Here is a 72,089-nt window from a genome sequence, read left to right as displayed (position 1 = left end):
CCTAGCAGGAGAAGCATTCCTGGAGAGAGGCGGATTCCATGTGTGCCGGCAAAGTGTGTGCTGAGATGATGAGTCGCTGGAGACCAGGGTGGACTCTTCAGACCCAGGATAGGCCTCTGGCAGGTATGTGTCAATGTTTTCTGCCCATGGCACTCAGCCGGGTATTTGAATACAATGTTATCAGCGGAATTAGTAGTCTCCGGAGAGGCTGCCCCGTGTCAACAAGCTTCACCCGGCCAGGGTTCACCCGTGATGTAGCTCCCCAATCAATCACTACTCCCTAGTCCTTCCAGATAGACTACCAGATCTTCTCTGCCCTTGGGCAACCAGTACAGCCAGAGGCCTTCCCCCTTTGCTCTTTCGTCTCTAGACACTCTGTCAGGCACTCCAAGCTGTGAAGCGCCTGGGGGGGAGAAGGAAGAGATTTCAGAGAATGAACACATACAGAGAGAGAGAGAGACAGAGAGAGAGGCAGGAGATGCTGAGTGGGGATGTCTTGCGTACTGATATCCTGAGGAAAGTGGGAAAATTGGACCCTGGCCTGCTGTGCCAATGCCCTGAAGCAGTCCGCACCAGGGGCTCCCTTGTGCCTGCGTAGCCTTTCCCAGGGTGTGCTCAAATCCTGTGGCCACTAGGTGTCCTGGGTCACAATGGAGGGCCCTGTGTCATCTGCCTGGCGGGCTGGATCTCTGCCATTGGCTGAGTCTTGTCACCAGGCCCATCATAAGCTGCGCCTACTCTTCCGGTGGGGAGACTGTCTCCATGGTGATGGCAAAGAAGCCTTAGTCCCGCCCACCTGGCCTTCACTTCACCTACCCGGCCTGCTGACCCTCACTCAGACCTCTGTGTTGATCAAAATGAATGTCGGCCAGTGGCCAGGTGTCAGCATCTGGGATAAAGGATTCGGGACCTTGCCTGAGGCAGAAGGCAGCCTAGGTCTGCGGGTCCCTGGAAGTCTAGTGAGTTGTGACGCTGCTGCCAGTGACAAATGGTGACTCCCACACTCACATATCCCCTGGTGGCAGAATGATAGCGATGGGTGGAGAAACATGGCTCCTGAGCACACGTTGAATGGGGCACCGGCCGAAGGCCAGGGCCAGGAGTGGACGTCGTGGAGCTGAATGGCGAGCCAGTGAAGGGCCCAAGGATTTCTCCTGTATGTGGCAAACAGGTCATCCGTGTCCCCACGTCCATAAACCACTGGACTGCCGGGGCCCAGGCTGCCAGGATTTCGGCCTTGCCTTCGGAGCCCGGCCACATACGCAGCCTTGCACTGGGGGCGGGGACATGTAGACAGCAAAAATTTGGAAAATGGCAGTGTCTCCTCGATTTCCCCGGCATCGGCCTATCTGAGCGGCATGCTTTGTTTCCGAGTAGGATAAGGCACTGACGGAGAAAGGCAGGATTATGTGTGCAGGAAAGGTGTGTGCTGAGAGGGTGACGACGTTGAGACCAGGTTGGGATCTTTAGTCCCAGGAAAGGCCCCTGGCAGGTGTGGGTGAATGTTCTCTGCCCATCCGAGTTGGCGGGGGGAGGTTTTCAGCAAACAAAGCAGCAGCGGGATTATTCGTCGCCGGAGAGGTTGCATCTGCCCACAAGCTCCACCTGGCCAGGGACCGCCCCTACTGTATTGCCCATGTCAATCAACAGAAGCTAAGACCTTCCAGAGAGACTACCTGCTATTGTCTACCCACGGGGAAGCGGTCCAGCCAGAAGCCTCCCCCGTTTCATCTCCAGGCTCTCTGTCAGGCCCCTCATACTTGTGATGTGTCTCAGGGGTAGAAGGAAGAGATTCCTCTGAATGAACACATCCAGAGAGGGGCCATAGATGCTGAGGAAGGGCACCTTGCCTACTGACATCCTAGCGTAAGTGGTAAAGAGGTACCTGCCTGCTGTCCCAGTGTGTCGAACGTGTCCGCATCAGGGATTGGCTACTGTGAAGTTATTCCCTGGTGCCCTCGATTTTGTGGCCAAAGACACAAGGGCCTGTTGTGTGTCCATGGGTACCATGGAGGGCTCTGCAGAACTGGCCGGTTAGGCTGGACTTCTCCTATTGGCTCAGTGTTTGTGACCCGTCCCCGTCAGAAGTTCCGGCCAGCCTTCCGGTGGCTGTCTCCATGGTGATTGGGGAAGAAGCCTTAGGCCCCGCACTCAGCCTTCACCTGGCCTACGTGGCCTCTTTACCCTCATCTGGACCGCCGTGTGGATGAAAGAAAGGATGTCGGCCAGTGACCACGTGTCCTCATTTCCTTTGAAGGATTTCGCTCCTTGCCCGGGCAGAAGACAGCCAAGGTCAGCCTGAGCCTAAACACCTAGTGACCTGTGACACTGCAGCTAGTGATAGATGTAGATTTCCACGCTCAGGTATCCGCAGGTGGCGGATTGAGAGTGGTCGGAGTAGAAGTGTAACTAGAGATCACACACTCACGAGGGCACGGGTCAAAGGTCTCGGAAAATAGCTGAGGTCGTGGAGCCCTAGCGGAGCCAGTCTAGGGCACAGGCCTCCGTCCTGTGCTTGGCAAATAGGTGGCACCATCTGCAGAGTATGCCGCCATCCGCAGACTCTGGACTGCTGGGGCCCTGGACGCCCGGATTTCGGCCTTGTCTTTGGAGAAGTGACGCGCATGCAGTGTGCCACCGGGGGCTGTGGCCCAGCAGAAGCAAAATCTTGAAAATGCGGGCTTCATTTGACTTTGCCTGTGTTCTCCTTTGGCTGAGTGCCATCCTGTGTTTCCTAGCAGGAGAAGCATTCCTGGAGAGAGGCGGATTCCATGTGTGCCGGCAAAGTGTGTGCTGAGATGATGAGTCGCTGGAGACCAGGGTGGACTCTTCAGACCCAGGATAGGCCTCTGGCAGGTATGTGTCAATGTTTTCTGCCCATGGCACTCAGCCGGGTATTTGAATACAATGTTATCAGCGGAATTAGTAGTCTCCGGAGAGGCTGCCCCGTGTCAACAAGCTTCACCCGGCCAGGGTTCACCCGTGATGTAGCTCCCCAATCAATCACTACTCCCTAGTCCTTCCAGATAGACTACCAGATCTTCTCTGCCCTTGGGCAACCAGTACAGCCAGAGGCCTTCCCCCTTTGCTCTTTCGTCTCTAGACACTCTGTCAGGCACTCCAAGCTGTGAAGCGCCTGGGGGGGAGAAGGAAGAGATTTCAGAGAATGAACACATACAGAGAGAGAGAGAGACAGAGAGAGAGGCAGGAGATGCTGAGTGGGGATGTCTTGCGTACTGATATCCTGAGGAAAGTGAGAAAATTGGACCCTGGCCTGCTGTGCCAATGCCCTGAAGCAGTCCGCACCAGGGGCTCCCTTGTGCCTGCGTAGCCTTTCCCAGGGTGTGCTCAAATCCTGTGGCCACTAGGTGTCCTGGGTCACAATGGAGGGCCCTGTGTCATCTGCCTGGCGGGCTGGATCTCTGCCATTGGCTGAGTCTTGTCACCAGGCCCATCATAAGCTGCGCCTACTCTTCCGGTGGGGAGACTGTCTCCATGGTGATGGCAAAGAAGCCTTAGTCCCGCCCACCTGGCCTTCACTTCACCTACCCGGCCTGCTGACCCTCACTCAGACCTCTGTGTTGATCAAAATGAATGTCGGCCAGTGGCCAGGTGTCAGCATCTGGGATAAAGGATTCGGGACCTTGCCTGAGGCAGAAGGCAGCCTAGGTCTGCGGGTCCCTGGAAGTCTAGTGAGTTGTGACGCTGCTGCCAGTGACAAATGGTGACTCCCACACTCACATATCCCCTGGTGGCAGAATGATAGCGATGGGTGGAGAAACATGGCTCCTGAGCACACGTTGAATGGGGCACCGGCCGAAGGCCAGGGCCAGGAGTGGACGTCGTGGAGCTGAATGGCGAGCCAGTGAAGGGCCCAAGGATTTCTCCTGTATGTGGCAAACAGGTCATCCGTGTCCCCACGTCCATAAACCACTGGACTCCCGGGGCCCAGGCTGCCAGGATTTCGGCCTTGCCTTCGGAGCCCGGCCACATACGCAGCCTTGCACTGGGGGCGGGGACATGTAGACAGCAAAAATTTGGAAAATGGCAGTGTCTCCTCGATTTCCCCGGCATCGGCCTATCTGAGCGGCATGCTTTGTTTCCGAGTAGGATAAGGCACTGACGGAGAAAGGCAGGATTATGTGTGCAGGAAAGGTGTGTGCTGAGAGGGTGACGACGTTGAGACCAGGTTGGGATCTTTAGTCCCAGGAAAGGCCCCTGGCAGGTGTGGGTGAATGTTCTCTGCCCATCCGAGTTGGCGGGGGGAGGTTTTCAGCAAACAAAGCAGCAGCGGGATTATTCGTCGCCGGAGAGGTTGCATCTGCCCACAAGCTCCACCTGGCCAGGGACCGCCCCTACTGTATTGCCCATATCAATCAACAGAAGCTAAGACCTTCCAGAGAGACTACCTGCTATTGTCTACCCACGGGGAAGCGGTCCAGCCAGAAGCCTCCCCCGTTTCATCTCCAGGCTCTCTGTCAGGCCCCTCATACTTGTGATGTGTCTCAGGGGTAGAAGGAAGAGATTCCTCTGAATGAACACATCCAGAGAGGGGCCATAGATGCTGGGGAAGGCGCCTTGCCTACTGATTGGGAAAGAAGCCTTAGGCCCCGCACTCAGCCTTCACCTGGCCTACGTGGCCTGTTTATCCTCTTCTAGAGCGCTGTGTGGATTAAAGAAAGGATGTCGGCCAGTGACCACTTGTCCTCATTTCCTTTCAAGGATTAAGCTCCTTGCCTGGACAGAAGACAGCCAAGGTCAGCCTGAGCCTAGTCACCTAGTGACCTGTGACACTGTAGCCGGTGATGGATGTTGATTTCCACACTCAGGTATCCACAGGTGGCTTTTTGAGAGTGTTCGGAGGAGAAGTGTAACTAGAGATCACACACTCACAAGGGCACGGGCCAAAGATCCCGGAAAATAGCTGAGGTCGTGGAGCTCTAGCGGAGCCAATCCAGGGCCCAGGCCTCCCTCATGTAAGTTCAAAGAGGTTATCCCTATGCCCCCATGCACAGACTTTGGACTGCTGGTACCCTGGATGCCCTGATTTTGGCCTTGCCTTTGGAGAAGTGACGCATATGCAGTGTGCCACCGGAGGTTGCCTATTATTGCCTTCAGAAATCTCTGTTCGGGCCTGTTCTTGCTTGCATGTCTCTCCATTCACGCCTATTCTTGAATGCTGGACTCTCCGTTCGGGACTATTCTTACTGCCGAGCTCTCCGTTCGGACCTAATCTTGCCTGCGGGAGTCTCCTTTCGGGTGTCCTCTTCCACGCGAGGCTCCTCTCTTAGATCCTTTTGTGCTTACGGATCTCCTTTATTTGGTTCTGTTCTAGGCTGCGGAGCTTTGCTATTCGGGCCTGTTCGTGCGTGCATGGCCTCGCTACTTGGGCCAGAGCATATGTGCAGGGCTGCGCTACATGGTGTGTTCGTGCGTGCCCGGCTGTGCTACTCGGGCCTGTTCCTTAGTGTGGGGCTTCTCTATTCGGGCCTGTTCTTGCTGCGGAACTCTGTTCAGGCCTATTCTTGCCTGTGGGGCTCCTGTATTCGGGCCTATTGTGGCCTACGGGATTCTCCGTTCTTTGCTGTTCTGGCCTGCAGGACTATCCGTTCGGGCCTATTCTCGCCTGTGAGAGTCTCCGTTCGGACTATTCTGAACTGCGGGACTCTCTGTTCGGTCCTATTCTTGATAGCGGGACTCTACTCGGGCCTATCCTTGCTTGCGGGACTCTGTTAGAGCCTATGCTTGCCAGCAGGAATCTCCGTTCGGGCCTATTCTGGCCTGCGGGACTCTCCGTTCAGGCCTGTTCTCACCTGCGGGACTCGCCGTTCGGGTCTTTCCTCGTCTGCGGGACTCTCTGTTCAGGCCTTTCTGGCCATCGGGACTGTCCGATCAGGTCTATTCTTGCCTGCAGGGCTCTCCGTTCCGGCCTGTGCTGGCCTGCGGGATTCTCAGTTTGGGCCCATTCTCGCCTGCGGGATTCTCCGTTTGGGCCTATTCTGACCTGCAGAACTCTCCGTTCGGGCCTATTCTCACTTGCGGGACTCTCCGTTCGGGTCTTTCTGGACTGCGGGACTCTCTGGACGTTTTCTTGCCAGTGGGACTTTAAAAAAATTCTTGCCTACGGGGCTCATCTATTCGGGCCTATTCTTGCCTGAAGGAATCTCCATTCGGGCCTATTCTTGCCCGCGGTACTCTCTGTTCGATCCTATTCTTCCCTGCGTGACTCTCCGTTCGGACCTATTCTTGCCTACGGGACTCTGTTTGAGCCTCTTCTTGCCTGCATGGCTCCTCTACTCGGGCCTATTCTTACCTGCTGGTCTCTGCTCTTGCCTGTTCCTGCCTGCAGGACTGTCCGTACGGGCCTATTCTTGCCTGCGGGACTCTCCGTTTGAGCCTATTCTTGCCTGCGTTACTCTCCGTTCGGGTCTGTTCTTGCCTGCGGGACTCTGTTCGGGCCTCTTCTTTCCTGCGCGGCTCCTCTACTTGGGCCTATTGTTGCCTGCGGGACTCTCCCTTCGAGCCTATTCTTGCCTCCGGGAATCTCCGTTCGGGCGTCTTCTGGCCTGCGGGACTCTGTTCGGGTCTCTTCTTTCCTGCACGGCTCCTCTACTAGGGCCTATTCTCGCCTGCGGGACTTCCCTTCAGGCCTATTCTTGCCTGCGGTACTCTCCGTTTGGACCTAATCTTGCCTGCGGGAGTCTCCTTTCAGGTCTCCTCTTGCATGCGGGCCTACTCTATCTGGGCCTCTCGAGCTTATGCAGCTCCTTTATTTGGTCCTGTTCTAGCCTGCGGAGCTCTGCTATTCGGGCCTGTTCATGCATGCGGGACTCCGCTACTCAAGCCTGATCGTGCTTGTGGGGCTCTGCTACTCGGGCGTGTTTGTGCGTGCGGGGCTTCGCTACTTGGGCATATTCTTGCCTGCGGGACTCTGTTCGATCCTATCCTTGCCTGCAGGAATCTCTGTTCAGGCCTAGGCTGGCCCGCGGGATTTTCAGTTTGGGCGTATTTTTGCCTGCGAGCCTTCCCTTCGGGCCTATTCGTGCCTGCGGGTCTCTCTGTTCGGGCCTATTCTGGCCTGCGGGACTCTGTTTGGGCCTATTCTTGCCTGCAGCAGTCTCTATTCAGGCCTATTTTTGCCTGCGGGACTCTCCGTTCGAGTCTATTCTTGCTTGCGGGACTCTGTTCGGGCCTATTGTTGCCTGTAGAAATTCCCGTTTGGGCCTGTTCTTGCCTGCGGGAATCTCCGTTCGAGCCTGTTCTTCCCTGTGAGACTTTCCGATCTAACCTATTCTTGCCTGTGGGACTCTCCATTCGGGCCTAATCTTGCCTGGGGACTCTGTTTGGGCCTCTTCTTGCCTACATGGCTTCTCTTCTCAGGCCTATTTTTTCCAGCGGGACTCTATTCGGGCCTATTCTTTCCTCCGGGGCTCCTCTATTCGGGCTTATTCTTGCCTGCGGGACTCTGTTTGGGCCTATTCTTGCCTTCAGGAATCTCCATTTGGGCCTATTCTTGCCTGCGGGAGTATTTTGGGGCCTATTCTAGCTCTGGGAATCTCCATTCGGGTCTATTCTGGCCTGCGGGACTCTGTTCGGGCCTATGCTTGTCCTGTGGGAATCTCCGTTCAGGCCTATGCTGGCCTGCGGGATTCTCAGTTTTGGCGTATTTTCACCTGTGGGACTTGCTTCGGGCCTATTTTCACCTGCAGGTGTCTCCGTTCGGGACTATTCTTACCTGCGGAACTCTCCATTCGGACCTAATCTTGCCTGCGAGAGTCTCCTTCGGGTCACCTCTTGCATGCAGGGCTCCTCTCTTTGGGCCTTTTGTGCTTACGGAGCTCCGTTATTCGGTCCTGTTTTAGCCTGCGGAGCTCCACTATTTGGGCCTGATGATGCATGTGGGGCTCCGCTATTTGGGCCTGATCGTGCATGCGGGGCTTCCCTACTTGGGTCTGTTCGTGCGTGCGGGACTCTGTTTGTGCCTATGCTTGCGTGGGGGAATCTCCATTCGGGCCTATTCTTGCCTGCGGGACTCTCCATTCAGGCCTATCCTGGCCTGCGGGACTCCCTCTTTGGGTCTTTCTGGCCTGCGGGACTCTCCGTTCAGGTCTATCCTTGCCTGCAGGACTCTCTGTTCGGGCGTATGCTGGTCTGTGGGATTCTCAATTTGGGAGTATTCTCACCAGCATGACTTCTTTTCGGGCCTATTCTTGCCTGTGGGACTCTGTACGTGCCTATTCTTGCCTGCAGGAATCTCCGTTCTGGCCTATTCTTGCCTAAGGGACACTCCGTTCGAGTCTATTCTTTCTGCGGGGCTCTCTGTTCGGGCCTATTCTCACCTGCGGGACTCTCCATTCGGGCCTATTCTTGCCTGCGGGACTCTTTTCGGGCCTCTTCTTGCTTGCATGGCTCCTCTACTTGGGCCTATTCTTCCTGCAGGACTCTGTTCGGACCTAATCTTGCCTCCGGGAATCTCCGTTTGGGTCTATTCTGGCCTGCTGGACTCTGTTCGGGCCTATGCTTGACTGAGGGAATTTTCGTTTGGGTCTATTCTTACGTGTGGGACTCTGCATTCGGGCCGTTCAGTCCTTCGGGACTATCCGTTCGAGCCTATTCTTGCCTGTGGGACTCTATTCGGGCCAATTCTTGCCTGCAGGACTCTCCGTTTGGGCCTATTCTTGCCTGCGGGACTCTGTTCGGGCCTCTTCTTGCCTGCACGGTTCTTCTACTCAGGCCTATTCTTGCCTGCAGGACTCTGTTCGGGCCTATTCTTGCTCCAGGAATCTCCTTTTGGGCCTATTCTCGCCTGCGGGACTCTGTTATTGCCTATGATTTCCTGCGGGAATCTCCGTTCGGGCCTATTCTGGCCTGCGGGACTCTGTTCAGACCTATGCTTGCCTGCGGGAATGTTCGTTAAGGCCTATGCTGGCCTGCGGGATTCTCAGTTTGCGTGTATTCTCGCCTGAGGGACTTCCCTTCGGGCCTGTTCTCGCCTGCAGGACTCTCCGTTCGGGCCTATTCTTGCCAGCGGGGCTCTCTGTTCGGGCCTATTCTTACCTGTGGAACTCTCCGTTCGGACCTAATCTTACCTGCGGGAGTCTCCTTTCAGGTGTCCTCTTGCATGCGGGGCTCCTCTATTTGGGCCTTTTGTGCTTACGGAGCTCCGTTATTCGGTCCTGTTCTAGCCTGTGGAGCTCTGCTATTCGGGCCTGATCGTACATGCGGGGCGGTACTCAGGCCTGATCATGAATGCGAGGCTCCACTACTCAGGTCTGTTTGTGCGTGCGGGGCTCCGCTACTCGGGCCTATTCGTGCGTGTGGGGCTCCTCTATTCAGGCCTATTCATGCCTGCGGGACTCTCCGTTCAGGCCTATTCTTGCCTGCGGGACTCTGTTCGGGCCTCTTCATGCTCCGGAATCTCTGTTGGGGCCTATTTTGGTCTTCGGGACTCTGTTCCGGTCGAGGTTTGCCTGCGGGAATCTCCGTTAGGGCCTATTTTGGCCTGCGGGACTCTGCATTCGGGCCTATTCTCGTCTGCGGGAGTATCCGTTAGGATTTCCTTGCCTGTGGGACACTCCGTTCGGGCTTATTCTTGCCAGCGGGACTCTATTCAGGACTCTTCTTGCCTGCATGGCTCCTCTACTCGGGTCTATTTTTGCCCGCGGGACTCTGTTCGTGCCTATTCTTGCCTGCAGGAATCTCCGTTCGGGCCTATCCTTGCCTGCGGGACTCTGTTCGGGCCTATTCTTGCCCGCAGGAATCTATATTCCGGCCTATTTTTGCCTACGGGACTCTCCGTTCAAGTCTATTCTTGCCTGCGGGAATCTCTGTTCGGGCCTGTTCTGGCTTGTGGGACTCTGTACTTGCCTATTCTTGCCTGTAGGAATCTCCGTTCGGGCCTATTCTTGCCTGTGGGACTCTCTGTTCGAGCCTATTCTTGCCTGCAGGACTCTGTTCGGGTCTCTTCTTGCCTCCAGGAATCTCCGTTCCGGCGTATTCTGGCCTGCGGGACTCTGTTCCGGCCTGTGCTTGCCTGCAGGAATCTCCGTTCCGGCCTATTCTGGCTTGCGGGACTCTCCGGGCTTATTCTCGCCTGCGGGACTCTCCGTTTGAGCGTATTCTTGCCTGTGGGACTCTTTTTGGGCCTCTTCTGGCCTGCACGGCTCCTCTACTTGGGCCTATTCTTGTCTGCGGGACTCTGTTTGGGCGTATTCTTGCCTCCGGGAATCTCCGTTTGGGCCTATTCTGGCCTGCAGGACTCTGTTCAGGCCTATGCTTGCCTGCGGGACTCTTTGTTCGGGCCTTTCTGGCCTTTGGCACTCTCTGTTCGGACCTATTCTTGTCTGCGGGCCTCTCCGTTTGGGGCTATTCTGGCCTGCGGGACTCTGTTATGGCTTCTTTTTGCCTGCACGGCTCCTCTACTCGGGCCTATTCTTGCCTGCGGGACTCTATTCGTGTCTATTCGTGTCTACTCGTGTCTACGGGGTTCCTCTGTTCTGGCCTATTCTTGCCTGCGGGACTCTGTTCGGGTCTATTCTTGCCTGCAGGAATCTCCATTTGGGCCTGTTTTTGCCTACAGGACTCTCCGTTCGAGTCAATTCTTGCCTGCGGGACTCTCTTCAGGTCTTTTCTTGCATGCATGTCTCCTCTACTCAGGCGTATTCTTGCCTAGGGGACTCCGTACGTGCCTATTCTTGCCTGCAGTAATCTCCGTTCGGGCCTATTCTTGCCTGCGGGACTCTCCATTTGGGCCTATTCTTGCCTGTGGACTCTGTTCGGTCCTCTTCTTGCTTGCACGGCTCTTCTACTCGGGCCTATTCTTGACTGCGGGACTCTGTTCAGGCCTATTCTTGCTCCGGGAATCTCCGTTTGGGCCTATTTGGGCCTGCGGGACTCAGTTCAGACCTATGCTTGCCTGCAGGAATCTCCATTTGGGCCTGTTCTAGCCTGCGGGTCTCTCCATTCGGGACTTTTCTGGCCTGCGGGATTCTCAGTTTGGGAGTATTCTTACCTGCGTGACTTCTCTTCGGCCCTATTCTGGCTTGCGGGACTTTCCGTTCGGGCGTATTCTGACCTGCGTGACTCTCCATTCGGGCCTTTCTAGCCTGCGGGGCTCTCTGTTGAGGTCTATTCTTGCCTGCAGGACTCTCTGTTCGGTCCTATGCTGGCCTGTGGGATTCTCAGTTTGGGAGTATTCTCGCCTACGTGAATTCTCTTCGGCCCTATTCTGGCCTGCGGGACTCTCCGTTCGGACCTATTCTCGCCTACCGGACTCTGTTCGGACCTCTTCTTGCCTGTACGGCTCCTCTACTCGTGCCTATTCTTGCCTTCAGGACTCTGTTTGGGCTTATTCTTGCCTGCGGGGCTCCTCTATTCGTGCCTATTCTGGCTGCGGAACTCTGTTCAGGCCTGTTCTTGCCTGCAGGGCTCCCCTTTTTGGGCCTATGCTTGCCTGCGGGTATCTCAGTTTGGGCCTATTCTGACCTGCGGGAGTCTCCTTTCAGGCAATTCTGGCCTGCAGGACTCTCCGTTCAGGTCTATTCTTGCCTGCAACACTCTCTGGGCCTATGCTGGCCTGTGGGATTCTCAGTTTGGGAGTATTCTCGCCAGCGTGACTTCTCTTCGGGTCTGTTCTGGACGGGGGACTCTCCATTCTTTCATATTCTGGCCTGCGGGACTCTCTGGGCTTATTCTTGCCTGCGAGACTCTCCGTTTGGGCCTTTCTGGCCTGCGGGACTCTCTGTTCGGGCCTATTCTTGCGAGCAGAACTCTACTCGGCCCTCATCTTGCCTACAGGGTTCCTCTATTTGGGCCTATTCTTGCCTGCGGGACTCTCCGTTCGGGCCTATTATGGCCTGCCGGACTCTGTTCGGGCATATGCTTGCGTGCACGGCTTCTCTACTCAGGACTATTCTTGCCTCCGGCACTCTTTTTCGGGCCTATTCTTCCCTCTGGAAATCTCCGTTCGGGCCTGTTCTGGCATGGGGGACACTCCATTCGTACCTATTCTTGCCTGCTGGACTCTCTTCGGACCTAATCTTGCCTGAGGAATGCCCCTTTTCAGGCCTATTCTTGCATGCGGGACTCTGTTCAGGCCTATTCTTGCCTGCGGGGCTCCTCTATTCGGGCCTATTCTTGCTGCGGGACTCTCCGCTCGGGCCTTTTCTTACCTACGGGACTCTCTGTTTGGGCCTATTCTCGCCTGCGGGACTCTCCGTTCGGGCCTATCCTCACCTACGGGACTCTGTTCTTTATTATTCTCAGCTGTGGGAGTCTCCTTTTGGGCCTCCTCTTTCCTGTGGGGGTCCTCTATTCGGTAGTGTTCATGCCTATGGAGCTCTGTTATTCAGGCCTTATCGAGCCTGCGGAGCTCCGATATTTGGGCCTGTTTGAGCGTACGTGGCTCCTCTACTCGGGCCTGTTCATGCATACGGGTCTTCAGTATTCGGTCCTGTTCGTGCTTGCAGGTCTCCGCTATTCGGTCCTATTCCCTGTGCGACTCTGGTTGGGCCTATTCTTGCCTGCGTGGCTCCTGTACTCGGGCCTATTCTTGCCTTCGGGTCTCTCTGTTCGGGCCTAATCTTGCCTCTGGATCTCCTCTTTTTGGGCCTATTATTGCCTATGGGACTGTGTTTGGCCTATTCTTGCCTGCGAGGCTCCTCTATTCGGTCCTATACTTCCTGCTGGACTCTGGGCCTATTCTTGCCTGCGGGAATCTCTGTTCGGGCCTATTCTTGCCTGCAGCGCACTCCAGGCCTATTCTTGCCTGCAGGACTCTCCGTTCGTGCCTCTTCTTGCCTGCGGGACTCTATTCGGGCCTATTGTTGCCTGCGGGGCTCCTCTATTAGGGCCTATTTTTGCCTGCGGGACTCTGGTCAGGCCTGTTCTTGCCTTCAGGACTCTCTGGGTGTATTCTTGCCTGCTGGACTCTCTTCGGGCCTAATCTTGCCTGCGGGGCTCCTCTATTCAGGCCTATTTTTGCCTGCTGGACTCTCTTCGGGCCTATCAGGCCTGGGGGACTCTTCGTTCTGGCCTATTCTCGCCTGCGGGGCTCTCCGTTTGGACCTATTCTTCCCTGCGGGACTCTCTGTTGGAGCCTATTCTTGCCTGCGATACTCTTCGGTCGGGCCTATTCTTCCCTGTGGAACTCTGTTCAGGCCTATTGTTGCCTGCGGGGCTCCTCTATTCTGGCCTATTCTTGCCTGCAGGAATCTCCATTCGGGCCTATTCTAGCCTGCGGGACCCTCCATCCGGGACTATTCTTACCTGCGGAATTCTCCATTCAGGCCTAATCTTGACTGCGGGAGTGTCCTTTTGGGTCTCATCTTGCCTGCGGGGGTCCTCTATTCGGGCCTGTTCGTGCCTACGGAGCTCCGTTATTCGGGTTTGTTCGAGCCTGCGGAGCTCCGCTATCCGGGCCTGTTCGTGCGTGCCGGGCTCCACTATTCGGGCCTGTTCATGAATACAGAATGTAGAATATAGCATATAGAATATAGATTATACAATACAGAAAAATATACCCTATAGAAAAATAAAGAATATATAGAGCAGAAATTTGAATGTACAATATAGAATACAGAGTATGGAATATAGAACCTAGAATATGGAAAAATATAGAAATAGAATATAAACGAATATAGAACATAGAGGAATGTACAATTTAGAATGTAGAATATAGAATATAAAATACAGAATATAGAAGAATTTAGGACACAGAATATAGAATATTGACTATAGAATAAAGAGGAATATAGTATATAGAAGAACATAGAAGATACAATAGAGAATATAAAAGAAAAAAGAATATAGGGTATAGAAGAACATGGAATATGGAAAATAGGAGAATGTAGAATATAATTATAGAAGAATATAAAATATTGAAATACAGAATATAGGAAAACAGCATAAATTTAGAATATAGAAGATATAGGATATAGAATGCAAAATATAGAAGAATAAAGAACATAGATGACAGACTACAGAATATAGAAGACAAGAAGTAGAAGAAAACAGAATATTGACAAATAGGGAATATACGGTACAGGACATACACTATTGAAGAATAGAGAATAAAGTAGAAGAATGTAGATTACAAAATATAGAAGAATATAGAATGTAGAATAGAGAATAGAATATTAGATTACAGAAGAGTATTAAAAATTTTTTTTATAGACTATAGAGATTAGAAGGTAGAATATACAGTAAAAAATATAGAATATAGAGGAGTATAGAATTCAGAAAAATTTAGAATATAAAATGTAGACTATAGAATATAGAAGAAAAAGGAATGTAGAATGGAGAAGGGACAACATAGAATATGGAATAGAGAATAGAGAAGAATAAACAATTTTGAAAAATTGAGACTATAGAAAGTAGACTGTAGAATATTGAATATAGAATTCAGAATGTACAATATAGAACATAGCAGAAAGAAGAATATAGATTATAACAGAAGAATATAGAATGTAGCATAAGAATGTAGAAGAGTATAGAATACAGAACAGAAAAATATAGAATGCAGAATATAGAATATGGAATATAGAATCTAGAATACAGAAGAATATAGGATATAAAAAATATAGAACATCAAATATGGAATATAGAATACAGAGTATGGAATAGAGAATATAGAAAAATATAGAATAGAGATAAATATAGACTATAGAAGAGTATGTACAAAGTAGAATGCAGAATTTTGAATATAAAATATAGAATAAAGAACATAGAATATGGAAGAATATAGAATATTCTGGAATATAGAATGTAGAATTAAACATAGGATATAGAAGATGAAATATAAGAGAATGTAGAATATAGTTTACAGAATATGCAATATGGAATATAGAATACGGAAAATTATAAAAAATATGGAATAGAGACAACATTGAATATAGAATACAGAGAATGGGATATAGAAAAATATAAAATATAGAATAAATACATAATATAGAGAATATACATTACAGAATATATATTATGGAATATCGAATGTAGAATGTAAAAAGAGAATATACAATATAGAAGAATATATGATATAGACCATAGAAGAATATAGGGTATAGAATGTAGAATATAGAATACAGAAAATTGTATGGGGAAATATAGAATATAGAAAAAACATTGAATATAGAACACAGAGTATGGAAAACGGAATATAGAAAATACAGAGTATAGAAAAATGTAGAATATACAATGTAGAATACAAAATATAGAATATAAAATAAAGTATAAAGAACACAGAATACAGAAGAATATAGATTATAGAATATAGACGATAATGGAATATAGAATATAGAATGTAAAATATAGACTATACAATATAGAAGAATATACAATAGAGAATATAGAAGAATACTGAATATAGAAGGAAGAATGTAGAATATGGAATATAGAATAGAGAAAAATATATAGAAAATATAGAGTATGGAAGAACATAGAACATAAAATTGTGAATGTAGAATATAGAATACAGAACATAGAATATAGAAGAATTTAAAATATAAAATATTTAATATAGAAGAATATTGTATGTAGAAGAATATAGAACATCGAATATAGAATACAGAGTATGGATTATAGAATATACAAAAACATAGAATATAGAAGAATATAGATTATAGAATAAAGTGAATTTAAAATATAGAATATAAAATATGGAATATAGAACACTGAAGATAGAATACAGAATATAAAAGAACTTTGAAATAGAAGAATATAGTGTATAGAGGATTTGGAATAAAGAAGATAGAATATAAATTACAGAAGAATATAGCATAAATAATACAGAATATAGAAGAAAATAAAATATAAATTTAGTATATAGAATACAGAAGAATATAAAAGGTACAATGTAGAATACAGAATTCAAAATATAGAATGAAGAATTTAGGAGAATAGAACATAGAATTTAGAATGTGGAATATCAAATATGGAATATAGAACATAGAAGGATATAGTATATAGAAGAAGATTGAACATGGAACAGAAGATAGAAAACAGACTGTAAAAGAATACAGAAAATAGTAGAATATGTAATATACGAGAATATGTAACAGAAGAATATAAACAAGAATATAGATTATAGAATATACATTACAGAAGAATATAGAAGAATATCGAATATAAATGTAGAATATAGAATATACAAGGCTATAGATAATACAAGAAAAAGAATATAGTAGAAGGTAGAATACAGAATATGGAAGAATAGAGAATATAGAAGAATTCGAATACAGAATACAGAAGAATAAAGAATATACATTATAGAAGAATATACACAATAGAAGACTATACAATACAGAATATAGATTATAGAAGAACATAGAATACAGAATTTAGAATATAGACAGTAGAATGCAGAATACAGAATAGAATAAAGACTATAGAATACAGAGTATAGAATATAGAAAATTATGGAATGTAGAATAAAATATAGAAGAATATAGAATACAGAATATAGAATGTAGAATATAGCATATGGAATATAGAATAGGGGACATAGAATATACCATACAGAAAAATATAGTATATGTAAAAATAAAGAATATAGAACATAGAACTTTGAATATACAATATAGAATACAGAGTATGGAATATAGAACCTAGAATATGGAAAAATATAGAAATAGAATATAAAAGAATATAGAACATAGAAGAATATAAAATTTAGAATGTAGAATATAGAAGAATTTAGAACGTAGAGTATACAATATGAACTAAAGAATATAGAGGAATATAGTATATAGAAGAACATAGAACATAAAGAGCATAAAAAAGAAAATAGATTATAGAAGAATATAAAAAAATATAGAATATGGAAAATAGGTGAATGTAGAATGTAATTATAGAAGAATATAAAATTGAAAAATATAGAATACAGAATATAGGAAAACATAGAGCATAAATTTAGAATATAGAAGATATAGGGTATAGAATGCAGAATATAGAAGAATAAGGAATATAGATGACAGACTACAGAATATACAAGACAGAAAGTAGCAGAAAACAGAATATTGACAAACGGGGAATATAGGGTATAGGACATACACTATTGAAGAATAGAGAATTAAAGTAGAAGAATATAGATTACAAAATATAGAAGAATATAGAATGTAGAATACAATATAAGAAAATATTAGATTACAGAAGAATACAGAATATAGAGATAAGAAGGTAGAATATACACTAAAAATATAGAATATAGAAGAATATAGAATTCAAAAAAATTTAGAATATAAAATGTAGACTATAGAACATAGAAGAAAATGGAATGTAGAATGGAGAACATAGAATATGGAATAGAGAATAAAGAAGAATAAAGAATATTGAGAAGTTTAGAATATAGAATGTAGACTGTAGAATATTGAATATAGAATGTACAATATAGCAGAAAGAATATAGATTATAACAGAAGACTATAGAATGAATAAAAACGTAGAAGAGTATAGAATACAGAACATAGAAGAATATAGAATGTAGAATACAGAAGAATATAGGATATAAAAATTATAGAATATACAACATAGACTATAGAATACAGAGTATGGAATATAGAATACAGAAAAATATAGAGAAATATAGAATAGAGTATGTACAAAGTAGAATAGAGAATATAGAATATAAAATATAGAATAAAGAACATAGAATATAGAAGAATATAGATCATAGAATATAGAATATAGAATATTCTGGAATAAAGTAGAATTAAATACAGGAAGTAAAAGATGGAATATAAGAGAATGTAGAATATAGTTTACAGAATATGCAAAATGGAATAGAGATGACAGAAAATTATAAAAATATACAATATAGAAAACATTAAATATAGAATACAGACAATAGAATATAGAACAATATAGAATTTAAAATATACAATGTAGAATACCGAATATAGACTACAAAATATAAAATAAAAATACATAATATAGAGAATATACATTATAAAATACAGAATATTATGGAATATAGAACGTAGAAAGTAAAAAATAATACAATATATAAGAACATATACTATAGAAGAATATAGAGTATAGGATGTAGAATAAAGAATACAGAAAATTGTATAAAATATAGAATATAGTAATGAATATAATAATGAAAAATATAACAAATACAATAATGAAGAATGCAATAATGAACAATATAATAATGAAGAATATAATAACGAAGAATATCATGAAGAATATCATGATGAATATAATAATGAATATAATGAATATAATGAAGAAGAATATAATAATGAAGAATATAATAAAGATGTATATAATGAATGTAATAAAGAAGTATATAATAATGAATATAATAATGAAGAATATAATAAAGATATATATAATAATGAAGAATATAATAAAGTATATAATAATGAATAATATAATGAATATATTAATGAATATAATGAAGAATATAAAAATGAAGAACAATAATGCAGAATATAATTTAGAAGAATATAATAATGAAGAATATAAAAATGAATATAATAATGTGGAATATAATGATGAAGAAGAATACATTAACGAAAGAGAATATAATAATGAAGAATACAATAATGAAGACTAAAATACTGAAGAATATAATCATGAAGAATATGATAATCAAGAATGTAATGAAGAATATAATGATGAACATAAGGATAACAATGAAGACAATAATAATGAAGAAAATAATGTAGAATATAATGAATACATTAATGAAGAATATAATAATGAACAAGATAACAATGAATAATATAATAATGAAGAACGTAATAATAAAGAATAATATAATGAATATAATAATGAAGAACAACGTAGAATATAATGAAGAATACATTAATGAAGAATATAATAATATAACAATGAAGAATATAATTAGAAGAATAGTAAATGAAGTATATAATAATGAAAAATATAATGTAGAAATATAATATTGAGGAAGAATATAATGAAGAATATAATGAAGAACATAATGAAGGATATAATAATGAAGCATATAATAATCAAGAAGAATATATTAATGGAGAATATGATGAAAATACAATAATGGAGAATATAATGAAGAATGTAATAATGAAGAATAAAATAATGAAGTATATAATAGTGAAGAATATAATAATGAAGAATGTAATAATGAAGAATACAATAGGGAGGGTATAATAATGAAGACTATAATAATGAAGATGATACAAATGAAGAAAATAATAATGAAGACTAATGAAGAGTATACTAATGAAGAATATAATAATGAGGAAGAATGTAATAATGAATATAATGAAGAATAATAATGAGAAAGAATATGATAATGAAGAATATAATAAAGATATAATAATGAAGAATATACTAACGAAGATGAATATAACAATGAAGAATATAATGAAGAACATAATGAACAATATAATGAAAAAGAATATAATAATGTATTAAGAATATTATAAGAATAGAATGAAGAAGTATATAACTAGGAAGAACATAAAAATGAAGAATAATGCAGAAGAATATAATAATGAAGCAGAATATAATAATATAATGAATACAATGAATAATATAATAAAGAATATAATAATGACAAACATAATTATGAAAACTATAATAAAGAATATAACAATGAACAATATAATAATGAATATAATAATGATGAATAATGTAGAATATAATAATGAAGAATATAATGAAGCATATAATGAAGAATATAATAATGAACACATTAATGAAGAATAATGATGAATAAGAATTTAACAATGAAGAATATACTAACGAAGAATATAATAACGAAGAAAATAATGAATATAATAATGAAGACTGTAATAATGAAGTACATTATAATAATGAACAAGAATATAATAATGAAGTATATAATGAAGAATATGATAATGAAGAATATAATAATGAAAAATAATAGTCAAGAAGGTAATAATGAAGAATTTAATAATGAGGAATATAGTAATGAAGAATATAATGTAGAATAAAATAATGAAGAATATAGTGTAGAATACAATAATGAAGATTATAACGATGAGGAATATAATAATGAAGAATATAAAGATGAAAAATATAATATTCAAGAATATAATGAAAAGGATATAAAAGGAAGACTATAATGATGAAGAATATAGTAATGAAGTATTCAAAAATGAAGAATAATATAATAATATAATGAAGAAATATATAATAATGAAAAATATAATTACGAAGAATATAATAATGAAGAATATAACAGACTGTAAAAATGAAGAATATAATAATGAAGACTATAATAATGAAGAATAAAAAATATAACAATGAGGAAGAATATAATAATGAAGAACATAATAACAAAGAATATAATAAAGAGGAATATAATGAATAAAATAAAGAAGAATATAATGTGGAAGTATATAATAATGAAGAATATAATACTGAAGAATATACTAAGAATAAAATAATGAAGAATATAATAAGAATAAAATAATGAAGAACAATAGAATGAAGGAGTATATAATGAAGAACATAATGAAGAATATCAAATGAAGAATACAATAATGAAGAAAAAGGAATATAATAAAGAATATAATTATGAAGAATATAATAATGAAGAATATAACAATGAATAATGAAGAATATAATGATGAATATACTAATGACGAATAATGTAGAATATAATAATGAAGAATATAATAATGAAGAAGATATGATAATCAACAAGAATATAAATGAAGAAGAATATAATGAAGGATATAATAAAGAAGAATGCTATAATGGAGAATATAATAATGAAGAATACAATAATGGAGAATATAATAATGAAAAATATAATGTACAATATAATGAATACAATAATGAAGAATATAAATTAAAGAATATAATGAAGAACATAATTATGAAGAAAATAATACAATAAAGAAGAATATAATAATGAGGAGGTATATAATAATGAAGAATATAATATTGAAGTATATAATAATGAAAACCATAGTAATGAAGGATACAATAATGAAGAATACAGTAATAAAGAATACAAAAATGAAGATTATAATGAAGAATTATATAATAATGAATATAATAATGAAGAATATAACTAGAATATAATATCAAAGAACAACAATGAAGAATGTAAAAATGAAGAATATAATGAAGAACATAATTATGAAGACTATAATAATGAAGAATACAACAAAGACGAATATAATAGGAAGTATATAATAATGAAGAATATAATAGTGAAGAACAAAAGTGAATATAATAATGAAGGATACAGTAATGAAGAATTAAATAATGAATATAAAAATGAATATAATGAAGAATAATATAATGAATATAATAAAGAATTTAATAATGAACAATATATAAATGAAGAATATAATAATGAAGAATGTAATATGTAGAATATTATAGTGAAGAATATAATAGTGAAGACTATAAAAATGAAGAACATAATAATGAAGAATACATTAAAGAATATAATAATGAAGAATATAATGAATATAATAACGAAGACTATACTAATGAAGAATATAATGAAGAATGTATAAATGAAGACTATAATAATGAATATAATAATGAATATAATGAAGAATATAAGAATACAATAATGCAGAATTTAATAATGACGAATATAGTAATGAAGATTGTAATAATGATGAATATAATAATAAAGAATATAATAATGCAGAATACAATAATGAAGAATATAATAAAGAACATAATTATGAAGAATGTAATGAAGAATACAATAAAGAATATGATAATGAGGTTGTATATAATAATGAATATAATAATGAAAAACAATGAAGGATACAATAATGAAGAATATAATAACGAAGAAGTATATAATGTAGAATGTAATGAAGAAAATAAAAAATATAATAATGAAGAAGAATACAATAATGAAGAATAGAATAATGAAGAACACAATAGTGAAGAATATAATAATGAAGGATACAATAATGAAGGATAAAATAATGAAGAACAGAATAATGAAGAACAAAATAAAAGTAGGTAATGAATATAATGAAGAATATTACAACATAGAAGAAAAATGAGGAATTTAATTATGAAGAATATAATGAACAATATAATTATGAAGAATATAATAATGAACATAATGACGACTAAAGAATATAGAAATGAAGAATATAATAATGAAGAATATAATAGTGAAGAATGTAATGAAGACTGTAGTAATGAAGAATGTAATAATGAACAATGTAATAATGTAATAAGGAAGAATGTAACAATGAAGAATGTAATAATATATTAATGAAGAATGTAATAATGAAGAATTTAACAATGAAGAATGTAATAATGAATATATTAATGAAGAATAGAATAATGGGATTAAAATAATGAATATAATGAAGAGCATAATGAGCAAGAATATAATGAACAATATAGTAATGAACAATATAATGAAGAAAATAATGAAGAATATAATCAAGAATATAATGAATAGTGAAGAAAGTAAGAGTGAAGAACGTAAGAGTGAAGAACGTAAGTGAAGAACGTAACACTGAAGAACGTAACAGTGAAGAACGTAATAGTGAAGAATATAATGAAGAATATAATAATAATGAATATAATAATGAAAAAATAATGAAGAATATAAAAATAAACAATATAATAATGAAGAATATAATAATGAGGAAGAATATAATGAAGATTATAACAATGAAGAAGTATATATTTAAGAAAATAATGAAGAATATAATAAACAATATAATAATGAAGAATGTAATAATGAACAATGTAATAATGAAGAAAATAGTAATGAAGAATATAACAATGAAGAATGTAACAATGAAGAATCTAATAACGAAGGATGTAATCGCGAAGGATGTAAGAATGAAGGATGTAATAATGAAGAAGGATATAATAATTGTAAATAAAGAACATCATAATGAAGAATATGATAGTGAAAAATATAATAAAGAATATATTAATGAAGAAGAATATAATGAACAGTATAGGCTTAGGTTTGGTTAGGGTTATGGTGTTAGGGTTAGGGTTGGTTAGGGTTAGGGTGTTAGGGTTAGGGTGTTAGGGTTTGGGTTAGGGATTTGTTAGGTATTAGGGTGTTAGGGTTAGAGTGTTGTTAGGGTTAGGGTGTTAAGGATAGGGTTGGTTAGGGTTGGGTTGGTTAGGGTTAGAGGTTACGGTTCGGGTTAGGGGTTAGGGTTAGTGTTAAGTTTTAGGGTTAGGGTTAGGGGTTAGGTTCAGGGTCGGGTTATGGTCAGGGTCAGGAGTTAGGGTCAGGGTTAGGAGTTAGGGTTTAGGGTCAGGTTCAGGGGTTTGGGTTAAGGTTAGGGGTTAGGGTCTGGGTTAAGGGTTAGGGTCAGGGTTAGGGGTTAGGGTCATTGTTAGGGGTTAGGGTCAGGGTTAGAGGTTCGGGTAAGGTTTAGGGGTTAGGTTCAGGGTTAGGGGCTCGGGTCAGGGTTAGGGGTTCGGGGGAAGGTTAGGGGTTTGGGTCAGGGTTAGCGGTTAGGGTTTAGGGTCCGGGTTAGGGGTTCGGTCAGGGTTAGGGGTTAGGTTCAGGGTTAGGCGTTGGGGTCAGGGTCATGGTCAGGGTTTTAGGGTCAGGGTCACGGTCAGGGTTTTAGGGTCAGGGTCACGGTCAGCGTTTTAGGGTCAGGGTCACGGTCAGGGTTTTAGGGTCAGGGTCAATGGTCAGAGTCAGGGTCAGGGTTTTAGGGTCAGGGTTAGGGTTAAGGTTAGGGTCAGGGTTGTTAGGGTCAGAGTCAGGTTTATGGTCAGGGTCTGGTTTAGGGTTAGGGTTAACAGAACACTGAAGATAGAATACAGAATATAAAAGAACTTTGAAAATAGAGGAGTATGGTTTATAGAGGATTTGGAATAAAAAAATTATAGAATATACATTATAAAAGAATATAGCATAAAAAATACAGAATATCGAAGAAAATAGAATATAAATTTTGAAGTAGAATACAGAAGAATATAAAATGTACAGTGTAGAATATAGATTGCAAAACACAATGAAGAATTTAGGAGAATATAGATTATAGAATATAGAAGATTATAAATTACACAATATAGAAGATTATGGAATATAGAATATAGGAGAATATAGAGTGTTGAATACAGTTAAGAATATGGAATACAGAATACACAAAAATATATGTAAAAACATAGAAAATAGAAGAATTAATATAGAACATAGTATATCGACAAATATAGAATATAGAAGAATAGAACGTAGCATATAGAATAGAGAATGTAGAATATAGAAGATTTTAGAATATAGAATGTAGAATATACAATATGGAATATGGAATATAGAATACAGAAGAATATAGTATAGAGAAAAATATAGAATATAGAACACGGAACATCGAATATAGAATAGAGAGTATGGAATATAGGATGTAGGAAAATATAGAATATAGAAGAACAGAATTTAAAATGTAGAATATGGAATATAGAAGAATTTATGGAATATAGAACATAGAAGAATATTGAACATGGAACACAGAAGATACAATACAGAATATAGAAAATAGTAGAATATAGAATATACTAAGAATGTGGAATATAGAAGAATACAAACAAGAACATAGATTATAGAATGTACATTGCAGAATATAGAATACAAAATACAGAAGAATATTGAATATAAATTTAGGAAATAGAAGAATATAGAAAGCCATAGAAAATGCAAGAAAAAGAATATAGTAGAGTGCAGAACACAGAATATTGAAGAATACAGAATATAGAATACAGAAGAATAGAGAATATACATTATAGAAGAATATACACAATAGAAGAGTATACAATACAGAATATAGATTATAGAAGAACTTAGAATATAGAAAGTAGAATACAGAATATAGAATAAAGACTAGAGTACAGGTTATAGAATATAGAAAATTGTGGAATGTAGAATGTAAAATACAGAATATAGAATACAGAATATAAAAGAACATAGAACACGGAATGTAGAATATAGCATATAGAATATAGAATATGGAGCATAGACTATACCATACAGAAAAATATATAGATAAAGAATATAGAACATAGAAATTTGAATATACAATATAGAATACAGAGTACGGAATTTAGAACCTAGAATATGGGAAAATATAGACATAGAATATAAAAGAATATAGAACATAGAAGAATATAAAATTTAGAATGTAAAATACACAATATAGAAGAATTTAGAATGTAGAATATAGAATATGGACTATAGTATATAGAGGAATATAGTATATAGAAGAACACAGAACATAGAAGGTACAATAGAGAATATAAAAGAAAATAGAAGAATATAGAGTATAGAAGAATATGAAATATGGAAAACAGGAGAATGTAGAATATAATTATAGAAGAATATAGAATATTGCAAAATATAGAACACAGAATATAGGAAAACAGTATATATTTAGAATATAGAACATACAGGATATAGAATACAGAATATACAGGAGTAAAGCAAATAGATGACAGACTACAGAATATAGAAGATAGAATGGAGAAGAAAATAGAATATTGACAAATAGGGAATATAGGGTATAGGATATACACTATTGAAGAATAGAGAATAAAGTAGAAGAATATAGATTACAAAATATAGAAGAATATAGAATGTAGAACAGAGAATATTGGATTACAGAAGAATATAGAATATAGAGATTAGAAGGTAGAATATACAATAAAAAATATAGAATATAGAGGAATATAGAATTCAGAGAAATGTAGAATATATAATGTAGAAGGAAATGGAATGTAGAATGGAGAACAATAGAGAAGAATAAAGAATATTGAAAAATTTAGAATATAGAATGGACTGTAGAATATTGAGTATAGAATTTAGAACATAGAATATAGCAGATAGAAGAATATAGATTATAACAGAAGAATATAGAATGTAGAATAAAGATGTAGAAGAGTATAGAACACAGAATATAGAAGAATATAGAATGCAGAATATAGAATAAGGACTATAGAATGTAGAATACAGAAGAATATTGGATATAAAAAAAACAGAATATAGAATATAGAACATCAAATATGGAATATAGAATACAGAGTATGGAATAGAGAATAAAGGAAAATATAGAACAGAGATAAATATAGAATATCCAATAGAGTATGTACAACGTAGAATACAGACTATAGAATAAAAAATATAGAGAACTAAGAATATAGAAGAATATAGATTATAGAATAAAGAAGGTTCTGGAATATAGAATGTAGAATTAAATATAGAAGATGGAATATAAGAGAATATAGAATAAAGAATATAGTTTACAGAATAGGCAATAAGAATACAGAAAATTATAAAAAATAGAAAACTTTGAATATAGAATACAATGGAAGATAGAAAAATATAGAATGTAGAATATAAAATATAGAATAAAAAGTACATCATGTAGAGATTATACATTATAGAATATGGAAGATTATGGAATATAGAATGTAGAATGTGAAATACAGAATATACAATATAGAAGAATATATGATACAGACAATGAAGACTATAGTGTAGAATGTAGAATATAGAATACAGAAAATTATATAGAAAAATATAGAATATAGAAAAGAACATTGAATACAGAACACAGAGTATGGAATGTAGAATATAGAAAATGTAGAGTATAGAAAAATATAGAATATAGAACATAGAATGTAGAATACAAAATATAGAATATAAAATAAAGTATAAAGAACACAGAAAATAGAAGAATATAGATTATAGCATATAGAAGATAATGGAATATAGAATATAGGATGTAAAAGAAAGAATACACAATATAGAAGAATATAGAAGGAAGAATGTAGAATATGAAATAGAATACAGAAAAATATAGTATATAGAAAAATATAGAATATAGAAGAATAAGGAAGAATTTAGAATGGAGAATATAGAATACAGAACATAAAATATAGAAGAATTTAAAATATAGATTGCAGAATATAGAATGTGGTATATGAAAAATACAATATAGTATATAGGAGTATATTGTATGTAGAAGAATATAGAATACAAAGTATGGATTACAGAATATACAAAAATATACAATATAGAAGAACATAGATTATAGAATCTAGAGAATTTAAAACAGAATATAGAATATGGAACATAGAACACTGAGGATAGAATACACAATATAAAGGAACATTGAAAATAGAAGAATTTAGTGTATAGAGTATTTGGAATATAGAATATACATTATAGAAGAATATAGCATACAGAATACAGGCTATAGAATAAAATAGAATACAAATTAGAATATAGAACACAGAAGAATATAAAATGGACAATGTAGAATACAGAATATAGAATGCAAAATAGAGTGAAGAATTAAGAGAAATATAGATTATAGAATATAGAAGATTATACGTTAGACAATATGGAAGATAATGGAATATAGGATGTAGAATGTAAAATATAGAATACAGGAAATATAGAATATGAAATATAGAAGAATATAGAATGTTGAATACAGTATAAAAATATGGAATATAGGATACACAAAAATATAGTATATGTAAAAATATAGAAAATAGAAGAATATAGAATCTAAAATACAGAATGTAGAATATAGAAGATTTTAGAATGTAGAATATAGAATATGGAATGTAGAATAGAGAAGAATATAGAACATAGAACATCGAATATAGAATAAAGAGTATGGAATATAGGATATAGGAAAATATAGAACATAGAATTTAGAATGTGGAATATAGAATATGGAATATGGAACGATATAGTATACAGAAGAATATTGAACAGAGAACACAGAACACAGAAGATACTATACAGAATATAAAAGAATATAGAAAACAGAATATAAAATATACAAGAATATGGAATATAGAAGAATATATACATTACAGAAGAATATGGAATATAGAAGAATATCGAATATAAATTTAGAATATAGAAGGCTATAGAAAATACAAGAAAAAGCATATAGTAGAATGTGGAACACAGAATATTGAAGAATACAGAATATGGAAGAATATAGAAGCATTAGAATATAGAATACATAAGAATATAGAATATACATTCTAGAATATACTCAGTAGAAGACTAGAATACAGAATATAGAAAGTAGAATACAGAATATAAAATATAGTATAAAGACTAGAGGATACAGATTATAGAATATGGAAAATTATGGAATGTAGAATGTAAAATATAGAATATAGAAGAATACAGAATGTAGAATATAGCATATAGAGTATAGATTATGGAACATAGAATATAACATACTGAAAAATATAGTATATAGAAAAATATAGAATATAGAACTTTGGATATACAATATAGAACACAGAGTATGGAATATAGAACCTAGAATATGGAAAAATGTAGAAATAGAATATAAAAGAATATAGAACATAGAAGAATATAGAATTTAGAAAATACAATATAAAACAGAATATAGAAGGATTATAGAATGTAGAGTGTAGAATACGGAATACAGTTTAAGAAATATGAATTATAGAAAGTAGAAGAATACAGTATATAGAAGATATTAGAATACAGAATTATGACATATATGGAATACAGAATAAAATATATAAAATGTAGAATGTGCTATAGAATACAGAATGCAGAAGTACATAGATTATAGAATATAGAAGAATTTAGAATGTAGACGAGAATACAGATGAATATAGGTTATAGAATATAAGAATACAGAATATAGAGTGTAGAATGTAGAACACAGAACACAGAATATAGCATATGGAAGAATATAGAAAATTTTTGAATATATAATGTTGAGTGTAGAATATGGAGTATAGAATGTAGAATGCATAATGTGGAATATACAATACAGAATATAGAATAATATAGTATAGGAAATAGAAGAATATAGAATGTAGAATACAGAATATTAAAGAATTTAGAATATAGAATGTAGCATATAGAATATACAAGAATATAGATTAAATAATATAAAAAAATAGAATGTAGAATATAGAAGAATATAGAATACAGAATATGGGATATAGAATATTGAATATAGTATATAAAAGAATATAGAATATAGAACAGAACACAGAAGATAGAATACAGAATATAAAAGAAAATAGAATGTAGAATAATGTAGAAAATAAAATCTAGAATATAGAAGGATATAGACTATAGAGAAATATAGAATACAGAAGAAATAGTGTATAGAATATAGAAGAATACAAAATATAGAATAGAGAAAATAGAAGAATATAGAATATAAAATATAGTAGAATATGGGATATAGAATATACATTATAGAAGAATATAGAAGATTATAGTATACAGAATATAGAAGAATGTAGAATGTGGAATATAGAATACAGAAAACAGAATATAGAATGTCGGATCAAGAATCTAGAAACTAGAATATAGCGTATAGTAGAATATAGAAGAGTGTAGAATATAGAATTTACAAAGTAGAATGTGGAATATAGAATACAAAATATAGAATATATAGAAGAAATTAGAATATAGAATGTAGAATATACAAATTAGAGAAATACAGATTATAGAATATGGAAGAATACAAAATATAGAACATAGATTATAGAATATAGAAGAATACAGAATGTAGAATATAGAATACAGAAGAATATATAGAAAAAAATAGAACATAGAATATAAAAGAATATAGATATTGAATACAGAATTGTATAGAATATGGAATATAGAGTATAGAATGTAGATGTGTATAGAATGTAGAAGAATATAGAATACTGAATATACAGGAATATACAATATAGAAAATTATAGAATATAAAAGAATATGGAATATACATTATAGAAGAATTTAGAATGCAGAAGAATATATAATAGAGAAAGTAGAAGAACATAGCATATAAAATATAGGATACAGAATGTGGAATATAGCATATAGAGGAATATAGACTACAGAATGTAGAAGAGAGAATATAGAAGAATATTGTATATAGAATATACAATATAGAAGAATATAGATTATAAGATTATTCAAGAATATAGAATGTAGATTATAGAATATAAAAGAATATAGATTATAGAACACAGAATATGGAGTTTACCATGTTGAATATAGAATAAAAAATATAGAATACAGAATGTAGAATATAGAATATAGAAGAACGTAGAATATAGAATGTAGAATGTGGAACACAGAACATATAATACAGAATAGAGAAGAATAAAGAATATAGAAGAATTTAGAATATATAATACAGACTGTAGAATATAGATTATAGAATATAGAGCACAGAACATACAATATAGAATACAGAACATAGAAGTTAGAAAATAGAATATAGAAGAATATAGGATATTCATGAAAATGGACTATAGAGCACAGAATATAAGTCATAAAATATACAATATAGAGGAATATAAAGAATACAGAATGTAGAATATAGACTATATATTACAGAACACAGAACATAGAATTTAAAAGTATGTAGATTATAGAATACAGAAGAATGTAGAACATAGAATATAGAAGAATATAGATTATAGAAAAGAGAATATAGAATATTAAATATAGTAGAATATGGAATATACAATATAGTATATAGGAGAATATGGAATATTGACAAATATAGAATTTAAGATATAAAATATACAATTTAGAAGAATAGAAAATAGAATACAGAATACAGACTGTAGAAGTATATAGGTTATAGAATATAGAAGAATATAGAGTATACAATGTAGAATGTAGAATAAGGAATATAGAACAAAGAACAGAGAATTTAGAATATAGAAGAATATGGAATATAGATTATGGAATACAGAATATACAAGAATATAGTATATAAAAGAATATAGAACACGGCATAAAACAGAATATTGATTATAAAGTATAGAATATAGAATATAGAATAAAAATACAGAAGAATATAGAATATAGAAGGATATAGAATATGGAATACAGAATATAGAAGTACATAGAATATAGCAGAATATGGAATATAGTAGAACATAGAATAGAGGAGAATATAGAATATAAAAGGCAATAGAATACAGGACACAAGAATATAGAAAACAAGAAAATATAATATCAAATATAGAAGACAATAGAAGATAGTAGATAGAAGACACAAGATGATAGGAGATAGAAGATTGAACATAGAATACAGCACAAAGAATATCAAATATAGACTATAGAAGAATATAGACTATACAACACAGAATATTTAATATAGAAGAATGTTAAATACAGAATTTAGAATGTAGAATATAGAGTACACAATATAGAAGAATATAGAATATTGAAGAATATAGAATGTAGGATACAGAATATAGAAGAATATAGAATATAGAGTGTAGAATATAGAAGAATGAAAAATACAGAATGTAGAATATGAATAAAGAATACAGTATATAGAATAATACAGAACATAAAATATAGACTATAGAAGAATATAGATTATAGCATACAGAAGAATATAGAATGTGGAATACAGAATATAGAAAATAGAAGAATATAGAATATATAACACAGAATGTATAAAATATAGAACATAGAATATAGATTTTAGTATATAGAAGAATACAGAATAAAGAATGTAGAATATAGAATGTAGAGTATAGAATATAGAATACAGAAGAATACAGAATATGGAATAAAGAATATGGAATATAGATATAGAAGAATATAATACATAGAATATAGAACATACAACATAGAATATAGAATATGGAATGTGGGATATAGAATATAGAAGAATAAAGATATAGAGGTATATAGAATATAGAAGAATATAGGATATAGAATATAGAAGAGTACAGAAATTAGGATATAGATTATACAAGAATATGGAGTATAGGATATACGATATAGAATAAAGCAGAATATAGAAGAATGTAGAATATTGAAGAATATAGAATTTAGAATGTAGAATATAGACTATAGTATTTAGAATGTAGAATATAGAAGAATACAGAATGTGAAATGAATATAGAATGTAGAATATAGAAGACTAGATTATAGCATATAGAGGAATATAGAATATGGCGTGTAGAGTGTGGAATATAGTATATATAATGTGGTAGAATATAAAATATAAAAAATAGAAGTGTATAGAATGTACAATATTGAATATAGAATACAGAATATATAAAATAGAACAGTATAGTTTATAAAATATGGAATATAGAGTACAGAATATAGAATAAAGAACATAGAGAATAGAAGATAGAACACAGAAGAGTATAGAATATAGAATATAAGACATAAAAGTACAATATAGAAGATTATAGAATACAAAATATAGAAGTATAAAGATTATAGGATATAGATAAATATAGAATGTAGCTTCTAGAATATAAAATATAGAATGTAGAAAATCGAATATGGAGTGTAGAATACGGAACATAGAAGAACATAGTATTTAGAAGACTATAGAATATTGATGAATATGGCAAAAAGAATATAAGAAATAAAATATACAATATAGAAGAATATACAATACAGACTGTACAAGTATAAAGATTATAGAAAATGGAATATAGAATGTAGAATATAGAATACAGTACATAGAACAGAGAATGTAGCAGAATATAGAATATAGAAAGTAAATGTAGAATATAGAATAGAGAAGACCATAGAATATAGAAGAATGCAGAATATAGAATAGAGAAGAGTATGGTATACAGAATATAGAACAGCAAACACAGAATATTGAATATAGAATGTAGAATAGAGAAGAATTTAGAATAGAGAAGAATATAGAATAAAGAATATAGCATGTGGAATGTAGGATATAGAATGTAGAATAGAGAGTATAGAATATAAAATTTAGTATATACAATATAGAAATAGAAGAATATAGAATGTAAAACATAGACTATAGAATATGGAAAAATATATAAAAAAGAATATAGAACGTAGAATGTAGAATACAGAATATGGAATACAGAACATAGAACATAGAAGCATACAGTATTTGGAAGAATATAGAATACAGAATATAGGACATAGAATATAGAGTACAAAATATAAAAGATAAAATATAGAATATAGCATATAGAAGAACATGGAATACAGAATATAGAATGTAGAATATAGAACAATATAGAATAGAGAATATAGACTATAGAAGACAAAATATAGAAGATGGAATATTGAAGAATATTGAACATAGAATATAGGATTTGGAATATAGAATTAGAGTATAGAATATAGAAGAATATAGAATCTAGACTAGAGAATATAGAAGATAGAATACAGAAGAATAAAGAATATTGACAATTATGGTATATACAATATAGAATAAAAGATATAGAATATACAATATAGAAGAATATTATAGATTATTGAGGAATATAGAATATAGAGTTTACAGTGTGGAATATAGAATATAGAATAAAGAAAAATTTAGATTATAGAATGTAGAATATAGAGCCATACACAATATAGAACGTAGAATATACAGAATATAGAATAGAGAAAAATAAAGTAGAATACAGAATATGAAAGAGTATAGAATGTAGATTATAGATTATAGATTATAGAATATAGAGAACAGAATATAGCATATAAAATAAAGAATATAGAAGATGGACTATAGAAGGATATAGAATACAGAATACAGGATATTGACAAAAATGGAATATAGAATATAAGATATAAAATATACAATATAGAAGATTATAGAATATAAAATGTAGAAGTATATAGATTATAGAATACAGAAGATGTAGAATGTGGAATATAATATATAGAAGAATATAGAATACAGAATAAGAAGAATTTAGAATGTAGAATATAGCATATGGAATATAGAATATGGAAGAATATAGAATATTGACGAATATGTAATATAGAAGAATATAGAATATAGAGAACAGAATATAGAAGATAGAATATAGAAGAGTATAGGATAGAAAATATGGAATATAGAATATAGAAGAATATAGACTATTGATGAATATGGAATGTAGGCTATGATATATAAAATGTACAATATAGAAGAATATAGAATATACAAAACAGAATATAGAATGTAGAAGAATATAGATGATAGAATATAGAAGAATATTGAATATAGAATTTAGAATGCAGAATATAGAATATGGAACATAGGGTAGAGAATATAGATTATAGAATGTAGAATATAGAAGAATATGGACTATAGGAAAATTTAGAATATGAAATGTAGAGTGGAGAACATTAGATATAGAATACAGAACATACAAGAAAATAGAATATAGAATGTAGAATATAGAATACAGAATATAAAAGAGAGAAGTTAAAGAATATAGAAATATTTAGAATACATAATGTAGACTGTAGAATATAGAAGAATATAGATTATAGAATACAGAAGAGTATAGAATGTAGAGAAGAGAATGTAGAATATAGAACATAGAGGATAGAACATAGAATATAGAAGAATATAGAATAGAGGATATTCAGGAAAATGGAATACAGACTATAAGACATAAAATATACAATATAGAAGAATATAGAATAAAGAACATAGAATGTAGAATATAGATAATACAATACAGAACATAGAAGAGAGAATATAGAATGTAAAAGTATATAGATTACAGAATATAGAAGAATAGAGAATACAGAATGTAGAATATAGATTATAGAACATAGAATATAGAATACAGAAGAATATAGATTATAGAATATAGACAGTAGAATACAGAAGTATATAGAATATAGTAGAATATAGAATGTTGAATATGGAATATAGAAGAATATAGTTTATAAAAGAATACAGTATATAAAAGAATATAGAAAATAGAATATTGATGAATATAGACTATAAGACATAAAATATACAATGTAGAAGAATATAAGATATAAGACATACAATGTAGAAAAATATAGAAAACAGAACGTAGAAGTATATAGATTATAGAGTACAGAAGAATATGGAATATATACTGTAGAATGTAGAAGATACAATATAAAACAGAATATTGAAGAATATAGATTATAGAATATAGAATGTAGAAAAATATAGACTGTAGAATATAGATTACGGCATGTAATATAGAATACAGCATGTAGAAGAATATAGAACATAGAAGATAGAATATTGAATATAGAAAATAGAATGTAGATTATAAAATATAGAAAAAAATATAGATTATAGGATATAGAGTATAGAATGTAGAAGAATATAGAAGAGAATAGAATATGGAAAATAGAATATAGACTGTAGAATATGGAATATAGAAGATAATAGAATATAGGACACAAAAGAATATAGAAAATAGAAAATATAATATAGAACATAGAATATACAATATAGAAGGAAATTGACGATAGAAGATAGATTGAAGATAGTAGATAGAAGAAAGCAGATGGTAGAAGATTGAACATAGAACACAGGACATAGAATATCAAACATAGAATATAGAGTACAGAATATAGAATTTAGAATGTAGAATATAGAAGATAGAATATAGAACTTAGAATATTGAAGAATAAGGAATATAGGATATAGAATATAGAATACAGAAGAATATAGTATATAGAATATAGAATGTAGAATATAGAGTACAGAATATAGAACATAGGATATAGAATACAGAAGAAAATAGAATACAGAAGAATAGAGTGTAGAATGTAGAATCTAGAAGAATATGAAATATAGAATATAGAAAATAGAACTTAGAATATACAATATAGATAAATATAGAATAATACAGAATAAAAATAATATAGAATATTGTTGTCGTTAGGTGCTGTCGAGTCGGTTCCGACTCATAGAGACCCTATGCACAACAGAACAAAACACAGCCCGGCCCCGTGCCATCCTTATAACCGGTGTTATGCTTGAGCACATTATTGCAGCCACTGTGTCAATCCACCTCGCTGAGGGTCTTCCTCTTTTCCGCTGACCCTGTACTCTGCCAAGCATGACGTCCTTCTCCAGGGACTCATCCCTCCTGACAACATGCCCAAAGTATGTAAGACGCAGTCTCGCCATCCTTGCCTCTAAGGAGCATTCTGGCCGCACTTCTTCCAAGACAGATGTGTTTGTTCTTTTGGCAGTCCATGGTATATTCAATATTCTTCACCAACACCACAATTCAAAGGCGTCAACTCTTCTTCGGTCTTCCTTATTCATCGTCCAGCTTTCACATGCATATGATGTGATTGAAAATACCATGGCTTGGGTCAGGCGCACCTTAGTCTTCAGGGTGACATCTTTGCTCTTCAACACTTTGAAGAGGTCCTTTGCAGCAGATTTGCCCAGTGCAATGCGTCTTTTAATTTCTTGACTGCTGCTTCCATGGCTGTTGATTGTGGATCCAAGTAAAATGAAATCCTTGACAACGTCAATCTTTTCTCCATTTATCATGATGTTGCTCATTGGTCCGGTTCTGAGGATTTTTGTTTTCTTTATGTTGACGTGCAGTCCATACTGAAGGCTGTGATCTTTGATCTTCAAGTACAGATTATAGCATATAGAAGAATATAAAATATAGAATGTGGAATATAGCATATAGAACATAGAATATAGAAACAGAATACAGAATATAGAAGACTATAGAATATAGAAAATAGAAGAATATAGAATATATAATGTAGAATATAAAATATATAATAAAGACTAGAGAATATCGATTATAGAATACAGAAGAATGCAGAATGTAGAATATGAAATATAGAGTATAGAATAAAGATGAATATAGAATATAGAAAAATATTGAATGTAGAATATAGAATATGGAAGATAGGAAATAGAATATAATATATAGAATATTGAACATAGAATGTAGAATATAGAAGTATATAGAATATAGAGGAATATAGAACAGTATAGAATATAGAAGAATATAGAATACAGAAGAACATAGAAAATAGAATATAGTATGTATAATGTAGAATATGGAATAGAGAATACAGAATATAGAATATAGAGTACAAAATATAGAATATTGAAGAATATGGAATACAGGATATAGAATATAGAAGAATAGAGAATATAGAAGAATACAGAAGGATATAAAGTACAGAAGAATATAGAAGGATATAAAATATAGAAGAATATAGGGAGAAGCAGAGAGAGATTTCATAAAGACACAAGCGGAGATGACAATGTGACCACAGAGGCAGAGATCGGATGATGCAGCCACAGCCATGGAACAGAGACAGCCACCAGAAGCTGGAAGAGGCAATGAACAGATTCTCCCCTGGAGCCTCTGAAGAGTGTGTGGTGTGGTTCTGCCGTGACAGCTTGATTAAGGCTCAGGTATTTTGGCTCTGACTTTGGATTTCTGGCCTCCTGAGCTGTGGAAGAATAAATTTCTGTTGTTTTAAGTCAATCAGTTTGTAGCAATTTGTTATAACAGACACAGAAAATGAATTAACTGACCAATAAAAGATGTGGTAATCTATGCACCATTATAGTATTGTAACCTGATGAGGGTGGGTCCTGCCCGGCGCGACCCCTTGAGTCAATTGCGAGACACCAGGCCTTTGAAAAAGAGGAAACAGACTCTATTGCAAGCCGGTCAAGCAAGGAGCTCAGAGGTTAAGTCTCAAATCAAGCTCCCTGAGGTTGGGGATTCTAGTGCAGTTGCAGGGCTTGTGATAGGGAACTTACGCATAATTCATGAAGTTTCTAAGAACTGGCAGACAATTTCAGGAAATGAACACATACAGGGGTGCAGTAGGGGGTGCAATATGATGGCTGGGGGCATGTGGTTTTCAGGGGGGTATAAATTTTTTTTTTTTTTTTATGAAACATGAAGTTTATCCAAGGACAGCTTTGTGGCTTATTGCTCATGTCCAAATGGAGTGAGGGGAAGGTTGGTGGGTAGCAAAGCAAACTTGAACAGAGAAGCAGTAAGATGGCCTTGAGCTGCTACACAGAATTTCTTATCAAAAGAGTGTGATGTGGCTCAGGTGTGATGGGAGGAAGGGGAACCGTTTAACCCTTTACGGTATCAATAATATATATTTTTTTAAATAATTTTTATTGTGCTTTAAGTGAAAGTTTACAAATCAAGTCAGTCTCTCACATATAAACTTATATACACCTTACTACATACTCCCACTTACTCTCCCCCTAATGAGCCAGCCCGCTCCCTCCTTCCAGTCTCTCCTTTCGTGACCGTTTTGCCAGTTTCTAGCCCTCTCTACCCTCCCATCTCCCCTCTAGACAGGAGATGCCAACACAGTCTCAAGTGTCCACCTGATACAAGTAGCTCACTCCTCATCAGCATCTCTCTCCAACCCATTGCCAGTCCAATCCATGTCTGAGGAGTTGGTTCCTGTCCTGGGCCAACAGAAGGTTTGGGGACCCCAACTGCCGGGATTCTCCTAGTCTCAGTCAGACCGTTAAGCCTGGTCTTTTTATGAGAATTTGGGGTCTGCATCCCACTGTTCTCCTGCTCCCTCAGGGGTTCTCTGTTGTGCTCTCTGTCAGGGCAGTCATCGGTTGTGGCCGGGCACCATCTAGTTAATAATATTTTTAATAAAATATCCAGACTTAAAAACTTAAGGAAGGAGAGGGTCTTTCAATTCTTAAAATAAGGCAGATGTTATGGGTTGAATTGTGTCCACCAAAAATGTGTGTCAACTTGGCTAGACCATGATTCCCAGTATTGTGTGGTGGTCCACCATTTTGTCAAGTGATGTGATTTTCCTACACACTGTAAACCCTACCTCTATGATGTTAGTGAGGTAGGATTAGTGGCAGTTATGTTAATGAGGGAGGACTCAATCTACAAGACTGGGTTGTGTTTTAAGTCAATCTCTTTTAAGATATAAAAGCGAGAAGCAAGCAGAGAGACAGGGGGACATCATACCACCAAGAAACAAGAGCCAGGAGAATAGAGTATCCTTTTGATTGGGGGTCCCTGTGCTTAGGATCTCTTGACTGGGGAATATTGATGACAAGGACTTTCTCCCAGAGCCAACAGAGGGAGAAGGCCTTCTCCTGGAGCTAGCACCCTGAATTCGGAATTCTAGCCTGTTATGCTGTGAGAGAAAAAAATTCTCTATGTTAAAGCCATCCATCCACTTGTGGTACTTCTGTTATAGCAGCACTAGCTAGCTGAGACAGCAGGTATATTGAAAAATATATCTCTGGCACAAAAAGCCTCAAATTGCTGAAAGAAATTAAAAATAGATTAGTATTTTTGTATATTTGTGTGGGTATATATGTGTGTGTGTGTATATATATGTATATATGAGCTCTGGTGGGTATATATATATATATATATATATATATATATACACCTGTGTATGAGTTCTGGTGGCACAGTGGTTAAGTGCTCTGATGCTAATCAAAAGGTAAGCAATTTGAACTCACCAGCCTATTCCACAGGAGAAAGGTGTGGCAGCCAGCTTCCATAAAGATTTAGAGCCTTAGAAACCATACGGGGCAATTCAACTCTGTTCTATAGGGTCACTATGAGTTGGAATTGACTCGGGGCAACTGGTTTGATCTGGTTTTATATGTATATATATATGGTGTAAGATGAATGATTGAGCTACTGGAAAAGTAAGAGAAACCTGCACTATCTAGAAAGATATTGTGAATGAGTCCTGAAAAAGGTCAACACAGGTTACAGACATGAAAAAGGTGTTGATATAGGTATTGGACTTGACTAGGACTCATACAATGGGGAAAGGAAGCCAAATTAAGTCCCATGCACAGTGGTTAGTTATTGCACATGCAGAGATATCAAGCTGGGACCAGGAAAATTATTTTCTTAAACAACCCAGTAAGAAAAAGCTACATCAAAGATAAATGAGGACCATGACTTCCCTTAACCATAGATGTCTGTGGAAGGGAAATAAAAAAGCTTTTGTTAAAATTTCTATTCTCATCCCCACACTTACATATATTTGGAAGTAAATTGCACACCACCGTGTAACTTTAATGTCACCATCTCAAAATTGAGTTAACATAGAGTCCGAGTGATGAGCAGCCAGTTACTGTGCAAATGTGAAGGACAATTCTCTTATTACAATTCGGATATAGACATAGATAAATTTCTAAACAATATGATCTCAGAATGAAATATCTCATATTATATGTTTAACAGTATTGCTCTGGGCAAATCTGCTACAAAAGACCTCCTTAAAGTGTTAAGAAGCAGAGATGTCACTTTGAAGACCAAGGTGTGCCTGACCGAAGCTATGGTATTTTCAATGACCACATATGAATGTGAAAGCTGGACAATGAATTAGGTGTTGGTGAAGAATATTGAATATGCCAGTGACTGCCAGAAGAATGAACAAATCTATCTTGGAAGAAGTACAGCCAGAATACTTTTTTGAAGCAAGGGTGCCGAGACTTTCTTTCACGTGCTTTGGATATGTTATCAGGAGGGATCAGTCCCTGGTGAAGGACATTATGCTTGATAAAGTAAAGGGTCAGTGAAAAAGAGGAAGACCCTCAAAGACATGGATTGACACAGTGACTACAACAATGAGCTCAAACATGGCAATGATTGTGAGGATGGCACAGGATGGGGCAGCTTCTCGCCCTCTTGTACATGGTGTCACTATTAAAAAAAACAACCATTGCCATTGAGTCAATTCTGACTCATAGTGACGATGGCAACTAACAACGACAACATATTTTTTTCGCAAGTATTGGGATGGGAAACAACCAAGGTAACAGAATCTTAATATATTGCCTAATGGAGACAAAAGTTCCTTTTGGAGTTAAACATCTGACCAGTAAAATTACTCAACAGCCCCATGGGAGTTGAGAGTAGATTGCATACCACCAAGTAACTTAAATATCACCATCTCAAAATGTATTTAACATAGGGTCCGAGTGATGAGCAGCCAGTTACTGAACAACTGTGAAGGACAATTCTCTTATTACAATTCAGATATAGACATAGATAAATTTCTAAACAATTTATGACCCCTTGGGAGTGGAATAGCAGAATACTGTTGACATCTTATATAGAGTTTAAATCATTTCTGGTTATCTTCTGGGAGAATGTCCCCTCAGTTTTGTACTTAAAGGAATTAACAATTCTCTCTCTCTCTTTTTTTTTTTTTTTTTTTGTATGTAATTGGTAGACAGGAACACCAGCCTCCACAGGAGATTTCTTTTTCTTTTTTCCTTTTATTTCATTTAATTCCCTCGAGTCTTTTATGAGCAAAATTTTGCTGTTGTGAAAAATGCTGCAATGAACATGGGTATGCATTTGTCTGTTCATGTGACAGCTCTTATTTCCCTAAGATATATTCCTAGGAGTGGGATTGCTGGATCTTACGGTGTTCTCTTTCTAGCTTTCTAAAGAAGTGCCGTATCGTTTTCCAAAATGGTCGTACCATTTAGCATTCCCACCAGTAGGGCATAAGAGTTCCAGTCTCCCCACAAATTCTTCAACATGCGTTATTTTTTGTTTTTTGTGTTTTTTTTGATTTATGCCAGTAATGTTGGGGTGAGATGGTATCTCATTGTAGTATCAATTTCCAATTCTCTATTGGCTGGTGATCACGGTCATTTCCTCATGTGTCTGTTAGTCACTTGAGCACCTTCTTTGGTGAAGTGTCTGTTAATTTCCTTTGCCCATTTTTTAATTGGATTATTTGTCTTTTTGTTGTAGAGGTATTGGATTTTCCTGGAGATTTTAGAGATTAGACTTCTGTTGAATTTGTCATAGCCAGAGATTTTTCCAAATCTAAGTTCTTTTTTTAATCTTTTGGTGAAGTCTTTTGATGAGCAGGAGTGTTTAATTTTTAGAAGATTCCAGTAATCTAACTTATATTCTAGAGTTTGTGTCTTGTTAGTTATGGTTTGTATCCTGTTAATGACATGTATTAGGGCCTCTAGCATTGATCCTATTTTTTCTCCTATGACCTTTGTGGTTTTTGATTTTATATTTAGGTGTTTGATCCAGTTTTATTTAGTTTTTGTGTATGGTGTGAGGTATGGGCCCTGTTTCATTTTTTTGCAGAGGGACATCCAGTTTTGCCAGCAGAATTTGTTAAAAAGACTGTCTTTTCCACATTTGATGGACTTTGGGCCCTTTTCCAAGATCAGGTGATTGTAGGTGGATGGATTTACACCTGGGTTCTCAATTCTGTTCCACCGGTCAATGTAGCTGTCATTGTACCAGTACCAGGCTGTTTTGACTACCGTAGCCGTACAGTAGATTCTGAGGCCAGGTAGTGTGAGTCTTCCTAGTGAATTCTTCTTCTTCAATAGTACTTTACTTATGTGGGGCCTCTTTCATTTCTGTATAAAGTTAATGATTAGTTTTTCCATCTCTTTAAAGAATGCTGTTGGTATTTGGATGAGAATTGCTTTGTATTTGTGGATTGCTTTGGGTAGAATTGATATTTTCACAATGTTGAGTCCACCTATCGATGAGCATGTCCCTCACTTTTGTCATTTTGAGATACTCATTATTTGTTGTTTGTTTCTTTAACAATCTGACACTTTCTCTTCTCCTTCAGGACATTCACATGTGTTCTTCTGTCTGCTAGAGGTGGTTTCTCTGGTACCTCAATTCATTTGTACTTTAATTGTACTCTCTTGGAGAAGTCTTCTCGGATTCTCTCAAACTCTTACATGTTTCCAGAATGTCCTGTGCTTCCTCTTTAAAGCAGTAATATTATTTGAATTTGAACTAATAACCAAGTATCAGCCTTGCTCAGGAGTAAGTTACTTTTGCAGTTATTTAAATTTAAATATGAATGAAATAATATAGCAGTTCAGTTCCTTAGTCACACTAGCCGTATCTAAAATGATCAGTAGCCACATGTGTCTAGTGGCTAATGTATCAGGCAGCACAGATTATAGAACATTTCCATTATTGTAGAAAATTATTTTGGACAAGTGCTGCTAGATCAGTTACTTCTCCTTTTTGTTGTTCTTAAACCGAACCTGTGCAACCCAGAACCGAGGCCCTGTGCAACATTTGCACTAACATCATCAAATCTTTCATTTATTCCTATAAACACTAGGTATTTTCAGACGTGCTCACATACATGCAAATACACACACATATACACCCATACTTTTCCTTAAGGTTTGGTCTAAATTTAATAAAATCCTTGAAATCTTCCCTTTGTGTAAAGCCAAAATTATGTGCTATCTCCTCTTTGCTCTCCCAAAACTTTGTCCTCTTAGCTTACTCTACTGAAATTATTTGTACATAAACCTGTTTCTATTAAATTACTACCTAACCTGGAAGAAACAGAACTTGGTTGTTTTATATTTATATCTCTAGTGCCTGGTAAAGGTGACATAATTTATACTCAATAAATATATTTTAATCAAAGATTTGAAACTCTATTACTGTCCTCTCATTAGTGAACGTTTTGGTTTCACAAAAAATATATATATATAGTTATTAAGTCAAATATTTATACATATATCTACATCAATATTAACACCTACATGTATATTTATACAGGCAACAATGGATCTGCAATTAGTTTTCATTTACTAGAATTTCATGTGAATAAAATCATATAATATGTACTCTCTTTTTTTTGTTTTGTGGCATTTTACTCTTCTTTTTCTTGTTTCCAATGGTAAAACATTTGTTTATTGATTTGAGATCTGTCTTCCTTTTTAACATAGGCACTTAGAGCTATTAATTTCTCTATAAACGATTCTAAAGTTGCAATCCATATGTTTTAGCATGCTGTTTGTCACTTCCTTTTATCTAAAAATATTATTTTTAAACTCTCCTTGTGATTTATTCTTTGACTCATTTGTTATTTAGGAGTGTACTGTTTAATTTACATATATTTGTGATTTTCTTATATTTTCTTCTATTGTTGATTTCTAATTTAATTGTATTTTGGTCAAAGAACATATTTTGTATTATTTCAATTATTTTGTATTTATTTAGGTTTTTTTTTTTGTTTTGTTTTATAGTCTGGCATATGGTTACTCTGGAGAATGTCCCAGGTATACTGCCTAGTTTTATATCCATTATTGAAAATGAGTTATTGAAGTCTCTAACTATTATTGTGAGATGTTAGGGGAATATATGTTTATAATTGTTTATTCTGCCAAATAGATTGACAATTTATAATTATAAAATATTATTTGTATCCTGTAACTTTTTTGTCTTAAAGTCTAATACGTCAAATATTATTATAGGCAACCGAGCTCTTTTTTTTTTTTTGGCTACTGCTCACATGGTATGTTAGATTCCTAGTGCTGCCATAACAAAATACTACAAAGTAAATGGCTTTGAAGAACAGAATTTATTGTCTCAGTTCTGAAGACTAGAGGCCCAAATTCATTAATGGGTCTATGAGCTCTCTCTCTGTTTGTTCTACGGAAAGGTCCTACCTGTCTCAGCTTCTTGCAGCAAAAAAAAAAAAAAAAAAACCTGTTGCCGTTGAGTCAATTCCAACTCATAGCAACCCTATGGGATAGAGTGGAACTTTCTCATGGGGTTTTCAAAGAGCAGCTGGTGGATTCCAACTGCTGACATTTCGGTTAGGAGCTGAGCTATTAGCTACCACACCGTCAGGGCTCCTTGTAGCTTCTTGTAGCCCTTTGCAATTCTTGGCATGCTTATGGATGCTTATAAATGTGTCTGCCTCCATCATCACCTGGCATCTGTGTTACTCTGTGTGTTTCTTTCCAGCTCCCTCTCTGTTATCTCCTTTTAAGATACCACTCAGAATGGAATAGGGCTTATCCTACTCTGGTATGGCTTAAGTGACAATATCATCAGCTGCTCTTTGGAAACACTATGGGGGTGGTTCTACTCTGTCCTATATGGTCACTATGAGTTATAATCAACAGGATGGCGAAGGTTTTTCTTTTATCTTCCAAGAATAGCGCTATTTTCCCAAACAAGGTCACAACTTCCAGGTACAATTTTTAGCACTTCAACATATATATTTCGGAGACACTTTCAATCCGAAATACCTGGCCTATCTTTTAAATCCTATTTTCAATCTATTTGTGTCTTTTAATCTAAAGAGTGCCTATAATAGACAGACATATATTTGGGTTATGTTCTCTTTTTAGACTATGTTTCCAATCTCTGCCTTTCAGTTGGGTTGTTTCACTATTTAAATTTAATTACTGATAAAGTAGGACTTATGTCTTCCTTTTTTTAAATATGCTTATGTCTTTTTTATTAGTCTATTCCTGGATTGCTGGCTTCTTTTGTGTTAAATTGGTACGTCCTAGTGTACCTTTAAATTTATTTATTATGTCTTTTACAACATATGTTTCAAGCTATTTTCTTAATGATTTGTTGTGGATTACAGTTAGCATCTTAATGTAAAACCAACTCATTCAGATGAATAATGTCTTAATTTCAATAATGTTCAGTGTATCTTGATCCTGCTCATTCTTTGTAAAAAATTGTCATACAAATTACATATTTGTACATGAAAAGCAAGTATTCTTTTCTCCATTTCATGAAAAGTTTTGTGCATTAAATGACACTACCAAGAAAATGAAAACATAATCGATAGAATGGAAAAAATATTTGAGCATCATTTATCTGATAAAGCTCGAGTAATTTTTAAAAAGTGTATTGAAAAAACAAACTGTGTGAGTGAAAATTCTCAGGCCCATGAATATAATCACATGAACTAACACTCTTCTTTCTGCCAAGGAAAAGTAGATGACTAAAAATTGTTGCTTTGAAAGATTGTAAAACAAATTTGAACACAAATAAAAACTACATGACTTCTATTCAAGGCCACATAAATAATAGATATGCCATCGTCTTAGTTATCTAGCACTGCTATAACAGAAATACCACGTGTGGATGGCTTTAACAAAGAGAAATTTATTCTCTCACAGTCTAGGTGTCTAGAAGTCCTAATTCAGGATGCCAGCTTCAGGGGAGGCTTTCGTTCGCTGTTGGCTCTGCAGGAAGGTCTTTGTCATCAACTTTCCCCTGGTTGAGGAGCTTCTCAGTTTAGGGACCCCAGGTCCAAAGATGTGCTGTGTTCTTGGTAGTTTTTCTTGGTGGTATGAGGTCCCCCTGTCTCTCTGCTTGCTTCCCTTTTTTATATTTCCGAAGAGATTGACTCAACATACTATCTAATCCTGTAGATTGAGTCTACCTCATTTATGTAACTGCTTCTAATCCCGCCTCATTAACTTCATAGTGGCAGGATTTACTACACATAGGAAAATCACATCAGATGACAAAATGGTGGACAATCATACGCTACTGGCAATCATGGCCTAGCCAAGTGGACACACATTTTGGGTAGGGGGGTGCAATTTAATCTGTAACAAGCATCTATCACCCCAGTAAATTTGTCACTTATATGTCTCTGATGAAAAATTATATCCAATATAGAACCCCATATGTTTTATAGGTGATTTTTTTTGATCTGACAGATATTAAGAAAACTTCTTTTTTAAAAAAGACATTAGACATTTCGGTGCTTGTGCACAGAGTGGACAGAAGGGAGAGCCCAAGAAGAGTCTTTTCTTTTTTTTTTTTAAATGGCTTTCTTTCACTTATCCCGGACATGAAAATGTTCAACAGTTTAACCTCAGTTCATTCCCCTAAACATCTCTGGAGTCTGCTCCCTGAGCTTGCAAGCCACTGTCACTATTGTGTTTTTAACCTTTAAAATATCTCATTTAGCTTAAAGTGTTGATCCTCTCCCCTGTCTTCCTAACTCCAAACATCTAGAAAACCATTCTCAGCACATTTAACAGATCAATCTTTATAAAATAAAAATCTGATCACATTGTGAAAAATCAGCCTCAGAATCATCTACAGTCCATGTTTCTAGACTATCCCATGTGATTTAAAAAGTTATTTTAGGTACAGACACGTGAAATTTTTATCTCAGTAATGTATTCACACTAAATTTTCAGGTCTATAGACCAATCAGATTAAGTCGTAATACATTTTAGGTCATAAAATCTTTTTATGATTTGAAGCTTCCTCTTTTTCTTCCCTTGTTACATACTACCATGAGTGAGGCAAGCTTTCCCTCCAAGGGGAGCTAACCCTTGTTGATAACTCACTGTGGGCCAGGTTCTGATTTAAAAATGCTTTATACATACTGCCTCATTGCATTCTCAAAATAAACAACAAGTAAGGACTATTATTGTATCTATATCATAAATGGAGAAACTTAGCAACAGAGTTTTAAAATTTGGCCGGGCTCACATGTTATCCTGGGTTTATATCTGGCTGACTGGCTTAAAAGCCTACATTCCCCTTATCAAGCTAGTGACACTTGAACTAGGAAGTAGTGCCTCAAACATTGTGCATATTGTTATACACATGCCTATAACACCATTTTACTCTTTTTTTCCTATATATCACAACTGTCATAAGAATTACCATTTTTCGAGCTGCATTTCTGATACACTGAAATAATTAAACCTTCATTACTATAAGAACACAATTTTGTGTAGAGCTTTACCATAAGAGAAATCATACTGTTTGAGAACTGTTTCTTTGTCTCTCCATAGCAAGCTGTATCATTCTAAAGAAGACAAAAATTATAACTAGCGTAGTATATAAGACAAGGTATACCTATAATAAATGCATGTAAACTACACTTATCCAGGCAAATTTGTACAGGAAAAATTAATATATAACTAATTTCACGACCCTGAAGTTGCATATCTTTGGGATTAAAAGAAAGTTAAAATTTGTGAAAATTTGAAGGTGGATCTCTTAATATTAACACTGCGAGAATTTTAAAGAAAAAGTAGGGAAATGTATTGTGCTGAAAGACTTGTTTAAATGCTGTAAGAAATTTAAGTTACTGAAAGGATAAATTAAGTAAACATGTTTCTGTCAAGATTTTAGTTTTTTTCCTTATTTTTTGAAAAAAATGAAAACTTTTTTGAGTGTATCCTTGAAAGCTTGTTTCACTTGCTTGTTCCTAAGACTGTAAATGAAGGGATTGAGTAAAGGGGCTACTGAGGTATAGATAACAGCTACATCTTTGGATAAAGTCACCCTTTCTTTTGCTGATGGCTTCATGTAAATGGAGACACAGCTACCATAAGTAAGGGAAACTGCAGCCATGTGGGAAGAACAAGTGGAAAAAGCTTTTGTTCTTTTCCGAGCAGAGGGAATTTTTAGAATGGTCTTGATTATATATGTATAGGAAAAAATTACTAAGAGTAGTGTGACCACTAGTGTTATAACTGCTGAAACAAATGAAATCATTTGTAGGAAGTGAGTGTCTGTGCAAGAAATCTGCAGGATAGGAGAAGTGTCACACATGAAATGATCAATTACTTTGGAAGCACAGAATTCCAGCTTTAGTCCCAAGACCAACGGTGGAAAGGTAATCAGAAAGCCAGCTGTCCATGAACTGAGTAGAAGTTGGTAGCACACTTTGCTTCTCATAATGACTGAGTAATGCAGGGGTTTGCAGATGGCTGTATAGTGGTCATGGGACATGGCAGCCAGAAGGTACAACTCTGTAACTCCTGACAAAAGTAAAAGAATAAGTGAGATGCATAACCATTGTAGGAAATGATTTTGTTTTTAGTCACAATGGTTGTCAAGAATCTAGACAACAATCTAGAGTTGTTGTCAATAAGATTTCTAAGAAGGAGAAATTTTGTAGGAAGAAATACATTGGAATCTTGAGGTGAGGATGCAGTAGGGTGAGGAGGATGATGGATAAGCTCCCCATCACACTCAAAATGTAGTTGAGAAAGAGAAATATAAAAATCACAATTGCTAACTGTGAGTCATCTGTGAGTCCCAAGAGAACGAATTCTATCTCCCTTGACTGGTTCTTCATTTCAGTTTTGAGACCTATTAAACTGACATTAGGAAACAACTCCAAAAGCAGAAAAACAATTTTTTTAAAGCTACTTCAGGAAAAAAATCTGATATCCAGAAATGTAAACAAGTGTAAATATTTGCTGCAGTTTAACAAGGCAGATGATACCTAAAATTATAATGTAGGTCAACCAAAGCATTCTCTATGTATCTTCTGTGTGTGTTTAATAAATTACTGCAAAAAAAAAAAAAAAAGCCTTGTAACATCTAGGCAGCTTTTTCAGTGTCAATTTACAACGTATGTTCAACAATTTTTATTTTATGAATTTTTAAAAAATTGATGAAACGTATAGAAATATTTCCTTAACTACAATTGAATTTCTCCAATATATGCCATTAATTCTTTAGTTCCAATGCAGTACTGATCCATTGTTCCTTTGACTTATTTTCTGCAATTACCATTTTCTAGTTCCAAATCATTAGTCTTCTCATAATCATTTAAACTTATCATTTTGAAATATCTTCAAGATACAGTTAGTAATTTCAAAATTCTAAACAACTTGGGAGAAAAACTGTAGCTACAGGAAAAGTAAAACAAATCAAAATCATTATTTTCTGACTTGATCTTTGCCTTGGATTCAGGTAATTTGTAAATTCTTAAATAATATTTTTTTCCCTGTTTGAGCCGACCACGATAAATAATTTTGTCTTTTTAGTATAAATATGAGGATGATTTTAATAACTAGGTGTTTTAATAACTAGAAGTAATTTAATAAAATCATTTTGTTATTCAAAGACTAGTATAGAAGTGGTAGTCAATAGTCACTTATGATGCTAACTATATTGTTTTTGGCACTCAGTGTCATTGTTCTTAAATCCATAAATAAGACTTTTCTCTACAGATGAATAGGCCTAAATTGCTGACTGGATACATTATGTTCAGTAGATGATGGCCTTTTATAGATGTCTAGGACAGAAAAGAGAGCTTTTCTCTTTATTTGAAGGAAGATATTGAGGTGCTATCCAAGCATTCATCTATGTTTAATGTCAAAGTTAATTTACAGGTTTCATATGGTATTTAAATAAGTGCATTTGCAAAACACTTTCCTTATTCATTTTAAAATCATTCCATGGGTTATTAATGTATGCTTTCCACATGAATAAAAATAATTTCCATGTGAATAAAAATAATTTAATCTATTCCTGCATATAAGAATTTTATTAGTTTTCCCTGAATTTCATTTTTCTCACTCTCTACTCAATGCAATAAACACATCTATTTTCTTATAAGAATTTTGTTTTGTGTTTTAAATGATAACTATTGAAAAAAAAAGTACAGTGCTCCTATTTCCAAGTGGCTTTTTTCCCAATATTTTATAGGTAGTAGTCCCTTCTATCTTCATTTTGCTCCGGAAAAGAGAGAGAGTGACAGTAAGAGAGATATTGATGAAAAATTCCTAAGTATTGATTTGTGTAAATCTCAAAACCAGAACACAAGAATAGTAGCAATTTTTCTTCTACTCCTTGACTACTGAAAGGATGAGAAGCTGAGTGATCATGAGTGTTTATTTATCAAATATGTATATCAGCACTGCCATTTCTTTAATCTCAGTTTTGCTCTAACTCAGTGGGAAAGGAAACTCTCTGAGTCAGTCAAACAATTTTTGTAACATCACGTGTCTAGGTGACAAGTCTATATGCTGCTTTCTTAAAAACCTGCAAAACAGAAGCTATTTTTACTCTTCAAAATCTGCTGAACGATCATAGTTACATACAGTAAAAAGCCTATAATGCTACAGTTTATATCAGTTCCTATATAATCAGGCAGCTTTGAATACTGCATCTACACAGAGCATGTATGATGATCCAGATGCCAGTGGTTATAACTATTGTACTTGTAGAACTACCTTCACCTATGATCTAGGTGATTTGCCGTATGCAGGATTTATTGATTTCCCTTCTCCTTTAAGGACATATGCTATAAACAAAAGTCAAATAATAGATGTTGAATATTATTGCATTTATAATATTAGAAAACATTCCATTATTTGCATAAGAAGTTTAATTCCAATGTTTTACGTGGGAAGGATTCAAAGCAGAGGAGAGATTTGGAAAGTATATGTATCTGTTAATGTCTCCCAATATTACATACACTACAAAAATCACAGAACCTAGATATTGTAGAAAATTCAACTAGAATGCCCTTTCTGGTTACCAAATAGAGGTTTTCTGATTTTTTTCCTTAAATATTTAAACTTAAATGAAAATGATGCTCTAAGAGAAGGGCATTTTAGGAAAGGTCTCAGGTTAAACAACCCACTCTTCGTAGCAAAGAATGACTCTGTTTACAATTGTACACTAACAAAAGCCACACTTTTATCAATTTGCTCATAAAAGACTCAGGGGAATTAATTGAAATAAAGGGAAGACAGAAAAAGAAATCTGTGGAAACTGGTGTTCAGGACCTACCACTTACATCAAGAAAAAAAAAAGCCACAAAGCTGTATATTGATTTAAATACAAAGCTGAGGGAACACTCTCCCAAAAGATAACTAGAAACGATTGAAACTCTATATGGGATGCCAACAAGATTTCGATATTCCACTCCCCCAGAGCTATATGGGAGCCCTGGTGGCACAGTGGTTAAGAGCTTGGCTGCTAGCCAAAAGGTCGGTGGTTCAAATCCACCAGCCGCTCCTTGGAAACACTACGGGGCAGTTGTACTCTGCCCTATAGGGTCACTGTGAGTCGGAATCTACTCAACAGCAACCAGTTTCGTTTTTTGGGTTTTGGGGCTATATGAGTCGTTCTACTGGTCAGAGACCTTATCTCAAACAGGAGATTTCTCTTGCCTTCATTAGGCAATATATTAAGATTCCACTAACTTGATTGTGGCCCACCCTAAGGCTTGAGAAGGAGGATTTAAATGGCTCCTATTAATTCTTATTTCTATTCTGAAACCATCTTAAACTGAGAACTTACAAATACAGAGCAAGAAATTTTTTGTTTTTTTCCTGAATCATTTGATGCCCTATCTCCTGCTCAACACTGCAGTGTGCATTCCTTACAAAAAGAAAATATCTACTATATAATAACATGAATCCGTTTCTAATAAATATTAGAACAGTAACACACTAACATTGATATATTAATAACATCCAATATCCCAATCCTGTTCAATTTTTACAAGTTTATAGAGGTATAAATAGCTCAGAGTTATGTTTTCATTTGATTAGCATGACTTTAATTTCATTTAATACAGAATGGCTTTTCAGTCTTTCCTTAACTTCCTTGCATGTTGGAGATTACTTTTTGGTAAGCCTGTATAATGTCCCTTGATTTGTGTTTTTCTGAGGTTTTACCTCATTAAAAAAAAATTCCATTAATTTACTTTTTGGCACCAGAATCACGGAAGTGATTTTATTTTTTCATTGAGTCCTATCTCTTGCATAACGTGGTGATTGACAGACTTCTCCACCATAAAAGTAATATTTTATATTTGTAATTAATAAGCATTTTGTGGGAAGGTACTTTGAATACTCTGGATAAAGCAATCTTCATAACACTTTCAACTTACTCATTAATTACTTAATATCATTATGTACTCATGGCTTCCAATTTTATTTATTAACAAATATGTCAATCATCTATGTAGCTTATATATTTAATTTTTTACCTCAATTTTTACTTTAATTTCAATTGGTCCCATTTTTTAAAAAATTCCTGCTGTTCAATAGTCTTATATATGTACTTAAATATCCTGGGAAAAGTTTATTTCATCAAACTATTAAACATTCTTCAGTATAGTTTGTGTGAATTCTTTCAAATTCTTTAGTTTTTATGAGTCTATTCAGCAGTTATTGTTTCTGCTTGCTATTACTTGATGACCTCTAAAACATAAGATAAGGTATTTCATTGTGAAGTCACATTATTTAGAATTTATCTGTGTCTATATTTCAGTAGGATTGTCATTAGAAGTTTGTGAGGCAGTGGTATTAAGTTAATGAGAGTGAAACAACTAGAATGGAAATGATGACAATGTTGACAAAATGTGAAGAATGTAACAATGCCGCTGAATATTATCTATAGAAATTTTTTAAATGGAAGTGTGTTTTGCTATGTATATTTTTACCAAAAATGTGATAAAATATTTTTAAAAGCTGGTTCAGCTATATTACTATAAATCAGTATAGATATTTTTCATAATGACAAAAGTTATATTCATCAAGAAGATAGAACAATTCCAAATTGGTATGCACAATGTCAAAGTATTGGAAATTAGAAATTCACAGCACTACAAAGAGAATAAAAAAAAATCCATAGGAATTTTGGAGATTTAAATAGCTCAGTAATTATATACAAAGCAAAAATAAAATAAAGGTATAGAATATTTAAATTATGTGATTAATGAACTCAACCAAGTTGAACTAACTAGAACACTGTACTTAATGACACAACACTTATAATTTTCAAATGTTCATGCAATTTTTATTAAAAATTTGACTATATGCTAGGCCATAAAATAAGACTCAACTAATTTCAGATAATTTAAGTTAAATAAAGCATATTTTCTGACATCATAGAATTTAAAAAAATTATACCAGTAGAGTTGTAAATATAAATGAAATGGGCTGTTTTTAATAATATTCAAAGATAACTAGAAATCCAAATATGCATGAACATTTAGGCAATATACTTATAAATAATGAATAGGTTGAAAGTAAAATCACAATGGGAATTAGAATACTTACAATTGAATGAAATGAAAATAATAAAATTACGTATCAAAATATGTAAACGCAGGTCAAGTTAACATTCTAAGAAATTGTATGGCCTTAAATAAACACATGAGAACAGAGGAATAGGCTGAAAGTTCATCCATCTTGATGGATGATCTAAGTTTCCATCCCAAACATTTTTTAAAAATGGCAAATTACACTTTAATTTGAAAGAAGATAGAGAGCAGGAGAAACAAACAAAATAAAACACATACAATACATTAGGGAGTATTAATGGAGCTAAAATGTAGTTAATTATAAGAATAACAGAATACATATATGCACTTATGATAAAGAAAATGAAAATACATGTATCTGATATAAAAAACAGTGAGGTGATTTTACTTCTTAGTTTATAGATCTTATCACATAAGAGGACTGTTTGAAAACTTTATGACACTGGAATTGAAAATATTGATGAAATTGACTATTTATGAGGGAAGGACGTGGGGAAGTAACTTTCCATAGCTCTGTTCCATAAGCATAAAAGTTCTTACATGATTAACTATCTTCTCACTAAGAAATTTCATGTAGATTTCCTATAAAGTGCCTAGTTCTTTGCTTTTATTGTCATTGTTTGTTTTATTGTTTTGTTTTGAAAAATTCTTGGAGCCCTGGTGGCACAGTCTTTAAGAGCTACAGATGCTGATAGGGAAGCCAACATGGTGCTATGGACAGAAGCACCATGCTGTCCCTCTGCAGCAAAGACCCCCAAAACTAAGTAAAACAGGCACAAATGTCAATCCTGGAACCCTAAGCATCAAATGAAGGGAAAGAATTTGATCAAGCACTGAATGGGATAAGAAACTGACAGAGAACAGAGAATGAATGAGGAGAACTGTGGATTGGAGGCTCCCTACCAGCTAACGTGGCACAGATTCGCCATCTTGTACTATAACCACCAAGGAGTGCAGACAAAGAGTACAGGAAGGCAACTTCATAGGGCTCCCAACAGGAGTTAGAGCACTCAGCAAGCAGGGATACACGCTTTCCCACCCCTCACCCTTCTTCCTTCTACGTGGCCTCCTCCATTTTCCAGTGGGCTACAGTCACTCGGATGGAGAGACACCAGTTCACTGTTGCCCAGGTCCTCCCCGACTCCACCAGCTGGCTCCTTCAGTGCCGATTATTTTTGTTATTATTATTATTGCCTTTCTTTGTTTTTTCTCTCTGTCTCCTTTCCTTCCTTTCATTTCTTCCACCCTGCCAGCCCCTTTGCTGTCCCCATCCTTTATTGACAAGCTATGCCACACTGCTGGGCCGGAGAGCCACTGGCACATCTTCCTCAGTTTTGTGCCACCCCCACTGGCCAGGTCTCTTAGCAACATTTTTTTTCCTGCTTCTCTCTCTCTCCCTACCTTCCTTTGCTTTCTCTCACTCAGATAGCCCCATGTGCCGTCCCCATCCCTTCTTGGTGGGCCGTATAACACTGTTCAGCTAGAGAGCTGCCAACATGGCCTCCCCAGTTCTGTGCTGCCCACACTGACTGGGTCTCTCAGTCCGTTTTTTTTTTTTTCAAATTTTTCTCTATCTCTTCCTTCTTTCCCTATCTTCCACCCACCTAGACCCATGTGCTGCCCCCATCCCATCTTAACAGGCAGTGTTGCACCGCTGGGCTAGAGTGCCCTGGATCCATGCTGCTGCCACTGGCTGGCTCAGCACCATATTTTTTTGTTTTTGTTTCTACTCTCTCTCTTCCTCCTTTCCTGTTTCCCACCCATCTAGTCTTGTACAGTGTCCCTGCTCCTTCTCGAACGGCCTTACTGCACCACTCTGCTAGGGAGCCACCAGCACACAGCCTCCCTGGACCTACATTATCCCCACCAGCCAGCTCCCTAATCAAAATGTTGTTTTAGTTTGTTTCCTTTGGTCTTTTCTTTTTTTCCAGTTTCTTCTCTCTCACCCCCTACCTCCTCTTCCTTTCTCCCACACACCTAGCCTTGTGTGCCACCCCCACCCTCTCTCAAAGAGTTGTGATGCACCCCCAGGCTAGAGCTACACTGGCACGCCGCTTCCCCAGTTCTGCATCATCATCACCAACTGGCTTCCTCAGCACAATTTTTATTTGTTTTTGCTTTTTTTCCTTTTAGTAGTTGTTTCTTTTGTCTCTCTTCATGCCTTCTTTTTCTTTCTCCTGCCCACCTAGCCCTGTGAGCTGCCCCCTCCTTATTGACAGGCTTGCTGCACCACTTGGTTAGAGAGCCTCTGGCACACGGCCTCTCTGGGTCTGCACTACTCCCACAGGCTGGCTCCCTCAGCACCATATTTTTCTTTTTCTTTCTTCTTCTCCCCTTTCCTTCTTCCTTCCACCTAGGCCCTGCACTGCCTCCACTCTTTCCTGACAGGCCATGCGACACCAGCCGGTGAGAAAGACATCAGCTTGTCATCACCCTGCTTCCACCCTGCCCCCAACAGCAGGCTCCTTCAGCACCATATTTATTTTCTTGTTGTTGTTTTGTTTCCTCTCTCTGTTTCCCTTCTTTCCTTTCCTTTCTCCAGTCCACCTAGGTCCATGCACTGCCCATGCACCTTCTCAACAGGCTGAGCTAGGATCTCTCAACTAGAAAGTCACCAGCACATGGCCTCCCTGGGTATGCCCTGCCCCACCTGCTGAATTCCACCACACTGCCATTGTATTTACTTCTTTTTCTTTTGCCTCTCCATTTTTTGCTTTGTTTTGATTCTGTTTCTCTGTCTCTTATTTCTCTTCTTTCTGTCACCTGCTTAGTTCCACACATTGCATTCTCTCCTTTGCCTCCTGCCTATCTACACCACACACAAAGTGCCGTACCCATGAGAGGCATCAGTCCAAACCCCTGGACCTCTGAACCACATCAGCACTTCCCTGTCAACCCACGTTCATGTTGCAAATGATCCTTCCTTCTCCCCCCTCCCTAGTGGACCTTCCCAGCTGCATCATAGCTGAGCAACCAGCCTTGCCCACCTGGGCGAGGTCGTGAGAAGTATGCCCACAGACAAGCAACAAAACACACCCAGCCTGCCTGCTCAGATATAACCAAACAAGACAAAAAACAGGATGAAACAAGCAAATCTACAATCAATAAAGGAAGAAAATAATTCCTGACTGTCCTGGAAACAACAGACAATATCAAAACATATTAAAAACAATAGGACGGGATGAGTCCAAAAAGCAACCAAAATAAAACACCACATGACCTCTGGTAGAAGTAAAGGCACTGGAATTACCTCATAGGGAATTCAAAAGTCTAATATTCAGGACTCTCCAAGAGATTAAGAAAGAGATGAAGGAAAAGGCAGACAAGACTAAGGAAAAAATAGACAAAATTATGGAAAATACAGACAAAAATCAGGAAAACACAAAGCAAAGGGAGAATTTGGGGAAACAATACAAGAGCAAAATGTCAAAATAAATAAACAATTAGAAATCATACAAAAACAGCAATTAGAAATCCAGAAGACAAAATAATTTTAGAAATGGGCAGTGCAATAGAAGGTTTTAGGAGCAAATTTGAAACAAGGGAACACAAGATCAGTGAAACCGAAGACAAATCCTTGGGTACCACTTTGTTTGAAGAAAAATCTGAAAAAAGAATAAAGAAAACCTGAGAACCATGTGGGATACAAACAGAAGCAAGAATTTCTGAGTGACAGGAATTCCAGAACAGGGGGAGAAAATGGAAAACACAGAGAAAATCACTGAAGGCTTGCTGACAGAAAGCTTCCCTAATATAATGAAAAATGAAAAGCTGACCATCCAAGAAGCTCAAAAAAAAGCACATATAGAATAGACTTCAAAAGAAAGTCACCAAACCATATTGTAATTATACTTGCCAAAACAAAAAAACCAAAAAAGAATCCTGAGAGTAGTTGAGAAAAATGAAAAGTCACATACAAAGGGGATACTATAAGACTAATCTCTGATTACTAGGCAGAAACCATGAAGGCAAGAAGGCAATGGGATGACATATAAAAACTTGAAAGAAAATTTGTCAGCTAAGAATAATACATCCTGCAAAATTCTCACTCAAATATGATGGTGAAATTAGGAAATTTCCAGATAAACAGAAATTAAGGGAATATGTCAAAACCAAACCAAACTTACAAGCATTATGAAAAGGAGTCCTTCAGTTAGCGAACCAATGACATCAGACAACAACCTGAATCTAGGACACAGGAGAGTATCAGCCAGGTGCCAACCTAGCTAATGAGCACTAAAGGACAAAAGAAAACTAAAAGATGTACAACAGGGAACAAGGGAAGTCAATCTGCAAATGACAACAACATCAGAACAATAAAAGTGAGAATAAACAGTGTAGGTACACGATTTTCAAATGGAAAGGAAGTCAAGGTGATATCATGTAATAAAAGACTGGTTTAAACTTAGGAAGATGGTGTAAATTTTATGATAACCACAAAGAAAGTTAATAAACCTACTCATTAAAATAAAGAAGAAAAAGATAAAGTTTCAGTGTCATGGGTTGTATTGTGTCCTCCCAAAATATGTCAACTTGGCTATGTCATGATTCCCAGTATTGTGTGATTGTCCACCACTTTGTCATCTGATGTGATTTGCCTATGTGTTGTTAATGAGATGAGATTAGTATCAGTTAATGAGGTTTTTTTTTTATTAGTAGCAGTTATGTTAATGAGGCAGGACTCAATCTATAGGAAGAGTTTGTGTCTTAAGCCAATCTTTTTTGAGATATAAAAGAGAGAGAGAGACGGCAACCTCATACCACCGTGAAAGCAGCACCGGGAGCAGAGAGTGTCCTTTGGACCCAGGGTCCCTGTGCTGAGAAGCTCCACGACCAGGGAAGATTGATGACAAGAACTTCCCTCCAGAGCCAACAGAAAGACAGAAAGCCTTCCTCTGGAGCTGACGCCCTGAATTTGGACTTCTAGCCTACCAGGCTGTGACAGAATAAACTTCTGTTTGTTAAAGCCATACATTTGTGGTATTTCTGCTATAGCAGCACTAGATAACATAGACACTCAATAAACATAAAATCTATGAAAGTGAGAGACATGAAAAAAATCCACAAACAAAAGGAATTCAGTACAGGAGAGAAAGAGGTATGAAGAAAACATCTGCACCACACACACAAAAAAAAAAGCACTACAAAATGACAGCAATAAACTCATACCTATCAATAATCATACTGAATGTAAATGGCTTAAATGTACTTGTAAAGATACAGAGAGTGACAGAATGGGTTAAAAAAACAAAATTATCAACATGCTGTCTACAAGAGGCACACCTTAGAAATGAAGACATAAATATATTAAAAATGAAAGGATGGAAAATAATATAGTAGGCAAATGACAAACAAAAATGGAGCAGGAGAGGCAATACTTATCTCAGATAACATAGACTACAAAACAAAAATCACAAAAGATAAGGAAGGACATTAGGTAATGATTAAAGGGACAATCCACCATGAGGACATAACAATAATAAATATCTACACAAGCAATGACATGGGTCCAAAAACATAAAACAAACTCCAACAACACTGAAAAGAAATTTACAGCTTCACAATAATAGTAGGAGTTTTGAACACACCAGTTTTGGTAAAGGACAAAACATCTAGAAAGAAACTCAACAAAGATACAGAAGACTTAAAGGCCACCATCAACCAACATAACCTCATAGACATATACGGAGCAATCCACCCCACAGCAGCAAAGTACATGTTATTTTCCAATGCACATGGAACGTTCTCCTGAATAGACCTCATCTTAGGGCACAAAGCAACCTTAAACAAAACCCAAAACACTGAGATAATACAAAGCACCTTCTCTGATCACAAAGCAACCAAAGTAGAAATTAATAAAAAGAAGAGCAAGGAAAAAATCAAATATATGGAACTAAATAACAACCAGCTTAAAAACCAGTGGGTAATACAAGATATCAAAGAGAGAATTAAAAAAAATTCAAAGTCTCAAATGAGAATGGAAACCCATACCAAAATCTTTGGGACACAGAAAAGGCAGTGCTCAGAGGTCAATAGGGATAGATGCACACATCAAAAATGAAGAAATGGACAAAATCAAAACACTAGCTATACAACTTGGACAAACGGAAAGAGAAGAGTAGGAGAAGTCCACAGCCATGAAAAGAAAGGAAATAATAAAAATCAGAGAGAAGTGAATGAAATAGAAAATAGAAAGAAGCAACAAAACCAAGAGTTGGTTCTATCAAAGGATCAACAAAATCAACAAAACATTGGTCAAATTGACAAAAGAAAAACAGGTGAAGACAAAAATAACCCAAATAAGAAATAAAACGGGGGACATTACCACAGACTTAACTGAAATAAAAAGGTTCATGACAGAATACTAAGAAATCTATACTCCAACAAATTTGAAAACCTAGAGGAAATGGACAAATTTCTAGAAACACACTATCTTCCTAAACTAACATAAACTGAGGTCTAAAATCTGGACAGACCCATAATGAGAAGAGATTGAAAAGGTAATAAAAAAAACTTCCAATAAAAAACAGCCTTGGCTCAGATGGCTTCACTGGAGAATTCTACCAAACATTCAAAGAAGAATTCACAGTAGTACTACTAAAACTATTTCAGAACATATTTCCTAACTGATTCTATGAAGACAGCATAACCCTGATACCAAAATGAGGCAAAGACACCACAAAAAAAGGAAAATTACAAGCCAATATCTCTCATGAATATAGATGCAAAAACTCTCCACAAAATTTTAGCCCATAGAATTCAGCATCATATTAAAAAAAAAACCTTGACCAAGTGGAATTCATACCAGCTATGAAAAAAAAAAATTTTTTGTGCAACAATGATTCAACATTGGAGAAACAGTCAATGTGATCCACCACATAAATAAAACAAAAGAATCACATGGTCATCTCAATAAAAAAAAAAAAAAAAAATTTTATCTCAATAGACTCAGAAAAGTCATTTGATAAAGTATAACACCCATACCTGATAAAAACTCTCAATAAAATAGGTATAAAAAGGAAATTTCTCGACATAATAAAGGGCATCTAAACAAAACCAACAGCCAATATCATTCTCAACAGAGAGTGGCTGGAAACATTCCCCCTGAGAACAGGAACAAAACAAGGATGCCCTTTATCACTACTGCCATTAAACATTGTGCCAGAAGACCTACCTACAGCAATAAAAAAAGGAAATACAGGACATTCAAATAGACAAGGAAGAAGTAAAACTATCCCTATTTGAGGATGATATTATACTGTACATAAACCTCCTCAAAGATACACAAGAAAACTACTGGAACTAATAAAAGATTCTGCAGTATAGCGGGATAGAAGATAAACATACAAAAAACTGTTGGATTCCTATACACCAATAAAAAGAACATGGAAAAGGAAATGAGTAAAGCAATACAATTTAAGATAAGTCCTAAAAAAATAAAATACTTAGGCATAAATCCAACCAGGACGTAAAGGACATATACAAAGAAAACTACAAAATCCTACTGCAAGAAACCAAAAGAGACCTACATAAATGGAAAAACATACCAGGCACATGGATAGGTAGACTCAACATTGTGAAAATGTCAATGCTACCCAAAGCAATCTGCAAGTACAATGCAATGCCGGTACAACAGCATTCTATAACGAGATGGAAAAACTAATCATTAAATTTATATGGAAAGGTAAGAGGCCACAGATAAGTAAATCGCTATTGAAGAAGGAGAATAAAGCAGGAGGCCTCATACTGTTTGACCTCAGAAACTGCTCTACAGCTACAATAGTCAAAACAGCCTGGTATTGGTACAATGACAGACACAGTAATCAATGGAATTGAATCAAGTATGCAGATGTGAATCCACCCACCTATGGTCAACTGATCTTCAACAAAGGCCCAAAGTCCACTAAATGGGGAAAAGACAGTCTTTCTAACAATTGGTGTTGGCAAAACTAGGTGTCCATCTGGAAAAAATAAACAGAACCCATACTTCACACCATACACAAAAACTAATTCAAAATAAGTCAAAGACCTAAATATGAAATCAAAAACTATAAAGATCATAGAAGAAAAAACAAGGTCAACGCAAGAGTCCCTAATACATGGCATAAATGGCATACAAACCATAACCAACAATACACAAACACCAGAAGATAAGCTAGTAACTGGAATCTTCTAAAAATTAAACACTTATGCTCATCAAAAGATTTCACCAACCCAGCAAAATGAGAACCTACAGATTGGGAAAAAAATTTGGCTATGACAAGTCCAACAAAGTTGCAATGTCTAAAATCTGTAGGAAAATCCAGCACCTCTACAACAAAAAGACAAACCAATTAAAATCTGGACAAAGTATATGAACAGATACTTCTCTAAAGCAGACATTCACATGGCTAATAGACACATGAGAAAATATTTCCGATCGCTAGCCATTAGAGAAACATAAACGAAAACTACAATGAGACACCATCTCACCCCAACATTACTGGCACTAATAAAAAAAAAAAAAAGAAATTAACATATATTGGAGAGGTTGCAGGGAGATTGGAACTCTTATGCACTGCTGGTGGGAATGCAAAATGGTACAACCATTTAGGAAGAAGATATGGTGGCTTCTTTAAAAAGCTAGAAATAGAAATACTATATGATCCAGCTATCCCACTTCTAGGAATATATCCTAGAGAAATAAGAGCCATCATACAAACAGACATATGTGCACCCATGTTCATTGCGACATTATTAACAATAGGAAAATGGTGGACACAACCTAAGTGCCCATCAACAGAAGAATGGATAAACAAACCATGGTACATACACAACATGAAATACTGTGCAATAATAAAGAACAATGATGAATCTGTGAAACATCTTACAACATGGATGAATCTGGAGGACATTATGCTGAGTGAAGTTCAATCACGAAAGGACAAATACTGTATGAGATCACTGTTAGAAAAACTCACGGAAAGGTTTACACACAGAAAGAAACTATGATGGTTATGGCGGAGAAGAGTGGGGAGGGAAAATCACTAAACAATAGGTTAAGTGGTAAATTTGGTGAAGGGTCAGATAGTACACAATGCTAGGAAAGTCAGCACAACTTGACCAAGGCAAGGTCATGGGAGCTTCATAGACACATTCAAACTTCCAGAGGGACAGAATTACTGGGCTAGGGGCTGGGGACCATAGTCTCAGGGGACATCTAGCTCAATTGGAATAACATGATTTGTAAAGATGTTCTACATTCTACTTTGGTGAGTCACCTCTTGGGTCTTAGAAACTTGTGAGCGGCTATCTAAGACACTTCTCTGGTCCCACCCCATCTGGAGCAAGAGAGAATGAAGAGAACGAAAGACACAAGGGAAAGATTAGTCCAAAGGACTAATGGACCACAAGTACCATGACCTCCACCAGACTGAGTCCAACACAACTAGATGGTGCTCAGCTGCATCAACCAATTGCTCTGATAGGGATCACAATAGAGGGTCCTGGACAGAGCTGGAGAAAAATGTAGAACAAAATTCTAACTCACTAAAAAAGATCAGACTTATTGGTCTGACAGAGAGGATTGGAAATAGAGAACTCAAGATTGAGAAGTGGACAGTGTTCACATGTCATGGGGTTGGCAATCAATGTCACAAAACAATATGTATGTTAATCGTTTAATGAGAAGCTAATTTGCTCTGTAAACCTATTAAAAAAACCTATAGCACAATAAAAAAAGAACTATAATAACAACAGCAACTCAAAAGATTAGATAGGAATCTTAGGGAACAGTGAGTTTATGTTGATGGGGGAGGAAGAACCCAGAAAATGAGGGTGAGAATGGTTGCACAACTCCAAGAATGTAATCAATGTCACTGAATTGTACATGTAGAAACTGTTGAATTGGTGTATGTTTTGCTATGTATATTCCCAATGACAATAACAAAATAATTAAAACAAAAAAGAAGGAAAAAAAAAAAAAGAGCTTGGCTGCTAACGAAAAAGTTGGCAGTTCAAATCCAAAGCAGCTCCTTCGAAACCCTATGGGGCAGTTCTACTCTATCTAGGGTCGCTATGAGTCAGAATCAACTCAAAGGTAACAGATTTTTTTTTTTTTTTTTTTTGGTTTATCACTTCAAAAATTGCCTCTCCTTTTTTTTTTTTTTTTTTCCTTTCTCTTTCTGGAAACCCATTAATCCATCTGGTAGAAGTTCTCACCTTATTCTCTTTGTCTCTTACCCTCTTCTCTAGTTTTCCTTAGTATTTCTCAAATATTCACTCTTCTGAGTTCTGTTCCAGTACACTAGCTCTTTCTTTGGCTGTGTTAATCTGCTCTTAAACTCCTCCACTGAGTTATTAAGGAGAGCTTTAAATATCAGATTTTTTTTCCTCAGTAATTCTAAGAACTTGAATCAAAATTACAATTCTTACTGTGATCTTTTGAATATATTAAGCATAGCTAATTTAACATTTGTGCCTTTTGAGTCTATTTTCTATAGCCACTCTTCCTCTGTTTTTATTGTTAGCTTTGTTTGATTTTATTTATATTGCTTTATCTGCTCATGTGCCAGGGTATTGTTTCTGATAGATAGGAGTTGTGTGACAAAGTTATAGAAATATATTGGTGTTTAGGGCAATGATATCTTCCTACAGAGATTTTAGGCTTTTTTCTAGCAGATGATTAGGGACACTAATATTCAAAGGCATCTTAATCTAAATCCATGAATTGATATAATTTGAAGCTTTTCTTTAGGGTAAAGGCTATCTTCTCCCCACTCTTATTTCTATGGCTTAACCTTTTAAATAAACTTTGAAAGTATAAATTTTTCTAGCTTCACAAACTTGGCAAGTCCTATACTCCAGTTTTTGTTCTTTTTTTTTAACCTATTAGGAAGATTTCCTGATTTATCTGTTCAGCTACCTCGTCCATTATGGGCAGGGAAAAGTGACCTCCTTTGCTGGGATTATCATTCTGAATTCTTTAATATATTGTATTTTAATCCTAAAATACTTTTTTTTTTTTACTTTCCAATATCTTCAATAAAATTTATTATTATTTTTGCTTTCCTATTGTTTCTGTGCAAGGATTGTCCTGAACTGAGAGTGAATATACTTGTTATCTATATTTTCAGATCTACCCTGAGCATAAACAACTGAGCCAATGCATCTGAGGCTGAGCGAGTTTAAGAAACAGTTCTAGATGTCTTTATAATTAATCAAAGGGATGATATACCATTCCTTTGCCTAGTGTACTGTCATACAGCATAATTCTCATGAGAAAATTCACTTATGTGTACTTCCTCATTCATCTAAACTTGGATGCTGGTTCCTCTACTGTATTAATTTACAAAGATATGCAAAATGGAAATAGTGCCAAGCTGTTTTCATGTCTTTGTAAGAGGATGCTAAGAAAATTTTCTTCTGGGTTGGCATTGTGGTTGACTTTCCACAGCTATAAAAATCAAATGCTTAACCTTCATGTCTTAATTATCTTGTCCTGCTATAACAGAAATACAATAAGTGGGTGACATTAAAAAACACATTTATTTTCTCACATTTTAGGAGGCTAGACAGAAGTTTGAATTCAGGGCACCAGCTCTGGAGGAAGGCGTTCTATCTGTGTCTCTTCGAGGGGTTGGTCCTTCTCTCTTTTCAGCTTCTGTTCCTTGGTTCCTTGGTGATCTTCAAGTGGCATGGTATCTACCTTCTCCGACTATGCTTGCTATCCCTGGCTTAATCTGCTCTTTTATATCTCAAAAAAGATTGATTTAAGACACATCCTACATTATTGGAAAACCTGGTGGTACAGTGGTTAAGAGTTCTGTTTCTAACCAAAACTTTGGCAGTTTGAATCCACCAGCCACTCCTTGGAAACCACGTGAAGCAGTTCTACTTTTTCATGTAGGGTTGCTGTGAGTCAGAATAGACTCAACGGCAATGTTTATTTGTTTGTTTTTGCTACATTATTAACACAACGAAAAAACACATTCCCATATGGAATTATAACCACGGGTAGAGGGGTTAGGACTTGCAACAGATATTTTGGGGCAGGCACAATTCAATTTATAACGCCCTACAGTCAAGATAATTTGGGGGTCAAGCAACCATTACAGAGCCAAATAACTGGCAGTTGGACAGATTCTGCTACCAGAAACCATTATCTAGAATCTCTCATTATTCCGTATACAGTGGAGTTGCTAAAAGAGAAAGATTAATGGAACCATGTCATCATCAGCTTAGAAACGATTTTCCCTCCATTTTCTGTGAATGTTGCAACCTGACAATGACTCTCAAGGTCAAGTTTAAAAGGTCTTAGAGAACCAGATACATGAATACGCAGTGCTTCTGAGAATGACAGGCTTCTCTTTACAATGATTTGGTATATCACACCGTATTTGCTGCTCTGCCCTCTCAATTTGAGTAGAAGAGAAAGAGAATTTCAGAGAGACATTTGGGCACAGAGAGTGAGCAGAAGTGAAGTAGTCATTACAATTATTACTTGTTAAACCAAGAATGTGCAGGTTTCCCTTAGATCAATTAAACATCAGAAAAGGTAATCACACTTTAGGCATTTTGCAAGAACCCTTTCAAGGTTAGCTGCTTCCAGATTAAGGAACACTAATACAATTTTCTATGTTGTGTATACTGGTGAGGGATTGGTTGTAGCACCGCAATTTGTGTGAAGTCCATTGAATTTACTCATATGCACCATATAGGAGTATCTGCATTTAGACACCCTCCCACAAAGATCCAATGTTAATCAAAAGAGATTTAAAGGAGCACCAGATAAATAAAAGGTGTTTGTCCTTTTCCATCTGTCTTCTGCCTTTGTCCTAATCACGAACTATCTCTGAGTAGAGAAGAGGCAATGAAAGGAGCCCGAGACTCCATCCAAATTTCAATGCCTGGCTGAAGCTAGTTGAATATGAAGCTGATATTTTTCCATTGACCAGACTAAACTCAATGTGACTAGCAAGTAATGGCTTTACATGATATGAAATTAAGAGCTGGGAAAGAAATTTCACCTGTGCACAATAGATTGGAGTGCCTAAAAAAAAATTATATATATATATATATATCTTATTTCACATATAAACAAAGTCATAGATTTGGAGCAAAACCTAAGCCCTTCATACTGTTGGATTCTTAAACACTAGTGTTACATTTGAATAACGTTTCTTACTTTTAAAAAATTAATCCATGTATATCTTTTATAGTTTCATCTCATGGTAAGCATAAAAAAAAAAACAAAAAAACCCAGTGCTGTTGAGTCAATTCTGACTCGTAGCGACCCTGTAGGACAGAGTAGAACTGCCCCCTAGAGTTTCCAAGGAGCACCTGGGAGATTCGAACTGCCAACCCTTTGGTTCGCAGCTGTAGCACTTAACCACTATGCCACCAGGGTTTCCACAGTAAGCATATGGCATAAAAACTAAAGTATTATCATCTTTATTTAAAAAAAATGAGGACACTGAAGTTGGAAAAGCTAACATGCCTAATTTTCTTATGTTTTTATTGATGGTAAGTGGAAAGTTAGGTATCATAACTCAGTACTTCAATAACAGTCATTATTTATTTAACCAGAAAAAAAGAACCTTATTGCTTATAATGTATTAAATAATTATGAATACACCAAATTTAACTCAATTTCAGATGGAACCCCAAATCTACGTACATGGATAAGTATTTTTCTTTTTGTCTATAGTTGCAGACTGTCGTTTACTTAGTTTGCTCAGAATGACAGCTATTGTTCCGCCATGCCAGATGCCAATCAAGTTTAAAAACATAAAATGTAGTCACGTAGAATGATTACTACATATGTCGTTAAAAAAAAAAAAGAACTGTTGCTGTCCAATGGCAAGCCCATGTGCCTAAAAATCGAAATGTGCTTCATAGGGTTTTCAATGGCTTATATTTTGGAAGTAGATTTCCAAGCCTTTCTCCTGAAGCAGTTTTGGGTGGACTCGAATCTCCAACCTTTTGTTTAGCAGTAGAGTGCAGCATTAACAGTTTGTACCACCCAAGGAACCCACTATGTCATAGGAGTGTGCAAAAATAGTTAAGCTTTTATACTTGGTCGTGTGTGTAATACTTTTAAGTATTAACTAAATGTTAATTATTAATGGAATGTCTAGTTATGCAAGGCTTTGCAATGTAGCAAATATTCCCTTTATCTGCTGTCTCTATCATGACTGTAATCCTAATACATAAAAATAACAATGATTGTGCCTTCCTTATTGGTGTAATGTTTTTTCCAAATTCTGAATAATGTGGGCAAGCCTATTATATTTATAACCTTAATATTTTCATGTGCCTGTACAGTGTATTCTTCATAGAGATATTATGGAATTTTTATACAATTGGATTATAATCATCAGTTTACTTGTTTTCCTTACACTGGATATGAACAAGCACAAAAGTCATTATCATTTCCTATGTAGATACTGAAACTTGGGAATAAAGAGATGAATAAATACATGAATAAAAGGGACATGTAAAAGATCTCTGAGACTATTTAAATCACAGACAAGTGTAAGGTATCACCAAGACTTACAGGTTTTAAATTCCTCAGAGAGAAGTCACTATGTTCATTTCTCATATTGGAACGCATTGTGTTCCAGATCTTAAAAACATATAGATACATATAAAGACCAAAACTTATTTGAATTATACTAAGAATCTGCATAACAACACTTTTCATGATTTGACAAGTACTTCAAGTTTTTTATTTTATTTTCTTATACTTCACTTTGTAAGTAGTCTAGAATTTAACAATGAAGTCTGTTAAACAAAATTTTCTAGTCAACATAATTTGCGAGAACAAGAAAAGAAAAAGAAAGTTTGAAATTGTAATTCTTCTAAAATATAGCCATTAATTAATGTTTTATATTTTAAGCCAGATGAATCATTATCACAACACTGTTCATATAACTTGTGCGGCTCATATAATTAAAATAATCATAAAACCAAAACCCGCTGCCGTCGATTCTGACTCCTAGCGACCCTATAGGACAGAGTAGAACTGCCCCATAAAGTTTCCAAGGAGTGCCTGGCAGATTCGAATTGCTGACCTCTTGGTTAGCAGCCGTAGCACTTAACCAGTACGCTACCAGGCTTTCCAAAATAATGATAGTGTAGCCTAAATTTATTTTTGTAGTTTGCAACGTGGAACTTATATAATTTACAGAAAAATAGAAGTGAAATGTGTTTTAGTTTTAGTGCATTTACTCTGCATGTTTTAGAAAAACTATGAATATCTCCTAAGAAGTTTTAAAAACATGAAAATTTTATAAAAATTACTTAATATCATGATCAATATTTATCCAGAAAATGTACATTAAATTTCACAAAGTATAAAGCTCTGTATTCAAAGTGCAACACAATAGTATGTATTGAACTGAATTTAATGAACAATGATATAGAGCGTGGAAATTCTATAAACATTACTGAAAACACTATCAATATTCACCCTGAAAACACACAAGAAATTACATACATTTGAAACACTACATTTGAAGTACGAAGCAATAATACCTGTGTCTTTTAAGAGCTGAGAAAATAAACAGAATTAAAACAACTTTACTCCATCTTAACTACAGTGTGCCTTCAAGGAAAATGTAAGGTTTTCAGAAAATTCAGTAGGAGAAATAAGCTTTACCATATTTTAAAATATGTTAATAGACACTGCATTGGAGAAACTCAGGCACAGCAGTTGAAGTGAAGGATTTGCAAAATATCAGATCAAATGATGTGACAGGTAAAGAGACTCTAAAAGAACAAGCATACCTGTACAAACATCTATGAATTCCAGGTTTATATTTAATTGTTCTTTATACGCCCCCCCCAAAAAAAAACAACTGTTGGTGTGGAGTCGATTCCAACTCATGTCAACCACATGTATCTGTATTTTTCCTAAAAAAAAAAAAAACTCCCAATTTGTAGAAAACGCTATGTTCTGGAGGAAGTTTTCGAAGACTTGTTTTACTTCCTGGTTCCTCAGGGAATAAATGAAGGGGTTCTGCATGGGGACAACAGAGGTGTTCAGAATAGCAACTCCTTTGGTCAATGATGCTTTTCTTTTGCAGAGGGATTGGCATACATGAAGATGCAGCTTCCATAAGAGATGGAAATGACAGTCATGTGGGAGGAACAAGTGAAGAAAGTTTTTTTTCTCTTACTGGAAGATCGGATTCTCAGAATAGTCCTGATGACACACATGTAGGACAAAATCGTTAATGCCAAAGTGAATAGCAAAGTAACCAAAGCCAAGTAAAAACCAATTACTTCTAGGAGTCATGTATTTGAGCAAGATAGTTGTAAGAGGGGAAAATAGTCACATGCAAAGTGATCAATGACTTGGGAAGCACAGTAAGCCGGGGGGGGGAAGAAGCATAAGGGGTGGGAATATGGTCAGAAACCCTCTCAGCCACACACATGACACAAGCAGGGAGCAGAGTTTCCTGTTCATGGTGCTTGTGTAATGCAGGGGCTTGCAGATAGCCACATAGAAGTCATAGGACATGGCCATCAGAAAGTAAAATTCTATCATCCTCATGAAAATAAAGAAGGGTTGAGCTGCACAGTTGTTATAGGAAATGGTCTTATCCTTGGTGATAATTGCACCCAGAAATCAAGGAATGCATACAGTTGTAAAGGAGATTTCTAGGAAGGAGACGTTCCGGAGGAAGAAATACATAGGTGTCTGTAGATGGCAGTCCACCGAGGTTAAGGTGGTAAGAATCAGGTTTCCAGTGAAGCTTAATACATATGTGATAAATAGAAAGAGGAAGGTCACAATCTGAAGGTCAGGATCATCAGAAGGGCCTAGGAGGACAAGCTCTGTGACCACTGTGTAGTTATTCATTTCTCTCTCTCTCTTCAATTATTCTTCTTTTAATCCCATTTAGACAAAAATAGTATTAAGGGGAAGAGGTGAAAGATATAATTCATCATGATCAGCATCTTCATCTCCAATATTCTAAAATATCCTGTATAATCCATGCAAATTTTTTCTTATTTTTAAGGTCTTGTTGGCATTCTTTTAATACACATTTATTAGTTCTTTTATATTAAAAATACAGTAGCAGATAGGAAATCTTCACACAACAAAGCACATCTTTGGGAGTCAATGAATAAAATAATTGTCATTTTATGTCCCATTTATGCAAACTGTCATTACAATTTTGTTGAAACAGTCATAAGAATTACATAGCCCTTTCTTTTCACTCAGATAATTTATTAGACAATCTATCTCCTAGAAACAGAAATGGGCTACTTTAACTTACCAAAAATAAAAGTCAAACTTAGAAGCCTGAAGTAACAACTCATCATTTTTTTTAGGATGTAAGAAATCAGTTGCCTTATTACAAGTAATATATTTAAATTTTTAACCCTAAGATTTATGGGTCTAATTGCCAAGACCATATGAGTACACTAAATACAATTGCTACAAGACAGAATAAGTAACCCAATTATTTAAAAAATAGAAAAATTTCAATTACTCACTGGTTTGTCTTCTTATTCCATCACGATCTTTAATGTTCCACATTCTGTATGGCTTCCTAAAAATGTACATGTATGTATTTGAATAGAAACATTTTTATTTTTGAACTGAAAGAGGCATAATGTATTTATTTTTCATTTTGACTGAAGCACAAATTGAAAAGTGACTGCTAACCTTATATCTTATCAACTCTGTCACTGGATTATGGCTCATTGGATTTTCCATGAAATTATCTTCCTGAGTGTGTTGTTCTAATGCTGCTGTAACAGAAATAACACAAGTGGATGGGCTTTAACAAAGAGAAATTTATTTCTTCACAGTGAAGTAGGGTAAAAGTCCAAATTCAGGGCATCAATCTTCCCCCAGATTAGGAGCTTCTCCACGGATGGACCCCAAGTCCAAAGGACTCGCTCTGCTCCTGGTACTGTTATCTTGGTGGTATGCGGTCCCACATTTTCTGCTTGTTTCCCTTCCTTTCATCTCTTGTAAGATAAAAGGTGGTGTAGGCCATGCCCCAGGGAAACTCCCTTTACATTCGATCAGGGATGTGACCTGGGTAAGGGTGTTGCAATCCTACCCTAATAGTTTTTAACATAAAATTACAATCACCAGATGAAGGACAACCACACAGTACTGGGAATCATGGTCTAATCAATTTGACATGTATTATTAGGGTACACAATTCAATCCATGACACTGAGTTATTAAGCTTTTTGGAAAAAAATGTTTCATTCTCTTGTAATTCTGTCTCACAGTTATCTTGTCCATAAGTCTGTTTATCCAAATGGATATCCGGAAAAGTTAAGAAAAAACTTCTTCCATTTTCCTAACCTACTCAGTTAGTTCCCACCTATTCAAATGCTATTTTGAACGTAGTAATAGTTTATCAATTCTGTCCATTAAAATCTTGACAGCTATCTCCTTTTGATTTTAGAGAGTAAAATTTCTGTTGTGAAGAATAAAATGTAAAATCATTGCATACCTTCCAACTACTAGCAACACCCACACTAATCATATTTTATTTTATAATAGCTTAAAGGCAGTTTTTCAGGACATAAAAAGTAGAACATCAGAAACCTTCAAAAGATGTGGAACTATTTTTAACCTCAGCAAAGACTGTGTACTGATCTCCTGGAAACCAGACGAAGTCAGGCCACATCTCTGCTGTATTATAGACCATGAGGGAAATCTGGAAGGGGTTCTTGGTTTTCACAGTAACCTGCTCACTCCTCTCTCTAGCAAATCTCTCTTGAGAAGAGTTATGTTCATCCTTGCATCCCACAGAGGACCTAAGATGGTGAC

This window comes from Loxodonta africana, unplaced genomic scaffold, assembly GCF_030014295.1.
Source record: "Loxodonta africana isolate mLoxAfr1 unplaced genomic scaffold, mLoxAfr1.hap2 scaffold_40, whole genome shotgun sequence".
Taxonomy (NCBI): Eukaryota; Metazoa; Chordata; class Mammalia; order Proboscidea; family Elephantidae; genus Loxodonta; species Loxodonta africana.
This window is presented reverse-complemented; position numbering follows the sequence as displayed.